The sequence below is a fragment of the Urtica dioica genome, chromosome 7 (genome assembly GCF_054948205.1).
Source record: "Urtica dioica subsp. dioica isolate 48M chromosome 7, U.dioica_male_clone48M_v1_H2, whole genome shotgun sequence".
NCBI classification, from domain to species: Eukaryota; Viridiplantae; Streptophyta; class Magnoliopsida; order Rosales; family Urticaceae; genus Urtica; species Urtica dioica.
In genome coordinates this window covers 33,491,855-33,563,943 of record NC_142762.1, presented here as the reverse complement: position 1 = coordinate 33,563,943, position 72,089 = coordinate 33,491,855, and the positions used below count along the sequence as shown (strand labels likewise).

Sequence of the window (72,089 nt, the reverse complement as noted above, 5' to 3'; positions counted from 1 at the left end):
AAAAGAAACTGGACTCAAAGACTGTGAGCTGCTATTTTGTTGGATACGCTGAGAGATCCCGGGGGTACAAGTTTTATGATCCCACAATTAGGTCAATTTTCGAGACAGGAAATGCTCAATTCTTTGAGGATGGTTTTCACCCGTGATATTCGGATCTAACATCTGCAAGCAAGAGAAGTGTATCATACTGATTATAATACATTAATTAATTAATTACTACACGATGATCAACATGTAGAGATAAGAGAAGAATGTAAATTCCAGGGATTGTAGAGAGAGACCACATTTGCATTGTAGAGAGAGATTGAATGAGAATGAGTGGTTGGGATTTGGACAGCCTGGCATGGCATGCAATATCCACATTTGTGTCCACAGTTTGGTGGTCTTGACTCTTGACCCTATTCTTCCCTGTCTCCGCTATATACTCTTCTTCTTCACTCTCAATTCCCCTAATTGTTATTCAAACCACATCTCAAACTAAGGATTTTTTTTTTTTTTTTTATCTAATCAACAAAATTAAGAATTTAGCCACACAAATTATTATATAAAAAATATTGAAGATTTTTAAGTACATTATTAGTTGAGTTTTAAATCAGGTCCTCAGTCTCCCTTTTAAATCAGATTATGAAAACAACAAGGGTTTCTTTAGAAAAGGCAATAGAGAAAGTTGCTAGAGAGAGAAAAAAGAAGTTTTTATAATTTTTTGTCAAGTATGTTTCTAAATAGTATTAGTTGAGTTGCTCGCTAATTTTAACGTCTCGGCTTAATAAACTTAAAATTTAAGTTTATCTTAACCGATCTTATAGATTAAATTAATGTTTTTTTAGATATGATATAAAACATTAAAGACTATTAATGAGTTTTTGTTTTGTTTACATGGTTTCCCATGACTACATATTCCATGAACATCTAATAAGATCTCGGATTACAAAAAAAAAATGTATTTAGGTGCGACAATTATCCTATGAAAAAAATGTTAATCCATTTTATATGTTTCAAACTAATTTGATTTGTTCTATGAAGATTTTCAGTTTAAAATAATATTCATATAATTTAAGCAAAACTAATTTAGGGTACTATCGCTAAATAGCCTTTTCAAAACTTTGACATTTTGTTTTAGGCTACGTTTGTTTAACATATCAACAAAGAATAAAAAAACCTTTGACCTATTTAAATTAAAATAATAATTATAAATAAAATTTTAACTATGTAACATTTTTTTTACATAATTGATAATTAAATTACTTTTTTTTTTCTTTTTTTCTTTTTACCCACAAAGTGGAATCCACTCTCCTCACTCACATGATAATGCATCCACGAAGAGCTTATTAACCATATCATGCAAAGGGATTAGAATTCCATTGATCCCATGAGAGCGCTGCAACGCTCTAAGGCGAGAGAAAAAGACTGCTTCATAGCGGCGGTATTAGGTCAACGAGACCGTGGTAGTTTAGAAATGAGTAAAATTAATTTTTTTTTATCATGAATAAAGTTATTTTTTCTTCATAAATGAAGTATTAATAGCATGTAGTTTGGCCGAGATCAGAGAAATTATGTTAAGGTTTTTATTCTTTATTCTTTTTGTTATTATTTATCAATATTAATTAATCATATGTTAAAAAAATTGAGTTATTTCAGTAAATTTGTCACCACCAACTTAGAGACCAAATTATTATAAAATTTAGATGAAATGAGTTATTTTATAACAATTTTAAAGTTAGAGATAAACGGTTGACACAAAGAAAATATTAGGGCATCTCCAATCACTCCATTTTGGAGTGGGAAGTGACAAAATGGGGTTGGATTTGCTCCAACCCAAACCTCATTTTCCACTCCATTATGGAGTGGGTGAATAGAAAAAACTCCAATGGAGTTTCTCTATTCATTTTCATTTTGAAGTGGGATTTTAATCATATTAAAATAATTTAATTAATTACAAAATAGCCCCAAAATTTAATGTATTTTAATATTTTACATATATTTATATTTATCACAAAATTATTTTATATTATTCTAATTTGGCATGAACATTATTTAAAAGACATTAGTACATGGCATATATAAATTAAAAATATATGGGCTATTTAGGAATGTAGGGTTCTTAATGCATTGATAGATCATATTTGGGAAAGATATATGAATGAATGAAACTAAATAATTAGTAGTTTATGTTTTTCTATCTTTGTTATCTAGTTTATGTATTTTTTTTTATATAAAGTTTAAATTAGTATTAGCATACACTTTACTTTATGTTTTTCGAGTATTATTATGACATATGTAATGTGTGCTTATTTAAAAAAATTACTTAGTATTTATTGAGAGTCACATTATTATTTTAAATTTATATAATATGTAAAAAAAATTATATATCATAGTTGGAAACAAAAGATACAAATTAAATATATATATATATATATATATATATATATATATATATGGAGTTCATGTCCCTAGTCTATGAGTGTGGAGCTTAAATGAAGTGTGATGTGTGAAAGATTGGGTGCGATGTGACTTCTGTACTTTTGAATGGGTAGCGAAAATAGTGAGAAGGATGTGATGTTGTTCGATTTAGGGCGAGCATGTTCGGAATCAGAGCCCGTATACAGCTCTGGCTTTGAACGGTGTGAATTACGAGTACCTCAAATAAGACATGAGAAATTTCATTTTCTAAACTCAAAAGTTATGGAAATATCTCAGTTAGACCCGCTAGTTAAAAAATATCCAAAATTAGACTTTTGTATCAATTTTGGACGAAAATACCCCTAATTCAAAAATAAACCCTCTCTCAATCTCTTTCCATCTCTTTCATTCTCACTCTCATTTTCTCTCCACACCAAAGAACACCAAATCCGACGTGAGCCCCATTCCGACGCCCAACCACACCAAATCCGACGAGTTCCAACGCCCACCACACCAAATTCGACCGAATTGGAGGTTAATTTTTTTTAAGGTTGATTTGAATGAGATTTGGAGGTGATTTTTTTTTTTTTTTTTAAATCTGGGAATTTTCGACGAAGATCATCGGAATCCATCGGATTCGGTCGGATCCGACCGAATCCGATGGATTCCGATGGTCTTCGTCGGAATCCATCGAAAATTCCCAGTTTTTAAAAAATAAAAAATAAATTCACCTCCAAAGATGGATTCTGACACGTTCCGACGGATTCCGACACGTTCCGACGAGTTTCCGAAACCCTCAAAAACTATGGAATTGTGACAAATTCGACGACCACCGAGAGTTCTAATCCTAGCGCAACAAATTCGAAAGTGACAAGAATTGTGATGAAGATGATTTGAAAATGAGAGAAGAATATGAGTTATTTTGAATTAAGGGTATTTTCGTCCAAAATGGGTACAAAAGTCTAATTTTATATATTTTTTAACTAGCGGGTCTAATTGAGATATTTCCATAACTTTTGGGTCTAGAAAATGAAATTTCTCTAAGACATTCCAAACAAGAAAAGCCCTCTCCTCCTCCAGATGAACCCGGTCCACAAGAAAATCCCGGTCCTGATCCACAAGAACCGGCCAATATGCGAGTCGCTAAACATCGTCACTTACATCTTTGGGCGGAGAACGACAAGGTCCATGGGCTTCTCCCTAAGGATCCGTACCATCGGGCCCAGGCCCGGTTCTTGGCCGATTACGTGGACAAAAAGCTTTACGATGCGCGAAACAGGGTTTGGACCACCAAGAAAGGTGATGATGTGGCGGAGGCGAGAGAGGGGATTTTGCTCAAACTACGAGGAAGCACATAAGTGTCGAGTAGGCTGTTAATGAGTTTTATTTATTTATTTACTATTGTTTTACGGTGAGCGCGTGGTAGGATTGGTTCTCTTTTGAGGAAGCATTGTTTATCTTGTCGTTTTTTTTTTGCTGCAATTTGGTCTTTTCGTTTATTGTTATGGTTGTTGTCGTTGTTTCGGAATCAAGAAAGCTCTCTTGCTATTTTCTCTCTCTCAAAGCACATTTTTCATATTATATGTCAGAATATTATGCACTATATATGTATATATATATATATATATATATATATATAATATGTGTATATATATAACAGCAACATGAAAATACCCGCAATGTGCTAAATCACATACATTGACACAGTTCGTTTTTTAAGGAATCCGAATTCTCTTCCATATCTTGAACAACAGATACATAATACTTGAAGTTAAATAAAGAATAATTAGTATAGATAACTAAGTAATTGTCTCCGAAGTAATTTTTATGTAGCTGCTCTATTGTACAAAAATAGAGAAAAAACTCATTTTGTTTTCGATTATTCTCTATACATTGACTAAAGAAGTTTAAAATGATGAACAAGATATAACGTATATTGTCAAATACATATTGTTAGAAATAACATGTATCTTATAATATATATACATATGTGTGTATATATGATATTACTAAGTTTAATACGCTCAAATTGCTATAAAAATATGTGATGTATATGATCACCTCGTTTAATAGAGAAGAAAAATAATTTCATTATAAATCAGTATTACATACACATAATTCACCATTATTTATCAATATTTATACTAAAAAAAATGAGATATCTTTTAATATATGCATCATTTCGCTCAATCAAGAAAAAAAACCCACATTATTATGAAATCACTATCATTTACATAGAAATTAAAATTTACCATTATTTATAAATCTACCAAAAAAACTAATTAGAAAAAAAAAATGCTGAAGTAAAAATTAAACGGAACTGCTAATAAAAACGTGAATAATTTAAAAATAAAACACTTTATAAGATTTAAATATAAAATGAAAAAATATATAAAAAAACTAGTAGGTAACTCTAATGAAACATGTACAATTAGAAAACCCTTTCGCCGGCGATCCAACCGTATCGCACCGTCTCATCATGACGACCACCGGGTGATGTTCAAACTCTTAGTTTTAATTTTTTTTTTTTAAGCTAGGTTTGCTGTGCTTCATACATCAAGTTATTGTTTTCACTTTCTGTGTTGTCTTTGACCAGCTATAGAAAATGGTTTCTGGTAAAATCAGTGCGAATCCGATAAAAAGTTCAGCAGTTTATAAAATGAACACTTTAAAATTAAAATAATTATTTATGAAAAATACAAAAATTCGTCTAATATTGAAAAAAAACACAAAAAAACGATTATTGGAAACTATTTCCCCTAAGAGCATCTCCAATGCAAGCAACTAAAATTGTTTTACACATCATAAAAATTAATATTGTTTATTTATTTTTATCCACGTCAACATTTGTGGTATTTTACATAAAAAAAAACTCACCAAAAATGGCAAAAAATGGGTTTCAATCTATTCAAGATATTAGTGTGTTTAGTATTTTATTATTTTTTATATTAAAAATAGTTTGCATTGATGTCAGAATTGACAACTTTATCATAATCATTACAACTCATAATATTAATATAAAAATAAAAATGATATAGTATTGTCAAATAATCAATAAAGCTTTACTTGTATTGGAGACGCTGTAATATGCTCGTTCTAGGAGAGAGAAATAATATGCTTTTCATGGAATTGTCCTTTTTGAGTAAGAGGATGATTACGTGTGTTTGATGATAGGACAAAGTACTATCTGGTAATCATGAGCTGGCCATGGGACTACTTGTAAACGCCTCTGTTCCCAATTGGCGCAAGCGTCCAAGTTGTCAAATATCGATTCCACGTGACCCAAATACATAAACTGTTTATTACACACTGCAACGAATTAAATGGTACAAGAAAGAAAAACATTCAATTCCACAGGCCTTACGCATCATCAATCAAACAGATTCGTGAATAATTATTATCCACCATGAGGTGTCACTCATTGGTTGGGTTGACGAAATGGTTGACCAGGTCCCCATGTTCCTTGACGTTGCCCTTGGGGTTGTTCCGGAACCTCCGGATGCTAAACTTGTCCAACTCCACTCCCTCGGCCCGGCCACAGAGGGCGAGGTCCACCAGAACTCGGGCCACGGCCGGCGCCATCTTGAATCCGTGGCCCGAGAACCCGCCCCCCACCACCACGTCCCCTCCCGCCCCGTCCAAGAAGTCCATCACGAAATCCTCGTCCGGTGTCATCGAGTACATGCAGTACACCGTCTTCACCGGGCCCCCCTCCGTCTCCACCCGCCCCCCAAACGTCTCTCTTATCCACTCTTTCAGGCCCACCATGGCCCCCTCGTCCACCGGGCCCCACCCCCGCCTGTCCGGGTCACAAGCCCTCCCACCGTGCACCGCCACCTTCGGAAATGTAAATCAGAAGGGACTAATTTGTAAATTTTTTAAGTAAAATAAAAAATATATATTTTTTAAAATAGTTGGCCTCACCTTGATGAGGCCCGGGTACTCTAGCCCCGGGGTCCCGTACAGGTACCGGTCCTCTCCCGCGCTTGCGAACGTCGGGAACCCACCCTCCATCGAATACTCTGCCACATGTCCCTCCCGGATTCGCCAGTAGCACATCGCGGTCTCCAAGGGCACCACGGGGATCTCCACTCCGCACGCCTTCCTTGCCAGCTGGCTCGTCCACGCCCCGGCCGTCACCACGCACTTCCGGCCGCGGAACGCCTCCCCCGCCGCGGTGGTCACCGTCACGCCGCCGCCGGACTCCGCCGGGGAGATTCCGGCGACCTCGGTGCCGTCCTTGAGCACGGCGCCGTGGCGGCGTGCGAGGGTTTGGAGCATGTGGAGGGCCTTGGAGGGGCGGATGACGCCGCCGCAGTCGGAGTCGAGGGCGGCCCAGTGGTCGGGGACGGTGACTCGGCCGGAGAGGCGGCGCCGGAGCTCGGCGGCGTCCATGAGGCTGAAGGGGAGACCGTTGCGGCGGCACGAGGCGGCGAGGGCGGCCAGGGCGGGGGAGTCCTTGGGGGCGAGGTCGAGGTGGCGCGAAGGGAAGAGGACTCGGGACCCGAACTCGGACTCGGCTCGGGTCCAGAGAGAGCGAGCCTCGAGGACCAGCGGCGCGTAGTACGGCTCGGGGTACGTGGCGCGGATGGTGCGAGATTCGCCGTGGGACGAGCCCAGGTGGTGGAGGAAGTCGTGCTGTTCCAAAAGGAGCGTCTTTGCGCCGCGCCGAGAGGCTTCGTACGCCGACGCGCTTCCCATCACTCCGCCGCCGACTACGATCACGTCGAAGTCGAATGGCTTCTCTACCATTTCTGTGTGTGTGTGTGTGTGTGTGTGAGAGAGAGAGAAGGGTTTGATTGTTTGGGAGTGGATTGAGGAAAAGAACAAGAAAGGCTTTTGTTTTTACAGTCGAGGGATGTGTCGTTATGACTATGAATAATCAAGCTGTTCTATCTCTTTCTTTATATTTTTGTCTTCAGACCTGAATTCATGCATGCTGCTATATAAAATTCACTCTACACGTCACTGACAGATGTGCATGTGATCATTATCAAATAAAATATATACTGACTAAGACATCTCGTGAATAATCAAGATCACAAAAGAGATATTAGAGGTGTGTAGGGTTCAATCTATTCAACACCGGTCTCCAAATCGGACCGGACTATTTAAACAATTTTAAAATTTTAAAATCGTTTTAGACTGTTTTAAATTATTTTGAATATTTTGCAAATTATTTTGTACGAATTTAATTAGAGAACGAAAAAAAATATATTAATTAAGATATACAACCCAAACTAGTTCTTTAAAATATTTTAAGATTATTAAAATAAATAAAAATAACTAAAACTTAGAAATCCGGTCCAACCCAATTTAATTATTTATATATACACACAAAAATTACTAATAAAAATAAAGACCATAATATTCTTAGAATTAAAATATGTATTCTTGGAATCAGAGTTAAGAAGTCGATACTAGAGGTAAGTATTTTTTGCAAGCAAAATACTAGAAGTAATTTGATCTTACTTAGATCATGTCTAACGCACAACAAATTAGCTTGGGAATGGACACATTTGCTATACGTATTGCTCCAATCTACACTAAATATTACATCAAATTGATGCAAAATTTGTTGTGACGAATTGTTTTACACCAAATTTGGTGTGAAACTATTCATCTAGACTAAATTAGCATAACACTATTTTTAATTGCAAATGAATAAAAAAAATACAATTTTAACCATAATTTAAACAAATCATTTATAAAAATAAATTACATATAATTAATTAAAAAAGAGAGCAAATAAGATAACATTAATAAAGTACATAACCTTAATGAAACACAACACATACGAAATAACACACCATACCAATTATACTTATAAAAATACAAAAACAATTCCAATAAAAATTAAACTTAACACACACGACATTGTAGAGAAAACAAAATACAAGTGTATGGATAATCGAATAAAAAACACAAAGTTAAATTACTTGAAAAAAAACTATTCTTTATTTTTTTTGCTTTAATTTAGTTTGAGTATTTAAGTTCACCTATGAAATGCAATGTCACTACTATAAATTTCATTTTCTGGTGCGGAAGGCTATCCGGTACGACATGTCGCACCTAAATGTTGCACTTAAATGAGACATTGGATGCGACATGTTGCACCGGATACATTTCCAGAAAACCAAAACTTTCGCTCATTTTAAGTGGTATCGGGTGCGACATGTCGCACCTAATACTATACTATCCGGTGCGACATGTCGCACTCAAAAGTTTTAAAAATTTTAAGCGGTCTTAAAATCTCTCCTCTTATTTTCACAGTCCTAAATTTAAATTTTTTTTACTATCCGGTGCGACATGTCACACTTAATACTGATTTAGGTGCGACTTGTCGCACCCAATACGAACAACAGCGCGACATGTCACACTGGATACCATTCCAGAAAACCAAAAAATTCACTCATTTTAAGTGGTATCGAGTGCGACATGTCGCACTGAATACTATCCGGTGCGACATGTCGCATCTAATACGAGCAATAGGTGTGTCATATCGCACCCAATACGGGCAACCGGTGCGACATGTTGCACTGGATTTTAGGTCATTTCTATAACCGACTTCCTTCTTCTTCTTCACACTCGCTTCTCAACTCTCTCTCTCTCTCTCTTTCTCTCTCTCTCTCGTCCCTCTGCGCGCCTTGTCGGATCTCGCCGCCCCTCCTCCTCTCCGCCGAGCTTCAATGTAATCTCACTCGCACTCTCTTTCTCTAGATCTCATTCTCTTTCTCACTCTCTTTCTCTCTAATGTCGGATCTCAGCCCCACCGCCGCCCCTCCTAGTTGCCGGACCTCAGCCCTCGCTCTCGCCGACCCCAGCCTCGCCCTCGCCGACCTCAGCCTCTCTTTCTCTCTCATTTTCTTCTTCTTTACACTCGTCTCTCTCTCTCTCTCTCTCTCTCTCTCTCTCTCTCGTCCCTCTACTGGCCGCCCCTCTTCCGTGTACTCTGCCGAACACAGAGCTCGCTGTCCCCTCCCCCGTGTACTCTACCGAACACGGAGCTCGCCGTCCTTTCCTTCGAAGTCTGGATGAGCACCTGTGAAGCTGTCACATCGCCTCCTCTCTCGCCGACCTCACACCGAAAAGTGTCGCACCTAATATGTAACACTTTTAGGTGCGACATGTCGTACTCGAAACCTTTAGCGGCGGGCTTTTGGGTGCGACATTTCGGCATGAGATGCGACATTTCGTCGCACCTGATGCCTATGTATGTAGTAGTGTGTTTATGTAATCTTTAACCTATGAATGTAATCCCAAATTATGTTTGTGTTTTTCATGGTGATTTTTTTATTATTAATTTTCATCGATCTTGTGGTATTAACATAATATTTAATATGATTATAAATTAATTTGATATAAAAAATATAATGCTTATAAGATTATTATTATTATAATAAATTAATAGATGGGTTGTTATGCAATTGATATGAAGTAATATTGAAAAATATAAAAAAAGAGATTTTTTTGTGTGTGAAAATGAAAATTGGTGTTGTGAGTTGTAGATTAAAACAATGATTGATGTGATAGTTGTAGCAATTTAGTGTAAAAATTATACTAATTTGATTTAGCAATTGTAGATGAAAACATTGATTGATGATTATTATAACTAATTTATCACTTTCAAAAAAATTAATTTTAAGGTCAATTTTATTTTTTTTAGAAACGTAATTATTGCGCATTTTGATTATTTCACTCATTTTATATAAATTTTGACTATTTTGCAAATTTATTACTTTAAATTATCTATTTAGTTAAATCATTCAAAAGAAAATAATATATTTCCACTATAGTAGTTGGCTGATTATTTTAATGCGTTGCTTCCGAATTTAATTATGTAACATACTTTTGGTGTCAAATATATAATAATAATTAATATTATATATATACGTTACCCAGAATAACTTGGTCAGCAAGGGCACCCAGAATAACTTGGTCAGCAAGTTGATAAGCCTCACGTATAAAGACGGACTTGAAGTCTTTTCAGTATGGGGGAGCCAAAAAGATATAATACACAGTAGTAAGAAGAAAAAACGAAATAAAATGGACACGGGTAGAGAACGTAAAAAAGAGAAGCAAAGCTTGTAGTGATACGTAGTAAATTTTGTGAGCGTGGGCTGTTAGTTCCGAATAAAATCAGAGGAAAAATTTCATAATTAATCTAAAACATGGATATTTTTTATATTTCACTCATATTTTCAAAACAATTATTGAAATATGTCTAACAGTTATTGAAATCTGATTAAACTTTATTGAAATCTTATCTTATTGAAATCTCATCTTATTGAAATATGATCAACAACTATTGAAATCTGATTAACTGTTATTGAAATCTGGTTATAATTATTATTGAAATCTGGTTAATTGTTATAAAAAATGGTTATTTATGAAAATTAGAAGGTTCGGCGGCTAATATTATTATTATTATTTTTTTACGAAAACGGTTATTTTCGACTATTTCAACTAAAGTCAATATTATAAAAGTTTAAAGTTTGGACTTGTTAAGCTATAAATATTAGTTTGATTACGTAGAAATAATCCTCCATTTTATTTAGTTATTAACATCTTGTTCATATAACGTTTTTATAGTTATTCAGCACGCACAACGTTCTCGATCAATCTCTTTAAAAGCTTCATCTTCTTCTTCAACAATGTTAGCAATGTTGGATGATCATATAAGTGTATAGTGGACCACTGATTAAACAAGCAATACCTTTGAGATTTAGTAAAAATGGGAAAAAAAATTCAAGATTTTTATCTTATAGGTGGAAATTTCACATTTATAGTTCCTGTTGAATTTGAAGCCCATCAATCATGTGTCGAGGCCTAAAGTGAAAAGCCCACTAGGGAAGGTCAATAGGATGTCGTCTGAAGGCTACGGTGGTCTGTCGTTTTGGTTTGACTATATCAAACAACATCGAAGTATCAACTAGGACTGGAACCGTTGATCTAACCTGATCCAACGGTCATACCCCCACTCATTCTTTCTGTCTCTAATATAATGAGCTCGAGACCTAATTTTTGAGTCATTACATTATATCAAGAAGTTCACTAGAGTTTTCTCTTCTTCTTCTCTCTGAGTGATTTATTCGGGTTCGATCATCTTGGTCGTGTTTTGTAGTGAGAAATTGTGAAAAAATAGCTTGTATTTAGAGTGTGACCGATTGTATTGCGAGATCGAGAGTTGGCGAGACGGATGGTGTAATCGAGACAAAGTATAGTACAAATCGCGCTTTTCCCACAGAGCTCAACGTGCATGTAGTTCTTTATTGAACGAAGCATGGGAAAAATTTGGTGTGTTCTTTTCTTTACAGTTTATGTGCTTACTTATTTGTTCTGATTGCGATTAGTTCAAGTCCTATTTCTAGAAAGCGATTACAATATTAGGGCTATATTTACAATAGTGGTATCAGAGCCTATTTCTCGAAGATCTGTGTTCTTCTTGTGCTCCTTGCCTTAACCCAAGTTTATATGAAATTAGGGTTTTATTTGTGTGTTCTACTCAGTTGTGTGTGCTGATCCCAAGTTTCTCTAACATGGTGATCGCTCGAATCGAAGTCTCAACTTATGATGGGAAATCCGATTTTGAGATATGGAGCACAAAGATTCATGCTCTACTGTCGCATCACAAGGTGGTCAACACCAGGGGAATTAGTAATGTGTCATGAAAAATTGGTACAAGAAGCCGTGGATACACTTTTTGATAATGGAATCCGCGGACAACCAATGAGAGACGGTCATAATAAGGTTTACAAGTCTTTTTCAGATGTAATTGAAGGCAAAGAAGGAAGATTTCGAGAAACTCTACTTGGCAAACAAGTGGATTATTCGGGGTGGTTCGTCATTGTTGTAGGTCCTTCACTTTCATTACATCGATGTGGATTGCCTCGTGAAATAGCAATAGAACTTTTCCAGACATTTGTAATTCGTGGTTTAATTAGACAACATTTTGCTTCGAACATAGGAGTTACTAAAAGTAAAATTCGGGAAAAAGAGCCAATCGTATGGGAAATACTTCGGAAGTTATGCAAGGGCACCCCGTATTGTTGAATAGGGCCCCCACTTTGCATAGATTAGGCATACAAGCGTTCCAACCTATTTAGTAGAGGGACATGCTATTTGGTTATGACACCGTGGTTCGTAGCCACGTGCTCTAATCCTCTGAGCTACATGCCCCGTCTCCACTAGATCTGTTCCCGGGAGTACCAGGAACCTTTCCTCTCCCCATTTCGGGTTAAGAAGAAGCGAAGCGTACAACCTTCTCATCCTCAACATGTATGATCGCGTGATCAAAAAGGTATATAGTAGTGCAACAATTGACGTCAAGTTGGTTTCAAAGAAAATGAAAAACAACCTTGAGTGAACTGTTTGCTATTTTGTTTTTTTACACAAAAAATAGTCCCACATCGAAAGTATACAGCAACTTTGTATATGAAATATGCTATAAATATCTTAGATAAGCTTTTGTCAAAGTGTATTGAATTGGGCTAACATTCAATAGTGAAAATGTTTATGGGCTTTTGTCAAAATGTTTATATTAAATAGGGAATTAAATACGTGAAGCTTTTTGGTTGGACAAAAATATAATGTGGATGCGCTAACTGACCAACAACATATATAAACATTAGTCAATATAATGTTGAGTTGGCAGTCCACGTTAAATGATGACCTTAGTCAATGCTGAGCCAGCCAAATCAAGAAGTTAGTTATGTAACAGACTTCAAGAACTCATTCATTCCTACTAACATATACATACAGTTCATAATACACAATGACTATAGCGATCGAAACCCTATTCCGTCTCTCCCTCAATCCGTCCCTTCCTTTTCCCTGTCCAGGTTCATCTCTTGATTCTCTGTACTTATTATTTTTGTGCAAATACGATCTCATGATTGTCCGTGATCATTCATCAACTTCTATTATTCAATTTCTCGTCGTTTCTCAGTCAAACATTTTAGTTTAGTGTTTTGATCGGAATAGGATAAAGATTGAAATTAAGTACAATTTGCGTTTATGTTTTTCATGATCGGAATAGGATAAATTTTCTAGTCTTCTTGAATTAGTATCTTCTGCTATGGATTTTCTTTTATGTTGAATGATTCTGAACTTCTGCAACTGGTTTTCCTATACTATGTATGTGGTATTCAAACACAAGTTATAAGATACCGACTTTTATTTATGTAAATAATAAAGAAAAGGTTGACAAAAGGATTTTGAAAGGGTACATGAGCGTTGAAAATGTTAGTGCTTGAGAATCACGGGAATAATGTTAAGGAATTTCTCGAAGGAACGAGAAAACAATCGAGAATGGAAAATTAAGAATATTAAGGTCGATAAGGTCTTAGAATATTTTCACGAATTTGAGAAGGACTATGAAAGTTAACATAAATTCTAACGATCTTAATTAGTTTTAAGGTGAAAGAGATTAGAAAGAAAAAGAAAATGATTTGATTAATTTTCTCGTTATATTTTCCATCTCTTGAGAAGAGAATAAAATTAAAAGGAATTATGTGCAACAAGGATTAAATGATATGATAAAGACTTAATTGTAATTTTTTCGAGACCCATTTGAAATAAAAAATGAGGAAAAGGGGTTAAATAGTAAATAAGAGGATAATCTTTGCCTTGCCACGTCATCAAAGGATTGGAATCTTCTTCGAGTGATTTATATCACTCGACTATGGTAAAACGCGAACCAGGGGAAAAAAAGAAAGAAGAAAGAAGAGAGAGAGAGAGAACTCGGGGGAGAGAGAAAGAGAGTGTGAGGGATAGAGATCGCGTGAGGACGGGAGTGACGCACGGTCGAGAGAAGAAGAAGAGGAAGGAGTGGTGGCGAGGAATTTTGGGCGACAGCGGAGGTGAGAGCTCGCGGAGGCGCCAGGCAGCCGTGGGGAAGAAGAGAGTGACAAGGATCTCCGACGAAGCTTAGATCAACTCAAGGTAAAATCTCAATTTCTCAATTTATGAACATAGGGTTTCGGATTTAAAGAATTTGGGGGTTTTTCGTTTGGGTTGTTCTAGCTTCGATTCGATGATGACTCTTAGTTATTTGATTGAATTGGTTGTTGAAATTTTCTCTCGTTGTCCTTTGTTGGCCGACTCTGTAGTTTGAGGAGTTGATACTGTTGTTCCTTGTTTTGGCTTGGGTGAGTGTTTGGGTTTTGGACGTGAAATTGATTCAGTGATGTTTTTCTGGCTGTTCTGTTGGCTAGCCTTGTGATGTTATTGTTTGTGTTGGTTACGAGTGATGGCTAGTTGTTGAGTTGATGTGATACCGTATGTTACGAATGCTTGGTGGTTACCCTGTTTAATTTGACCGGTTGTTTTTGTGGTGTTGGTGATATTCTGTGAGTAAGTTGTTGAAACGAATATGAGAATTCTTTAAGGAATAATCTGAGAATCAAGTAGTAGTTTTTATGGTTTTAGTGTGAGGATGTTTGTTGTCCTTAGAGTAAATAGTGTGATGGATGTTTTTCTTTTTTCATATTTAATATATAGCTATTACGTCTTGTTTTGTTACGAGTTTGTTGTCGAGAGTTAGGCTCGGATTAGGTGGGCTGCACAGAGCTCGGGGCAGCAGGTTCGGGATGGCAAGGACGCTGTCCGAGGAATGGCGAAGTTGCCGCGTGGGCGTCGACAAGGCAAGGCCGGACCAAGCCGAGAGTAGGCCGGGAAAGAAAGGCCTTTCAGCTTTGGCTCGGAGGCTCGCGAAATATTTGTTTAGCGTGTAGCGAGTCGAGAAATTCCCGAGTCTCGACTCGAATTAATTTACGAACCGTTAATTATTTTGTACGAGTCATTTAATATATTATTAAGTATGGTGCTATTATGTTTGTCAACGATTAAGTGAATTAATTTTCGAATTTTATTTTTTGAAAAATAGAAATATATTATTAATCACAAACATTCTTGATTAATTACAGACTCTATCAAAGGAGGAAAATCCTCCAACTAAGCGAGTTTATCATCTATGGAAAGAGTGTAAGTTGCTAACCCATGGGCTGCCATTTTGGCTTCCCTATAGATGTGAGATAACTTTACTCCTGGAAAGTTAGACAATAAACTAGATACATCAGACAAAATGGAACCAAACTCAATCTTGAATGAAGATTTCCTCTCCAAAGCTTGCATCACCGTCTTAGCATCTGACTCCACAAAGTGGATAGGCAGAAACACGTCCAAAGCCCAAGATAAGCCGTAGCGGAGAGCGAGAGCTTCATCTTCTTTGATCGTGAATTTGCCTGGGAGATTTTGAGCAAATGCAGCCATGACCAGTCCAGAAGAGTTGCGAATAATAGCTCAAATTCCAATGAATTTAGAAGATTTTGGAATTGAGGCATCGATGTTGAGCTTGTAGAGGTCGCAACTTGGGGGTACCCATCTTGCTTGGGAGCGGTCATGTTTGGGGTCAGGACCAGAAGATGAGCGTCTGGATTGGGCAGCCTGAAATTCAAGAAGAAAATTTGACGTCCACGAAGTAATTTGGTAAGGGTCCTTCTTAATGTTTTCAAAGATCCTTTTATTCCTTTCATTCCATATAGACCAAGAGATACAAAGGAACAAATAGAAGTCTTTTTTATTAAGAGAAAAGTGGACCGAGTGTATGATGTCATCAAAGTTAAGATTATAAAACGACTTGAAACTTAGCTTAATGGTAGAGGTCCTCTAAATTTCTTTTGCGAATTTGCAATGAATGAGGATGTGACCTACTGTTTCCCAGGGGCCAAAGCATATATTGCATTTTGGTGATAGAATAATCTTGTGTCTGTAAAGTCCAGCGGCAGTGGGTATGGCATTATAATATGCTCGCCAAATAAAAGATTTCACCTTATTGGGAACTGTTATAGAAAGACATAAATAAATTAAAACATGATATTTTGTGAAATTTGAGAAAAAGATTATCGTAATATATTTCCAATAGGCATAAGTTCAAGAAAAGATGATATTGTGGGGCAGACATTTAAAACAGTAAAAAAATATGAATTCAGTCACCGAATATGTATTTGGTGTAGAACATCACTTAATTAAAAATATAAAAAAATTCATTAGCACGGTTTGTAATAAAACATTCATTAAAAAAAGTAATAAAAAACTCTTTCAGTATCTAAGTTTACGGGCACTAAAAAAAGAGAAGAAAACTATTGGACGGAATAAAAAGTTCCAAACCGGGTAATACTAATCCTATGTTACAGAGGTCAAAATAAAGCAGATCTGGTTTTAAAATTTAGAAATGATGTACCTTGAGTATGCCATAATGTTTTCCACCATAAGTGAGTTGAGGAGTAGTCCGATGTGGATGCTTCTTGAGGTCTATGACTGGCTAACTTGTAACCTGATTTAACTTGGTAGTTTCTTTCGATCGTGTAGTGCCAAATTAATTGATCACTATTATCCCTTAGACTTAAGGGAATAGCTTGAATTCGTTGGACGTCTAACTCACTGAATAGATGATGAAGCATAGGTGTATTCCATTCTTTATTATCCAAAAGCAAGTGGGATGCACTTAGTTTTGACCCTTCAGGTACACAACTAATAGGTCTGAACGTAGGTGAGGTTGGTATCCATGGATATGTTGCAATATTGATACGCATACCATTTCCTGTCTTCCATCGGAGACCTTTTTGTAATGATTCATTTCCCCACATGACGCCACGCCAAACTATGGAAGGGTGATGGCCAATTGATGCTGATTTGAGGTTGGTATATGGGAAGTACCTGGATTTGAAGATTTTTGCGAGGAGAGATTGGAGATTGTCCAGAATTCTCCAAGCTTGTTTTGCCAGTAAAGCTTGGTTGAAATCTTCGAAGGAACGAAAACCTAATCCACCATCTATCTTTGATCGGCATATGAATTTCCAGTTTCTCCAGTGTACTTTATTTCCTTTGGATGTAAAGCCCAAATAAAACTTAGCCATCGCTGAGTCAATATCAGAGCATATAGACTCCGGTGATTTGAAGCAACTCATGTAGTAAATGAGAATTGATTGTATCACTGCTTTTAGCAAAATTTATTTCCCTGAAAGTTGTATCGAGACATTTATCAAGATTAAAAAAACATAATATAAATGTATGTAATCAAAGATTCAACATATGCAATATGCAAAAATAATACCAAATTAGTGTGTCAGTGCATTCCAATATTGATAAGAAAAATGTTTTAGTTTAAACGTAGATTTAAATGTGACAAACCGAAAAGAAAATTACTGAGTAGCAACTATAACCAGTTCCAAACTTGATCAGAGCCTGTTATCAGAGTCCAAAATCAATTCTCATCAAATTGAAACTAACAGATCTAGAACCATTATACTACTAATAAGCCTAATACCAGTAACAGCTTCCAATGACCCATAAACATTTTTCTATCTAATGATTTGTCACAACACATATCTTAGTCTCAAAGTCATTATTAAAATCAAACACAAACTCTGGGTAATGAACACACTGAGTATAGTTGAGATTGGGCTCAGTGGCATATATTTCTAGAATATTAAACTATACAAGTTGCCAAGTAGAAAGGTGGCCAACAGTTTGAATAACCACGTAAATTACCCCAAAGTGCAAACAATGCTTATGTATTAAGGAGAAAGCAAAACAATAGGAGTCATGTTTTGAATTAAAAATTAAAACCATCAGTTCATTAATTAGAGTTCAATATTACAATTAAAAAACAGGAGACATGTTTTGAATCTCGGTCGATGTCAGGTTTAAAATATCTAAATTTAAAATTATAGACATGCGCGAAAGGACATCTTAGAAAGCACTTTTGTTTAAAATCTCGGCGGTTATTATCAGAGTATATTATAGATATATTAAAAGAGAAGGAGTATAGAAAAAAGAAAAGAGAAAATATGCAGTAAAAAATAGCATATAAGTAGATCGTACCTGCACGGGAGAAAAGCTTTGATTCCCAAGATGATAGTCTATTCCGAATATTTTCCTTTAATTCAGCAAAAATATTTTTTTTGTCTTTTCCGGAGTAAGATGGCAGTCCCAATTATTTTTCATGGCATTCTCCGATCGTCATATGCAAGATTTCGGCGAAATAATCTTGTATTGACTGAGCAGTATTTTGTGAAAAAGATAGATGTGATTTTTGGTAGTTGATGTGTTGACCAGAACCAGCACTATACTGCTTTAAGATGTCCATGATTGTGTCGCAATTTTTTGTTTTAGCTTAAAAAATATTATACAGCCATCAACAAAAAGAAGGTGAGATATCTCCGGAGCTGTTCTCGCGATTTTGATTCCTGTCAAAGCGGAACTTCTTTCCGCTCTATGTATGAGAGATGATAGTCCTTCAGAGCAGATGAGGAAAAGATAAAGGGATAGTGGACAGCCTTGACGTATCCCTCGAGTCGGAATTACATTTCCTGTGGGGTGTCCATTGATAAGAAAAGAGAAGGATACTGTGGTGACATATCGCATGATAAGGCTGACCCAGTGACTGTCAAAACCCATTTTGAGCATCATTCGTTCGATGAAAATCCACTCGACACGATCAAAAGCTTTACTCATATCTAGTTTGATGGTTGTATGTCCTATTTTGCCAGAGCGCCTATTCTTTATACTGTGGACAATTTTGAAGGCAATGAGTACATTATCGGTGATTAATCTATTCCGGAGGAAGGCACTTTGATTTTCTGAGATAGAAAAAGGTAGCGCTTCTTTGAGTCTCGATGATAAGACGTTAGCTACTATTTTATAAAGGACATTACATAAGGAGATGGGTCTATAATCACTAATGGTGTTAGGAGAATTGACTTTGGGAATGAGGGTGATAAGGGTTGTGTTTATGCTTTCAAAAACTCCTATACCATGAAGTAAGTCTAGGACAACAGCTGATACAAATGAACCGTTAATATGCCAATATCATTGATAAAACATGGCTGGAAGACCGTCAATACCTAGGCATTTGTCTGCCGACAAAGATTTCACTGCCTTTGCAATATCCTCTATGGTGAACGGATGCAACAAAGATTTGTTAATTTCCTCTGTAATTGTGATGGGGATCGCTCTAAGGATGATATCTATATCTTCAATGGATGGGTGGCTAGTTGAGAATAAATCAGAGAAATTTTTTTGGATTATATTAAGGATTTCGACATCAGAACTGACTTCATTACCCGATGGCATTAGTAGCTTCTTGATTGTATTCATCTTTTTCTGTTGACATGCTTTTTTATGGAAGAATTTTGTATTTTGATCACCCTCTTGTAGCCATGAAACTCTAGAACCTTGTTTCCAATAGATTTCTTCTTGTAAGAGAAGGCTGTCTAGAATTTTTTTCTGGCTATATAATTCTTCATTGAAGATATTTGTTACCTCATCAGAGACTGTTAGCTCACGAATAGAAGCTTGAACATCTTTCATGGAAGCCTCAAAAATTAGTACTATGCCATGCTTGCAGGTGAGATTTACAGTTTTTCATGTTGTTGAGGATTTGAGGTAAGGCTGGATTGCTGGTATCATAAAACCATACGTCTTTTATAATATTATTGCATTCTTCATGGTTTTGCCAGAAAGCTTCGAATCGAAATCTGAAAATTTAGTGGACATGCTTGTAAGATGAGGAGATGGAGGTAGTGTAACAAAATAATGGTGTAAAAGTAAGATATATGCTTCAGAAATGACAAAGTTGTATATTATAGCAGTGACACAGAATTAATTTTGATTCCACACAAACAAGTAGAACCCTGATCTAAAGCTACTCCTTGCGTGTCATTATTTCTACCAGTTTTTGGTTATTCGTGTTACTGATTCATAAGCCCTTCTAATTAATAGACAGCTTAATTATTTTGCTAAAGGAGTATATAGAATAAACAGTTGGAAAGAAAATGATTTTGAAACCTGTTACAAACAGAAAAAAAAAAAACATACCCTAAAAAAAACTTTTCCTATTATGACTTATATTTCAAAAAAGATAAGAAATAAAATATTAGATCGTTGATTATTTGATTTAAAATTAATATCCTTATTTTAAGTTACGTATTAAAACCGAGTTCTACTATAAGTTTGACTCTTTTTTATCGAAAAAGAATATCAACGAGAAATATTTTAATCACGCAAGAAATGAAAGAAAGGTTCGAATACGAACCAAGGGTTCGATTATTTCGTAAACGTTTTATTAAATCGAACTCAATATCTATTTATAATATGATTGAACATTTAAAATAAACGACTTAGGTTATTTTAAATGAAGAAGTTTTACGTTATTTGTTCATATTCTCAATAGATGTAACTTGTCAATAAAAAGAAAGACAAGTCAAAGAATGTCTTTCAAAGCTTATTTGGGAATACGTTTCGAAAGTCAAGGTCTTTTTCAAAACATGGAACTAATGGTCTTTGTTTAGTTTATGTATCGTGCGGGCTTATGAAGTTTTAAAGATGTTTCCTCGAGTTATTTTCGAATGATTCATTTTAACTAGCAATTGTTAGCTAGCGTTTGTTTTCATGCTCGAGTCTTTAGTTTTGACTCTCGGGAATCTAATCTAACCTATGGGTCTTGCCCAGTTATAAAGAATAGATGGTCGAATGATATAGGACGTTCTTAAGTTCGTTTTCTATGTTTCTGTTTTGATTCGAATGTTTTATATGTTGTTGTTCGAGGCTAAGAGTAGCGCAACTAGGAGGATTTTTCTAATACGTTTGTAGAGTGCTTTCTTTTAGTAAGAGTTTGTTCGTTAGCATGTCGATGGACGAGATACTAAGTACTCTCGACGTTCGATCTTTCATTGATACAAGGATAGCAGCAAGCATAAGAAAGGACTCTTTTTGTTGGAAGAGCAGGATTTGAGATTCGAAAGAATCGTATCTAGGTAAGTAGAAACATTCCAATTGTATCACAAAAAACAATGTGTTGTATGTATGTTGCTTATGTGCTTGCATTTACATGATATGGTATGTGATGATTGCATTTATTGCATTTGCATTCATGTGCATCTCATCTAAAAAGGAGAAAAGAGTTTTTACGGGAAACGAGGTTTTTCGAAAGAAGGATGTGTGTTGTGGGTCGTCCATGAATGGTTGGCTAACTCCTAGGATCGAGGAGTTAGTTGTAGTGTCGTGAGATAGGATCGACCTTGCGAGTCATCATGTCATATGTATAGTGTTGGGCACCTTATGACCTCGAAGAGCAGACCATATGTAGTACTTGGTACCTTATGGTCATGTCGGACCATATGTATAGTGCTGGGCACCTTATGGTTGCGACCTCCGGGCTATTTGTATAGTCTGGGCACCTTACAGCTGCGGCGTTAGTCATGCATGTATATGAGAGAGACCTGAGTGAACTTCTTACAACACACACCTTGTGCATAATTAAGAAGGGATTTTATAAGACGAAAAGATAAGAAAAACTTGCTTGAGTTTTGAGGTGAAAATCATATCACATGCATTGTTTCTGTTTACTGGATGTTAGCTCATTCGTTTTTGTGATACAGGTGAGGGATGTGAGTAAAAGAATGTTTATACTGTAGTGGATTGACTGGCGAGCGCTTCCATGTAGACGAGACTTCGTATATGGGCGATGTTGACCTGAAGGGCTTTCTTTTGAATAATGTTTTGTGAAATGTTTGTGTTTTGTGAAGTCTATCTAAGACCTAGAGGTAAAATAGATTGTTTCTTTCACTATGTCGTTTATGCATGTAGACTTTAAGTCAATACGATGGTGTTGTGTGTAGATACAAAAAGTTTGTCACGACGTCGTGTCGTTTATGTTTTTTTTTTTTTTTTTAAATTTCACAAGTTTTCATATAAAATAAACGACTTGTCGGGGCGTGACACTAGTCAAGATGGTAATCTTTCTATGTTCTGGTATGTTAATTCTAATTTTCAGAGCGTGGGATAGTTCAATTTTTTTAACCAAGAATGACATCGAGGATCAGACTCATCCTGACCTTGAACAAGATGGACCGGTGTTTCCTCGAGCTTCAGGTCGACGAAAAAGAGGCTTACCAAACCTTCCTGAGGGTTCTCGAGAACACCAACGTCATCATGGCGACCTACAAAGACCTTCTCCTCGACGATGTCATGGCTTTCTCCTCCGGTCTCCATGACTGGGCTTTCATTCTGACAAACTTCGCCAAGATGGTGGACAGTGACACCAAAAAGTGGATCGTGTCTTCCACGTGCAAGCTCAAAAGAAAATAATAATCACTCAACATGTAGGACTCCGCTGGTTATCCGGGGTGAACTCGAAACCCTTTTCTCAAATCAATCTGCTCCTAACCTTGCTTATCTCAAATCCTCTCCGTTCTCATATAAGATGGATCCATCTAAGTCTGTCGATGATAACTTAGATGATTTCCTTAATCGCATTCTTATGATCCATCTATCACTGTTATGATTTTGATGAACTCTGTTCCTTATAGTTATATAGTTGTTAAGGATGCTTTTCAATACTCTGGTATATTGTGCCTAGTTATGATCTTTTATGCTCTGCTTTGAAAACTAGAGAGATGGAATTGAAAAGTCAAAAGAGTGATAATCTATTTGTTAAGAATAAGCCTACTTCTAGTAACAACAAGAACAAGAAAAATAAGTAAAAGTCTTCCAAGAACCAGCCTAAGACCAAAAAGTGTTATCACTTAGGTCACTTGAGAAAAGACTGTTTCAAGTGGTTAGAAAAGAGAAAGAATGCTGTGAAACCTGAAACGAATGTTGTTTCTTCCTCTAACACTGATGTTGAATATTCCGGAGTGTTGAATGTGTCTGATAAGTCTTGCATTGAAAATTGGGTTTTAGATTGTGGTTGTTCTTTTCATATATGTCCTCATAAGGATTGGTTTCATTATCTGACTCTCGTGTCAAATCAATATGTATTTATGGGGAATAACAATATGTGTGACGTTGTTGGTATGGGTTTTGTGAATCTGAAAATGAACAATGGGAAAAGAATAACTCTTACTAAGGTCAGATTGATTCCCGATTTGAAAATAAATCTTATCTCCCTTGATATACTTGATGAACTTGGTTGTGTGTATAGTGATGAAAATGGTGTTCTCAGTGTGTATAAGAACAATAAGTATGTTACGTCTGCTACCAAAGTTTCTGGTCTGTATATTCTTGATGGTAGTTACTGCGATGTAATTGTACATACCTTTTTTCTCTGTGAATATTAACTATGTTGAAACACAACTGTGGCACCTGAGACTAGGCCACATGAGTCAAAGAGGGTTGGTTGTGTTACATGTACAAGGTATGTTGGGTAAGGAATCTCTCTCCGATTTGTCTCTATGTGAACCATGTGTTATGCAAAAACAGCATAGACTTATATTCACGGTTGACACACATCTCTCATGTGACAACCTGGACTATGTCCATGTTGATTTGTGGGGTCCTGAAAACCATGAAACACATGGTGAAAATAAGTATTTTCTCAGTATTGTTGATGATCTCAAGTAGGGTTTGGACTTTTCTTCTTAAAACTTACGATGATGCTTTTTCTAAGTTTAAAGATTGGAAAACCCTTGAGGATAATCAGATCAACAAAACTCTTAAAACAATTAGAACAAACAATGGTCTAGAATTATGTAACACAAAATTTGATGATTTCTGTAAAGACCATGGCATATCTTAGGCATAGAACTGAAGTACCCCTTAACAAAATGGTATTGATGAGAGATTGAATAGAACTCTCCTAGAAAAGGTTAGATGTCTTCTTTTCACTTCTGGGTTGCCTAAAGCTTTCTGGAGAGAGGCTTTATACACTACCATATACATTATCAATAGAAGCCCCAATAGAACCCTAGAGTTTAAGACACCCATGGAAATCTGGAGTGGTAGAAAATCAAACCTAGATCACCTTAGAATCTTTGGTTGTGTAGCTTATGCTCACAATAGAGAAGAAAAGTAAGATCCTGGGTCTATCAGGTGTGTTTTCTTTGAATACCAACAACAACAGGGTACCAAAGGCTATAGTTTGTGGGATAGAAACTCTAGAGATATTAAGATCATCAATATGCATGTATTGTTTGATGAGAAAAACTTCGCTTGTAAGTTATCCCTAGAATCAGATGATCCTGCACCTAGTTTTCCCAACCCTGAGTATGAGAATACCTTCATCCAGGTGGAGCTCAATGAACTCGATCCTGTTAGGGAACCTCCATCTCATAATGACTTGATAGATGTTCAGATCCCTGATCGGGAGCCAGCAACGATGCCTGAGCACTTTGATCAGACTGAACACCTTGATAGGTCTACTCAAGAGAAGTTAAAGGACTATCAGTTGACCAGGGATAGAACTAGGAAAGACATAAGACCTCCATCTAGGTATTCCAATGCAGACTTAGTGTACACTGCCCTTATATATGCCCAATATCCTAAACCTTAGAATCTGAAACCTATGTGTATGCAGTTGGTTCTAAACATAAATATGAGTAGCAAGAGGCCATAGAAGAGGAGAACAAGTCTTTGGTTGTGAATAAGACTTGGATTTTGGTTGAAAAACCAAAGACACAGAAGCTGGTGGAGTGCATATCGTTGTACAAAATCAAAGATGGTCTATTTGATCAGGACCCTCCAAGAGTTAAGTCCAGACTTGTGGCAAAAGGCTATACCCAAAGAAAGGGTATTGATTTCACAGAGATTTTCTCACTTGTGGTAAAATTCAAAACTATTAGAGTCATTCTGGCTCTGGCTGCTTGCTTGAATTTGGAACTTGAACATTAAGATGCAAAACCTCTTTTCTTCATGGTGTCTTAGATGAAGAGATATTTATGAGACAACTTGAGGGATTTATTGATAAAGTCCACCCTGAACATGTTTGTTTGCACAAAAAAAACCTCTTTATGGTTTGAAACAAAGTCCCATACAATGGTATAAAAAGTTTGATTCTTTTGTTCAGAGTATTGATTTTACTAGGAGTGAATATGATAGTTGTTTTTATTTTACTTCTCTGAATGATATACCTGTTTATATCTTGCTTTATGTTGATGATATGCTTATTGTGAGCAAGTCTGTTGTTAAGATTAATAAGCTTAAGAGTGATTTGAATCCTGCTTTTGATATGAAAGATCTAGGTTCTGCTAGAAGAATTCTTGGCATGATCATTGATAGAGATAGGAAAAAATTTATGTTGCGTATTCATCAAAAACCATACATGGAGAAACTTGTTTATAAGTTTGGTAGTTTGCATTGTAAGACTGTTCTGATGCCTTTAGCTCCTCATTTTATCTTGGATAAGACACAATGTCCAAAATCAAGAGATGAGATCCTGAGAATGGAAAATGTGCCTTATGCCAACGCTATTGGTTCTTTGATGTATGCTATGATTAGTACTAAGCCTTACTTGTCTGACATATCTCCGTTGAGTAGATTTATGTCTAATCTTGGTGTTGATCATTGGAATACTCTGAAGTGTGTTTTTGCTTATGTCAGTATTACTGTTAACCTTGGCTTGTGCTATAGTAAGCGAAATGCTTTGTTTGATTTGGTTGGTTATGTTGATGCTGATTATGCTGGTGATATGGATTCTAGGAAATTCACTATTGCTTTCTCTTTTACTCTTGGTCGTAATTGTATTTCGTGGAAATCTAACCTACAGTCAATTGTTGCTTTATCTACCACTGAGTCTGAATACATATCCATTCTTCTCCTCTCTGAGTTATTTGTTCTGGTTCGATCGTCTTGATTGTGTTTCGTTGTAAGAAACTGTGAAAAAATAGCTTGTTTTGAGAGTGTGAGCGATTATATTGTGAGATCGAGAGTTGACGAGACTGAGGGTGTATCGAGACAAAGCATAGTATAGACCGAGCTTCTCCCATGGAGCTCAACGTGCATGTAGTTCTTTATTGAACGAAGCACGGGAAAAATCGGTGGTATTCTTTTCTTTATAGTTTTTGTGCTTGCTTGTTTCATCTGATTGCGATTGAGTCATGTCCTATTTCCAGAAAGCGACTACAATATTAGGGCTAAATTTACAACAGTCCCAATAAATATAGAAAAAAAAAAATCTGTATCCTTGTCAAATTAGACAAAATTTGACATTTTAAATTTCTTTACATCTTACATCTACATTTCTTTCGGTACCCACATTTTTGGTAAAATCGAACAATCTCGGTCAACATTTTAACCCTTGATTTATTTCTCCAGTGTTTCTTCTCTCTTTCATTGACCAAGCAAGCTCAACTAAAATAAGTGTCTTATTTCAAAACAGAGAGCAATAAAGCGTTTTGTTTACGAATCTAGATATCATTAAGAAATTTGAGAGCCCAAAGAGCAAGTTTTTTTGTTTTTTTCTTTCCTTCTTCAAGATGTTCCTAATTCCTATGGTCTATAAAATAAATAATACACGAAAAGCCTACAACCACCGAGGCCGTAATATAAACATGAGCAGATTATTTGACAACTTGCCCTATCTCATTAGTTGGATAAACTCATCCAAGAAATTGTAAGACGAGCCACCAATTTGGACAGCCCTCTTGGCAACTCTTTCAAAATGTGTTGCTCTCTCCCTCGCTTTCTTGCCTCTCAACCCACTCATCAACTCCTTGACTCCGTCGCAAATCTCGGCCCGGCCCACGACCTTCCCGTCTCGGCCCGATCCACCTTCGAGGCTTATTCCAACCTTGAGCTCCTCCACCAAGTACTTGGCATTGAGATGTTGCTCCGCGTGCATGGGCCAAGTCAGCACCGGGACCCCGTTCGTGAGGCTCTCGAGAGCCGAGTTCCACCCGCAATGGCTCAAGAACCCGCCCACCGCCCGGTGGGCCAACGCCCGCTTTTGGTCAACCCATTCCCTCACCACAAGCCCGCGAGCCCTGTCGTCCGTCGGATTTTTCCAACTCCCCGATCTCACGATCAAGATGTAATCCTCTCCCGATTTCTCCAACCCGTGAGCCAGCTCGTCGAGTTGCTCGTCGTGCAATGAGGCCGTGGAGCCGAAAGACACGTAGATCACGGAATTTGCCTCTCTCCCATCCAACCACCGGATCCACTCCTCACTCGAGCTCGGCCCATCAAACTTCTTGTCGTTTTCCTCGACTTGGTCGTACAAAAACAAAGGGCCCACACAAAAAGCCCTAGTATTATTCTTCCCACTGCTTCCGTACAGCTCCTCCAAGTTGGAGACGAACCCGTTTTCGAGCTCGGAAACGGTGTTGGCGATCACAGCCCAACTCCCCAAATCGAGCCTCTCCGCCTCCAAGAAAAACTCAGCGATCTCACTTTGACCGATCGTCCGGAGCGAGAGAGGCAAGTCTCCCCGGGTTAGACCGAACGAGAGGTCAACGCCTTTCACGTCCACTAGGTCACCGTCGCGTAGCGTTTTCTCGTGACCCTTGTGCACGGCGAGAGACTTCTTCACGAGCGTAGCGAAGACGCCCATCCCGTTGAAGACCACCCTCGGGACACCCAAGTCCCGGCAGAGCTTGTTGGTCCACCCCAAGAAGGAGTCCGATACGACGCACGAAGGTCTGTCGTTTTTCACCATCTCTCTCATGGCGGCCTCGAATGGCCGGTCGAGGAGCTTCGTGGCGTTGAAGAAGGGGATCGCTTGGGAGGGTTCGCGGATGGCTGACGTGTTCTCGCACCCTTCGGGGAGGCCCTCTACGCCTTCGGGGAAAGGGATGGTCATCACTCGCACGTGCGGGTACTGTGACACGTGTGGCTCTATGGACGGAACGTTCGCCGGAGTCGTCACGATCGTCACTCGGACGCCGCGGCGAGAGAGCGCTTTCGATAGGTCGATGATGGGAATGGTGTGGCCTTGTGCCATGTAAGGGAACATCACGATGTGTGGTGGTGCTTTTGACTCTGAACCCATTTTTTTATTTTTTTTATTTTTTTTATGGGTGTTTGTTGTGTATGTGTGTGTGTAAGTGACTATTTTTATTTTATATATAGAGAGGAATGGTTGTTTTTATATATTTCTTTGGTTTCTTTCCTTCTTTACACGATGGACTGGCTATTTATGGAAGATATTTCGATCGTGGTCCATTAATCTCTCTCCTTCAATTGAGGCATGGTGATATAGAGTATCTCTACTTGCGTAGGAAACGTCTAAACCAATAAACAGTAATAATTTCTGAAGATTTTTTCTTTCCTTTTCGTTTATCATTGAAATTGAAATGAAAACCCTTCCTTTTTCTTTCCTTTTTCTATATCTTTCTAATACTAGTGAATGCTTTTTGGACATGTTTATTTACTTGAAACCCTTCCTTTTTCTATATCTTTCTAATAATAGTGAATGTTTTTGGACATGTTTATTTACTTTTGTCACGAAATTAAATTGTTAACTGTCTGCATTCTATAACGCGTAGATTCCTTTTATTTTCTGATATTTAACATTGTAAATTCATCGTTTTCAGCAAAAGTCAATTAGGTCAGTAGTTTAATAACCCACTCTCTTTTAAAAAATAGTTCAGTAAGTCGAAGTAAATTAATTAACTGGTTACATTAATTTGATTTACTTCGAAAAATAGTTTTCCAGACCAAAGTAAATTAACTAACATAGTTAAGTTAATTAATTTACTTCGACCTGATTGACCATTAATCAAATGAAATTTGTGTTAGATCCTTAAAAAGAGATAGAAAATTGGCTAATTGCAACAATTATTAGGTGCATACATTGCTAGGGAATATATTTAAAATTGCAAAGATACTTTGAATCTTAATAAAACCAACACAAAATTATATATATATATATATATATATATATATATATATATTAATTGAATGAGAAGAGATTTGTGAATATAGATGAACAATTAAGAGGTATGATTGTGTAAAAAAAAATTAAGAGGTATGCCAGTTTTTGCGTGAGTCCTATTATGTAGAAAATCGCTTAAATATAAATAATAGAATTAAGGTAAAATTATTAAAAAAAAAATTATCATTTGAAACTAATTAAATAGAAAATTAGCTAAACCTTTAAATTTTCAACAAAGTAGCTAGGTTACATTAAATAAATAAATAAATTAACACCAAGATTAAAATTTTTGACGATTATCACAGATAATTTTATCACTTTCAAACAACTTAATCTCATAGTCAATTTTTTTAGACGTAATTATTGCATATTTTAAGTATTTCAGTAACTTTGATAGACCTTACTTATTTTTCTTTTAAATGCACAAACCTTTCCATCATAATTAGGATAAAGTATCCATAAAACATAGGAGAATAATATCTCAGTACAAGGCAAACTACGGACCTAAGTCGGAGTGAATCTAATACTAAGTACAGGTTTTCGCTCGCCATGTAGATACTTCTGAGATAATAACGGATATAGAGAACGCTATAATTCAAGCACTCATTTGGTTCTTTCAAAATACCCACAATAAGCATACATAATAAACATATATGATAACATAGATAGAAATAAGAACATGTTATAAATATTCCAATTTACAACGTATCATCACATAACACAATATAACATATCATATCATCAACTCGACATATCATAACATTTCACATACTAACCCCTCATATCGTATCATATCATAACATTTCACATACTAGACTCTCATATCGTATCATATTATAACATTTCACATAATGTGACTAATAGACATGTCCAAACAAATAGACATATCTAAACAAACATATCCAAACAAATCGCACACACTCTATCTAATTCAGATCATATAGTCAAAGTATTTATTTTCGAACGAATCCGTGTTGCAGTGAGATTATTCTCTCCTTCGTTTCGGAAAGTACGACCGTTGGTCGTGGACGGTTCAGGAAAACTAGACGGCTCGGAAAATCTAAGCAGCTCGGAACCTAATCGACGGAAGAGATTTTCGGGGATCAGCTTAGAAACGGATTTCAAGACATACTTTAGATTCTGTAAATTTTCAGAAATGACATTCAACGTGAAATTACTAAAATACCATTGGCTACTAGGGTTCCGGGGGAAAAATAAAACTCTGTAAAAAGTTCTGTAAAAAAAAGGGTAATTATAAAACATGAATTTGAGCACTTTTTGTAAAGACATCATGGCTAAAAACATCCTTTAACTATAAAAAGTCTGTCGCTAAAGGTATTAAGTGCGACATGTCGCACCTAATACCTATACTTTTAGGTGCGATAGTTTCAGGTGCGACATGTCGCACCTAATGCCCAAGCTGTTTTGGTGCCAAAATCTTGAAATTGGCGGGCGACTTTAGGTGCGACATGTCGCACCGAATAGGTTATTTTAATTAAAAAAAATTCACAAAAATTAGAAATTAGAAAACTAAATCAAAATTCATCTATAATTAAATAACAATTAATTAACAACATTCTAAATTAGAAATAATATTATGAAAATAAAATGCTTAGTTAAAAATACAAATCCGATTCCAAACAGGGATAACGAAGATTGGATTTCTGGAAATATTTCTTAATCTAGTCTGCCTTACAAAGTCTGAAACGCAGCTTTAAATACACAACGAAAGAAACCCAACAGTTGGGGAAAACCAAAAGACAACAACCGAAATTAAACACATAATTAACACAAAACATTAAACGCGAATTAAGTGCAGTAAATGGAATTTTTAGGAGCTGAAAAGTTGTTGCCGATAGACTTGAAAAGCTTTCCATGTAGATAATGTCCGTAGCTTCGAAACGAATGGCGCCAATAGCAAAACTGATGTTCAAGTCAACCGGTGCGCCCCCTCAAAGTCGCGTGTGCTTGGACCATTTCTCAAATCGTTCCAGAAACGGCAAAGCCTGCTCGATGTGCAATTTAAAAAAATTTCAATTTCAATTAAGTTAACTAATTAAATCACATAAACATTTCAATTTCAATTTCAATTCAAATAATTACGATAATCTTAAACTAAACTAAATTAAACATTTCAATTCAACTTAACTAATTAAACTACTAAGTAACAATTAGATAACGAACCTTGTCGGGGCGCGAGTCATCGGAGCGGGAGGCAGAAGGGCTGATGGCTGGTGGGGGCGAGGGGCGGAGAGGGCTGGTGGGGGCGAGGGGCGGGCAGCGAGGACGCGCTGGTCACGGCCGGCGGGGCGACGGGCAGTGAGGAGGGCTGGTCACGGCCGACGGGGCGAGGGGCGGGGAGCGGGTCTGGTCCAGGCGGCGGGGGGCGGGGAGGAGGCTGGTCCAGGCGGCGGGGCGGGGGGCTGGTCACGACCGGTGGGGCGAGGGGCGGGGGTGCGACATAGTCGCACCGAATACCACTAAACATTAGCGAAACTTTTAGTCATCTGGATGAGTATCCGGTGCGAGATGTCGCACTGAATATGAGCTTAGGTGCGACATGTCGCACCTAATATCCTTCCGCACCAGAAATGTGAATTTGTAGTAGTGATAGACTACATTATAGCAACATGATAGGATTTGTTGTATACGAGAAGATATTGTAATAATTCATATATGAAATGAATAAAAGAATCAGATATTTTATAATATGAATCTAGAGAGAGATTTGGTTTCAGTAATTGAAGTAACATTACATTCATCCAAACTCGTAGCTTGTAGTAGTTACTAGATTAGATGTTTATATTTGATATAAAACATCTAAGTTTAGGTAGAACGCTTAAAGTGGTCGATGATTAATCGGGTAGTTAGATCTGAAATCAAATGTGCAGCATGCGAGTCTAGATTTAATCAATGGGAGAATTATGTGCATGTTGTCTGCACACGATCAGGATAAACTTTGACTAGATACGTTGGGCTCTTAACCATTATGACACACGTTTGAATTTCGAATAAATCAAAATCTGTTTGTAACATTGGTAATTAATCATTTTAAAAATCTGTAAAGAAAAGAATGTCTAAATTTCAAAATTAAATCAAATATCTATTGCATATTTCAGAAATTTGTTTATATAAAAAATAAACAATATTAAATACGTCAAAAATGGGAATCGGTATTTTAGCTTAATTGCCATGTCATAAATCTGGTCATTTTGCAAAAATCTTTTAAATATTAGACATTATGCAATCTCAACGTTTAGCGTGACTAAGATCAAGTATTTTTTTTTTATTTATTTCATATATACATTTTTTAAAATATTTTTCTTGTTGATCATACTCTTATTCGACTTTTTTCTTTCTTTTAGTTTGTAGTTTTGTTTAACTTTTTTGAGCTATTGGCGGCAAAATACCAAATGTTTATTTTAGAAATCATACTTATATATCGGATCTTATTTACTACGGTAAAAATATCTAATGTTGCGTTTTAGTTGTGCCGTAAGACCTAGACCATTAAGTTGGATGAAAAAACACGTTGCAACCTCAAATATAATATTATTAATACTTTTTCTCAAAACGATTCAAAAACTAATTATACCATATTACAATAAAAAAAAATTCAAAAGAAAAACAATTTATCTCCTCATTAATATATAAAAGTTATTAATATTTTCTTAAAATGAACTAAACGTTGATTGTATCATTTATAATACCAAAATGTGACATAAGGTATTTTCTCGCCGGAAAAAAAAAAGATATATATGTATAATTTCAGAAAAATACTTAGTATTTTTGCTCTCAATAATTTTTTTTTTATTATTATTATTATTTTTTTTGGCTGTTTATGATTTTATTAAGGTAGAATCGTCAAAAAAATTAAAAGTAATAAAGTTATTGAAAAATTTGAAAATTTCAAGGTATTAGACAAAATAATATATATTTGAAGTGTTTGTGTAATCCCCCCTAGAAAACGCATTCGCATTTAAATCCATCTTTTTTGTTGAGAGCTATTAGTATATGTTGATCCTAGAGATTTGGATGATATTCGATTGAGGGTTTGCAAGTTGTGCCACCATTTCAGTCAACCCCTGAATTCAGTCTATTTTTGTTTCTGAAAGCCATCGTTATAATGTCATCGGTATCTACTAACTACTTAACAATCAATGAGTTAGTCCGATTCCCATATTCAATCTCTCACGCCGCGTGAGGATAGGGCTTTCGAGAGGTCGATGAGTGGGATCGTGTGGCCATGTGCCATGAACGGAAATATCGCCACGTGTGGCTGATCGGAATCCGGAGCCGTTGATACTGGTGCCATTATTACTTATTTATATATATATATATATATGTATTTATATATGTTTGTGTGTCTGTGTGTGTGGAGTGGTGTGGTGTGAAGGTGGAGTGTCATTTATAGCATCCGCATGGGCTCGGCAACTTGAGGAAGAGGGTTTTAATTAAGGATTTTTTTTAATTAATTATAATAAGATAGATTTTTTCAGGAATAGTATAAAATAGTACATTTACTTTCACGCCATTTGTATTGAATATATATCACATCTTCCAAGTATGCATTATTATATCCTCCCTATTATGTGAAATGAATATGCCCAACGGATTGTCGAACGATTTTTTTTCAGTTTAATTAACGATCGTTTTCAGTTTACATAAACGTAATTTAATTTGCCCAACAGATATTTACTCAGGATATTGATGGGAAGTGTTATATATAGGGGAATATTCCGAATAGAATCGATTTAAGACTCACTTGGTACTGAATTGCTACAAAAATAATTTTACTTGATGCAAAAGATAGATTATTTCAGGAATAACATAAAGTATTATCGGCATGCTAATTTTGATTTATTGGAGATATACAGTATACTGAATAAAATCATTAATTGATGAGCATTTATTTATCACATCTTCCAAGTATGCATAATTAGGACATGGTCCTTATTATGTCCACTTACAGTAATTAACGATTGTTTTCAGTTTATATAAGCATTAATTAGTTAATATATAAATGGGAAGTTTTATATATAGGGGAATACCTTAAAGACCTTGATTCACAATCTTCACTTTCTATGTTCTTATTCATTAGTTAGGTAGGACCTTTACTTTCCAAGAAAGAGAGGTACAGGTAAAAGAGATAAAACAATCTTCATAGTAGTGTAATCGATCCTCTGTGGGATAGCACTCTGGTCTGAGTGAGACTACTTCGTGTAGGAGATGGAGGACGAGAATATCTCGATGGAGGAACTGACGAGGCGAGCCAACTTGCTTGGCGTGGAAGATGAGGACGAAGACTGGGAGACGCAGGAAGAACCGGCATCGGCTTTGGCGGAAGAAGGAATCCTTGGTTGAATTCTGATGAAGAAGCCACTTCGGCGGCAAGCTCTGGGAGCCCTCCTAGAGGGGTTGTGGAGCTTGTCTAAGGGGTGGCATCTGAAGATTCTCGAAACCAATAACCAAGACCTGTTTTTCCAACTTTGGTGCAAAAGGAAAGAAGAGGTTCTCTACATTACTTCGAGGGATCCTTGGTGTTATGCTCATGGTGTAATTTTGGTGAGAAAATGGCCTTTATCTGGGGATTGGAAGGCCGAAGAGATGAACGAGCTGGTTTTATGGGCACACGCAGTTGGTCTCCCTCCGACCATGGTGACGGTGAAAAACACGATGAAGGTAGCCGCCTCAGCGGGGAGGGTGTGCGAACTGTCTTTGAACAAGCCCAAGGAAGTTATCTTCAATAACTTCTTCAGATTTCAAGTAGCGGTGGCGCTGAATGGAAAGCTTAACCCGGGAAGGTTTGTGCCTTATGGAGGAAAGAAAGTGTGGGTTGAGTTTCAGTACGAGCGTCTCCCACCCATCTGTTTCAACTGTGGGGCGTTGAATCACGACTCGAAGTCGTGTGAAGCTCCGGCTCTCTTAATCCAGCGAGAAGACGGGGAGGAGATCAAGGCTCTTGGACCGTGGCTTAAAGTAGACACAAAGAAGGGGGGTGCTTTTCTCTCACCTCTGAGACTGAACCCGGTGGTTCCACCACCGGGTACCTCTCCGACGACTCCTACAGGAAAGACCAGTGGTACCTCGGGGGAGACCAGGCAAGAGATGGGAGATGCCGGCACCGGTCCCGAGCAGGGTGGCGGCACAGGAGAGGGATTGGGCGTCGGGTCCGAGAAGGGCGGAGGCCTGGGAGCTCGCGCCAGCGTGTCTTGCGGGGACCAATCCGCTTCTGCATCGGCTGAGGGAATTTCGCAAGTTCCCAAAGCTGCACCTGTCGAGACCTTTCCCCAGGCGCGTGAGGGGGTGAAGGCTGGGGGCAAAATGGGCCAGAATGTGGGCCCCAACGTCCAACAGAAAATCTTCTCCCTGGGTGGCCACCTACGCAACCAAATGGGCCCGACTGGACCTAAACTCGCGAAGATGGGCCCTGGGCCGAAAAACTCAGGTCCCCCAGCTGTGCCCCTGCCCCCCAAAGCCCAGAGCTTTCAGAAATCTAGCCCACGCGATGGTGCCCAGGGCGAGGACGCGAATGTTGCACCTCTGAGTCGCGCGAAACAGAATGGAGAAGCGGACCTGGATTGCCCGGCGACTGTAGATGCTGGGGACCGTAATAACGACAGGGCCGAGGTAGATAAAGCCGGAAAGGACCCCGATGGGCTTCTGGCAATGAAGCAAACCCAGACCCCGACTCTCCGCCTAAGTCTCAGGTGGTCGGTGATGGGGGAATGGCGAAAGGAAGAACTGAGGCGGGGCAGGCGTCTACGGCAGCTCCCCCGGCAGTCTTCGCGTTCAATGCTAAACCGGCCCCCCAAGCTCCGACGGCAGATAGAGCTCATGATGTGGGACCTATGGTGGAGGGCTCGACTTAGAGACGAATGGGTGCCAGAGGAGTGGACGAAAAAAAGAAGCAGTCCAGGTCCCTGACGGCGGAGAAACCATCCTGGAAGAAGAGAGCCCGTCAAGCCCAGGAGATGATGCTCCCTCCCCCTTCTCTGGCGGATAAGGCTCTCCTAATCGACCCGATCGAGCCTTGCGAAGACCCAGCTCTAGGTCCCTCTCAGAGGCAGGACCTAGAGATGCACATTCCAGCCTCTACCCCTCCTCCTACCCCTGGTGTTTCTGGTCACGTGGATTCAGCAGGGGTCCCCTCGATGATTGAAGCGGCGCCCCGCTGTGACGTGGGCGACCGGGAGCAATGATTACTATATTCTGGAACGTCCGGGGGTTAGGTAACCCCGGGACGAAGGAAGCTCTTCAGTCGCACGCCCGTAAGTACAAGCCCGATTTGTTCTTCCTTTCGGAAACTAAACTAACGAGTAGTGCGGCTGAACGAGTTCGTCTGTTTCTTGGTTTTGATAATTGCTTTGCGGTGGACCGGGTGGGTCGAAGTGGAGGTCTCATGTTGCTATGGAAGGATACGATTCGTTTCTCTCTAGGATCGTATTCCCGGTTTCACATTGAAGGTATGGTGGAGGACGATGAAGGCCGAGTTTGGAAATTCCTGGGTCTCTATGGGGATCCGATGGCGTCTTACAGAAAATTCACTTGGGAGCTTGTTTGAGGAGTCATGGCCTCCTATAATGGGCCATGGCTTGTCGGAGGAGATCTCAACGAGGTACTCGAGGATCGGGAGCTTAGCGACGGGCGGAGCCGGGAGCCGTATCTTCTAGATTCCTTCCGGCATATGCTCGAGGATTGCGACCTTGAGGATCTTGGCTATAGCGGGGCAGATTTCATGTGGCGGCATAGCTCTTCTCCGGATAGTATCGAGGAGAGGATTGATCGATGCCTGGCTAACTCGGATTGGAAGACTCTAGTCCCTTTGGCAAAAGTCTTCCACCTCGAGTATTGGAGATCGGATCATAGGCCTCTCCTTCTCACGTCCTTCGGGACCAAAGGGGCGGCCAAGCCAAAAAGATCTCGGAGGTTCTTCTTTGAGGAGGCATGGTGTGATGAAGAAGAATGTGGGGCCATCATCCGGAGAGAGTGGCCGGGACCGGAGGAAGTTAGGGAGGCCCGAGATCTTGTCGACTCCCTTCGTAAGTGCAACGAGAAACTCTCCGGGTGGAACAAGGGGAAGTTTTCCGAGCTTAAGCACAAGATTGAGAGGCAAAAGTTGGTGGTAGAGCGAGCCGGTGACCGTAGATTTGGAAGCACCCGGGGTGACTTGGGGCGGGAACAACGCCAACTCGATTGCCTTATCGAGAAAGACGAAATGTATTGGAGGCAAAGGAGTCGGATTGCTTGGATGAAATGTGGAGACAAAAACTCGAAACTTTTCCACCGAAAGGAGACCTCGAGGAGGAAGAGGAATGAGATTCGGGGCCTTTACGATGATGCCGGTTCTTGGAGGGGCGACGAAAGGGGTATTGAAGAGGTAATTTCTACCTACTTTGAAGACATCTTTCGCTCCTCAAAACCCGACCCTACTCGTGTCTCGGAAGCTCTTGAGGGATTACAGGATAGAGTAATGACGGAGATGAATAGAGACCTCCTTAGACCCTTCGATGAAGACGATGTGAAGGCGGCCATTTTCTCCATGGATCCTATCAAGGCTCCGGGGTTGGATGGGTTTCCGGCCCTCTTCTACCAGAAGAATTGGGAGGTGGTGGGGAAAAGTGTGACCGAGGTGTGCTCGGGCATTCTCAATGATGGCCAACCGGTTTCGGAGCTCAACGACACTCTTATCACTTTGATTCCCAAAGTTGATAAGCCTACGAAGGTGAATGAATTTCGTCCCATTAGCCTATGTAAGTTATCCCTAGAATCAGATGATCCTGCACCTAGTTTTCCCAACCCTGAGTATGAGAATACCTTCATCCAGGTGGAGCTCAATGAACTCGATCCTGTTAGGGAACCTCCATCTCATAATGACTTGATAGATGTTCAGATCCCTGATCGGGAGCCAGCAACGATGCCTGAGCACTTTGATCAGACTGAACACCTTGATAGGTCTACTCAGGAGAAGTTAAAGGACTATCAGTTGACCAGGGATAGAACTAGGAAAGACATAAGACCTCCATCTAGGTATTCCAATGCAGACTTAGTGTACACTGCCCTTATAGATGCCCAATATCCTAAACCTTAGAATCTGAAACCTATGTGTATGCAGTTGGTTCTAAACATAAATATGAGTAGCAAGAGGCCATAGAAGAGGAGAACAAGTCTTTGGTTGTGAATAAGACTTGGATTTTGGTTGAAAAACCAAAGACACAGAAGCTGGTGGAGTGCATATCGTTGTACAAAATCAAAGATGGTCTATTTGATCAGGACCCTCCAAGAGTTAAGTCCAGACTTGTGGCAAAAGGCTATACCCAAAGAAAGGGTATTGATTTCACAGAGATTTTCTCACTTGTGGTAAAATTCAAAACTATTAGAGTCATTCTGGCTCTGGCTGCTTGCTTGAATTTGGAACTTGAACATTAGGATGTCAAAACCTCTTTTCTTCATGGTGTCTTAGATGAAGAGATATTTATGAGACAACTTGAGGGATTTATTGATAAAGTCCACCCTGAACATGTTTGTTTGCACAAAAAAAACCTCTTTATGGTTTGAAACAAAGTCCCATACAATGGTATAAAAAGTTTGATTCTTTTGTTCTGAGTATTGATTTTACTAGGAGTGAATATGATAGTTGTTTTTATTTTACTTCTCTGAATGATATACCTGTTTATATCTTGCTTTATGTTGATGATATGCTTATTGTGAGCAAGTCTGTTGTTAAGATTAATAAGCTTAAGAGTGATTTGAATCCTGCTTTTGATATGAAAGATCTAGGTTCTGCTAGAAGAATTCTTGGCATGATCATTGATAGAGATAGGAAAAAATTTATGTTGCGTATTCATCAAAAACCATACATGGAGAAACTTGTTTATAAGTTTGGTAGTTTGCATTGTAAGACTGTTCTGATGCCTTTAGCTCCTCATTTTATCTTGGATAAGACACAATGTCCAAAATCAAGAGATGAGATCATGAGAATGGAAAATGTGCCTTATGCCAACGCTATTGGTTCTTTGATGTATGCTATGATTAGTACTAAGCCTTACTTGTCTGACATATCTCCGTTGAGTAGATTTATGTCTAATCTTGGTGTTGATCATTGGAATACTCTGAAGTGTGTTTTTGCTTATGTCAGTATTACTGTTAACCTTGGCTTGTGCTATAGTAAGCGAAATGCTTTGTTTGATTTGGTTGGTTATGTTGATGCTGATTATGCTGGTGATATGGATTCTAGGAAATTCACTATTGCTTTCTCTTTTACTCTTGGTCGTAATTGTATTTCGTGGAAATCTAACCTACAGTCAATTGTTGCTTTATCTACCACTGAGTCTGAATACATATCCATTCTTCTCCTCTCTGTGTTATTTGTTCTGGTTCAATTGTCTTGATTGTGTTTCGTTGTAAGAAACTGTGAAAAAATAGCTTGTTTTGAGAGTGTGAGCGATTATATTGTGAGATCGAGAGTTGACGAGACTGAGGGTGTATCGAGACAAAGCATAGTATAGACCGAGCTTCTCCCATGGAGCTCAACGTGCATGTAATTCTTTATTGAACGAAGCACGGGAAAAATCGGTGGTATTCTTTTCTTTACAGTTTTTGTGCTTGCTTGTTTCATCTGATTGCGATTGAGTCATGTCCTATTTCCAGAAAGCGACTACAATATTAGGGCTAAATTTACAACAGTCCCAATAAATATAGAAAAAAAAAAATCTGTATCCTTGTCAAATTAGACAAAATTTGACATTTTAAATTTCTTTACATCTTACATCAACATTTCTTTCGGTACCCACATTTTTGGTAAAATCGAACAATCTCAGTCAACATTTTAACCCTTGATTTATTTCTCCTGTGTTTCTTCTCTCTTTCATTGACCAAGCTCAACTAAAATAAGTGTGTCTTATTTCAAAACAGAGAGCAATAAAGCGTTTTGTTTACGAATCTAGATATCATTAAGAAATTTGAGAGCCAAAAGAGCAAGTTTTTTTTTTTTCTTTCTTTCTTCAAGATGTTCCTAATTCCTATGGTCTATAAAATAAATAATACACGAAAAGCCTACAACCACCGAGGCCGTAATATAAACATGAGCAGATTATTTGACAACTTGCCCTATCTCATTAGTTGGATAAACTCATCCAAGAAATTGTAAGACGAGCCACCAATTTGGACAGCCCTCTTGGCAACTCTTTCAAAATGTGTTGCTCTCTCCCTCGCTTTCTTGCCTCTCAACCCACTCATCAACTCCTTGACTCCGTTGCAAATCTCGGCCCGGCCCATGACCTTCCCGTCTCGGCCCGATCCACCTTCGAGGCTTATTCCAACCTTGAGCTCCTCCACCAAGTACTTGGCATTGAGATGTTGCTCCGCGTGCATGGGCCAAGTCAGCACCGGGACCCCGTTCGTGAGGCTCTCGAGAGCCGAGTTCCACCCGCAATGGCTCAAGAACCCGCCCACCGCCCGATGGGCCAACGCCCGCTTTTGGTCAACCCATTCCCTCACCACAAGCCCGCGAGCCCTATCGCCCGTCGGATTTTTCCAACTCCCCTATCTCACGATCAAGATGTAATCCTCTCCCGATTTCTCCAACCCGTGAGCCAGCTCGTCGAGTTGCTCGCCGTGCAATGAGGCCGTGGAGCCGAAAGACACGTAGATCACGGAATTTGCCTCTCTCCCATCCAACCACCGGATCCACTCCTCACTCGAGCTCGGCCCATCAAACTTCTTGTCGTTTTCCTCGACTTGGTCGTACAAAAACAAAGGACCCACACAAAAAGCCCTAGTATTATTCTTCCCACTGCTTCCGTACAGCTCCTCCAAGTTGGAGACGAACCCATTTTCGAGCTCGGAAACGGTGTTGGCGATCACAGCCCAACTCCCCAAATCGAGCCTCTCCGCCTCCAAGAAAAACTCAGCGATCTCACTTTGACCGATCGTCCGGAGCGAGAGAGGCAAGTCTCCCCGGGTTAGACCGAACGAGAGGTCAACGCCTTTCACGTCCACTAGGTCACCGTCGCGTAGCGTTTTCTCGTGACCCTTGTGCACGGCGAGAGACTTCTTCACGAGCGTAGCGAAGACGCCCATCCCGTTGAAGACCACCCTCGGGACGCCCAAGTCCCGGCAGAGCTTGTTGGTCCACCCCAAGAAGGAGTCCGATACGACGCACGAAGGTCTGTCGTTTTTCACCATCTCTCTCATGGCGGCCTCGAATGGCCGTTCGAGGAGCTTCGTGGCGTTGAAGAAGGGAATCGCTTGGGACGGTTCGCGGATGGTTGACGTGTTCTCGCACCCTTCGGGGAGGCCCTCGACGCCTTCGGGGAAAGGGATGGTCATCACTCGCACGTGCGGGTACATTGACACGTGTGGCTCTATGGACGGAACGTTCGCCGGAGTCGTCACGATCGTCACTCGGACGCCGCGGCGAGAAAGCGCTTTCGATAGGTCGATGATGGGAATGGTGTGGCCTTGTGCCATGAAAGGGAACATCACGATGTGTGGTCGTGCTTTTGATTCTGAACCCATTTTTTTTATGTATGGGTGTCTGTGTGTGTGTAAGTGACTTTTTATTTTTATTGTTTTATAGAGAGGAATGTTTGTTTCTATATATTTCTTTGGTTCTTGTTCCTTCTTTACACGATGGAATGGCTAATTATGGAAGATATTTCAATCGTGGTCCATTAATCTCTATCCTTCAATTGAGGCATAGAGTATCTCTGCTAGTGCTTGCGTAGGAAACGTCTAAACCAATAAACAGTATTAATTTCTGAAGACTTTCTTTCATTTTCGTTTATCATTGAAATTGAAATGAAAACCCTTCCTTTTTCTTTCCTTTAGTCTATATCTTTCTAATAATAGTGAATGCTTTTTGGACATGTTTATCCCTTCATTTTTCTTTCCTTTTTCTATATCTTTCTAATAATAGTGAATGTTTTTGGACACGTTTATTTACTTTTTTCACGAAATTAGATTGTTAACTGTCTGCATTCTATAACGCGTAGATTCCTTTTATTTTCTAGAATTTAACATTGTAAATCCAACGTTTTCAGCAAGTAAATTAATGGAATAATTAGGTCAGTAGTTTAATAATTCACCCTCTTTTAAAAAATAGTCAAAGTTTCAAAAAAATAGTCCGGGAAGTAAATTAATCAACTGGTTACGTTAATTTGATTTACTTCAAAAAATAATTTTCCGGTCCAAAGTAAATTAACTAACGTGATTAAGTTAATTAATTTACTTCGATCTGATTGACCATTAATCAAATGAAATTTGTGTTAGATCTTTAGAAAGAGATAGAAAATGGACTAATTGCAAGTTGCAATAATTACTTGTACATTAATTAGGTACATACATTGCTAGGGAATATATATATTTAAAATTGCAAAGATACTTTGAATCTTAATAAAACCAACACAAAATTTTATATTTATATATATATATATTCATTGAATGAGAAGACATTTGTGAATATATATGAACAATTAAGAGGTATGCTTGTGTAAAAAAAAAAAAAAAAAAAAAATTAAGAGTTATGCCAGTTTTGGCGTGAGTCCTATTATCTAGAATACCGCTTATATATAAATAATAGAATTAAGGTAAAATTATAAGAAAAAAAAATATCATTTGAAACTAATTAAATAGAAAAATAGCCAAATCTTTAAATTTTCAACAAAGTAGCTAGGTTACATTAAATAAATAAATAATTAATTAACACCAAGATTAAAATTTTAAGTTAATTAATTTACTTCGACCTGATTGACCATCAATCAAATAAAATTTGTGTTAGATTCTTAAAAAGAGATAGAAATTTAGTTAATTGCAACAATTACTTGTACATTAATTAGGTGCATACATTGCTAGGGATTATATTTAAAATTGCAAAGATACTTTGAATCTTAATGAAACCAACACATAATTATATATATATTCATTGAATGAGAAGACATTTGTGAATATAGATGAACAACTAAGAGGTATATGCCATGCTAAAAAAAATAAAAATAAAAATAAAAAGAGGTATGCCAGTTTTGGCGTGAGTCCTATTATCTAGAATACCGCTTATATATAAATAATAGAATTAACGTAAAAATTATAAAAAAAAATAAAATAAAAAAATTATCATTTGAAACTAATTAAATAGAAAAATAGTTAAACCTTTAAATTTTCAACAAAGTAGCTAGGTTACATTAAATAAATAATTAATTAATTAATACCAAGATTAATTTTTTTGACGATTATCACAGGTAATTTTATCACTTTCAAAAAACTTAATCTTATAGTCAAATTTTTTAGACGTAATTATTGCATATTTTAACTATTTCACTAACTTTAGATAGACCTTACGTATTTTTCTTTTAAATGCACAAAACTTTCCATCATAATTAGGGTAAAGTATCCATAAAACATAGGAGAATAATATCTTAGTACAAGGTAAACTATGGACCTAAGTCGAAGTGAATCTAATACTAAGTAAGGTTTCGCTCGCCGTGTAGATACTTCTAAGATAATAACGGATATAGAGCACACTATAATTCAAGCACTCATTTGGCTCTTTCAAAATACCCACAATAGTTGGTTGAAAAATCCAAACAATCCGTAATATGATCCGATGACATGAAGAAGATGAATCTTTCGCATGTATAAGCAAAAACCTAACAAGAAGCCAAAGGGAAAGGTGAAAGGCTGCTAATCCCTCTCCAATCCGAAATAAAGCGAGTAAGAAGCAACAACAAATTAAAATATTACCAAACATCATAAGATTGAAAAAAAAAATTGAAATAAGATCTTGTCATCATTTTGACAACAATTTTGTGCAGCCACAACACCGCCTTGCCGCTCGCAACATTGTCTGCCTGTATCACCCCATTTCGCACTAACATCATCATCGACCTATGATTAACTTCCACTGAAGACTTTCGTTAAGCAACATCCGATAATAGCTTCGGGCTACCCCAACAAAAATTTATGGCTCTTCATCGCCAATATAAAGGCTCAACACTGTTAAGAATATTGCTCATAGAAGGATAATTTGGTAAATTACCCAAATTGCTGTAAATGAGTATAAAATAAAATAATTAGACATTATTATAAATTATTAGAATATTTATTTCACAAAAGATATAAAACTTACATCAAACTCATATACTTATGCATTAACTTGATTGAGATGTTGCAAACGTGATGTGAACATCCATCATGGTAGAACACTAAAACATGATCGATGATTAATTTATGCATATGTACTGTCAATTGGTGGTATTGATTTGAGGCAATCAAGAGTGGCCCACGTGAAACATCACAGAGCCCATTCAAGACCAATATTTGGTCTACGTACCTGGTGGAAATTTTTTACACAAAAGTCAAGGCAAAAAGCCAATACTTCTATGACACGTCATCCGCCCATACATCCAACCCACAAAAGCTTCCGCCCAAAGCATGAGGCATTCTCCCAGGCCATGTCATCCGCTTTTCCTTTTCTTTTGTTGACCAAATTTACTTGCCATGTCATCCGCTTTTCCTTTTTTTTTGTTGACCAAATTTACTTGCCATGTCATCCGCTTTTCCTTTTCTTTTGTTGACCAAATTTACTTGCCATGTCATCCGACCCAAAGGCACAACTCCAATACACAAACACACACGGCCAGACAACCTCAAAACTATAAATAGCCCCCTCACTTCACCATTTTGGGAGAAAAAAAAGAAAGCAAAAACTAGAAAAACCCATGTCAAATATTTCTCCCACTTCTATCTCTAGATTTTTCTCAAACAAGATTTGAGACCCAAAATAAACAAATAGAAAAATCACTCCACTCCCACAATAAAAACACAAAAAAAAAAATAATCACTTCCATTCTCTATAGATTGGAAGAGATACTCTCTCTCAAACACTTTCTCTCACAAACCAAAGGCAACAAAACCAAATTACATTTCCTTCTCTAAAAGTGTCCAAGAGCTTGGAACATTAATTCCCATGCTCTTCACTTAGTAAGAGGAAGATTTCATTGACCCGCTACCCGATTTCAGGATCCTCTGAAGCTCTTAGGCATTGTCTTAACCTTCTTCGAGCCATTTGGAACCTTTAAGAGTGACTTCTATTCCCAAATCACGATTCACAAATTTCTCTGAAGCTCTCGGATGTTTTGGGCCTTGTCCTAAAGTTCCTTGAGCCCTTTGGAATCTCGAATAGTGATTTTGGGCCCATCCAAGACAAGGCACGTGACTATTCCAAGCACACCACGTGTCGACAAATGTTGAATCCAAAAAACGACTTAACATTTTGGCGCTAGGAGGGGATCTCGAGAACAACCATGAGCTCTCCACCGGTAAACTCATTTCTTCTGTGGAAGACTACAAGACTCACCATCAACAAATGGCTAGCCACCTAGCCATTTCCGAGGGCGGCACCCCTCCGGTTGGAAGCGTCGCATTCAACACTCGGGCTCGAGCCCGTCAAGTCCAAGAGAACGACACCCCCCGAGAGGAGGCTCTCCGCGCACCAATTCAAGGCGACCAAGACGCACGAATGGAGCGCATCGAGACGAGTATCTTTCGTCTCGCCGGCGTTGTCGCGAGACTCGGAGGACAAGACACCCTAATCAACAACGTATTCGACGAGCATGACGCACCAGAGTATATCCCGTTTGGACCGGATATTGAATACTTAGAGCAAGTCCCCGATGACAACCCCGAAGGCGAAGCACCCGAGCCCATTCAAGGAGAAAGCGATGACGTCCACGATCCGGGCATTCGTCACATTGGCCACAACCACCTTGAAGGAGCACGAGGAGTTCATGTGCATCACCGACGCCGTGAGGCTGGCCGAACGATGGTCGAGCCAAGGCCAAGAAACCACCCGGCCACCTCATGAAGCTATCGCTCCTTCTTCGCGGCTAGAATGGATCGATCGCGTCCGTCCACCTTTGATCGCTGAGGCCACGAAGAGGACATGGCGGATAGCGGCGATATTCAAAGGTTCGCGCCACCAAGACGAGTCCACAACCCGAGACCCGGGACCCGCTATGGTGAGGACCAAAGGCAGCAACTAAATGCTCGATGGGAGATTCCACGAAATCCCGACGCCCTCGAGCCGGTGAACCCTCGAGCGGCAACGGGACCTTTCCCGATCGAATTGACTCTACCACACATCGCGCCTCTCGACCAGGCATCTAACGAGAGAGGACGAACGAGACTTGCCCCCGCGGCAACCCCCACTAACAACACAGACGTGATGACACTCTTTCAAGAGTTGATGGACGAAGTGTGAGGTATAAGAGCAACCCAAACCTTGACGCAAGACATCCGCAACATGATGGAAGATGATGCATCTCCATTCACCGCGAATATCCTCACAGAGGATTTTGCGCGCGACTTCCTTCTGCCACGCATCCCCACTTACGATGAAAAGTCTGACCCACTTTGCCACATCCAACAGTATCAGATGCGGATGAAAGTGGGAAGACACTCAACGGCAATCATGTGTTAGGCATTTTGCCCTACCTACCAATGGTTCCTCAAGCTAAGGCCCGGGACAATTCGATCTTTCGAGTAGCTGCAACAAAACTTTCTTGCCCGCTTCAGCGGCTCTAGAGAGAGAAAGCTGGGAAAGAGCCACCTCCGAACAGTCAGGCAGAGAAGAAGCGAATCTCTACGCGAATATTTGTCACGTTTCAGTGAGGAGTCGAACAGAGTTGACAAGTTTGAAGATGGCGAAGCCATTTCAGCGATTCTCGACAGACTCTTAATTAGTGACTTCATCAACTCCTTGATCAAGAAAGAGCCAAAGACAATGACCGAGCTCACGGCCCGAGCCGGGAAATACATCACTTTGGAAGAGTTTGTACAGATCCGAAGGACAAGCGACCAAGGAAATCGCCGAAAAGAGGATGACGAGTCCGACGACTGGAAAAGGAAAAAGGCGCATACCGATGCTTCCGGACGACCTCATACTAATTCAAAGAATCTGTTGGTGGAAAAGTTTCGAAACCACTCAAATTTCACTCCGTTGAATGCCCCGCCTGAGAGGATCCTCGCACTAGCTCGTGACAAGTTTACCGACCCCGCGCCTCTAAAGAGTGATCCTGCTAAACGAGACCGGTCATGTGACCTCCGGATGCATCGATTTAAAGAGACAAATCGAGTCATTAATCCGAGGAGGAGAACTGAAAGAGTTCGTTCTTAAAATGGTCAACAACTCTAAAGCCTCGACAAGTCGGCACGGTAAAGCAGCCGACAAGGGGAACAATGAGAACGAGGCTCAAAGGACAAGAGCTCCTCCGAACGTTGTCACCTAAAATCTCAAAGCTTTCCAGGCAATAGCGAGATCCGCATCGAAAATCGCACCCCACATGCTCTTTCTTTTGTCCCTTTCTTTTTGTGTCCCATCACATGTAATCCCCGCAAACGGAAACCTTTTGTAATCCACCTAGTAAAATACTTTTATCAATGAAAAATGATCCAATTTGTTTCCTCTAGTATGAACTTAGCCTCCGTGGCTCCAAAAATCCAGACCTCCATGGTTTAGGGTAGCTCGATCCCCGTGATCGTGTCGCTTAAGGCCTCCGTGGCTCCAAAAATCCTGAACCCCGTGGTTTAGGATCGCTCGATCCCCGTGATCGAGTCGCTTAAGGCCCCCGTGGCTCCGAAAATCCCGACCCTCGTGGTTTAGGGTCGTTCGATCCCCGTGATCGAGTCGCTTAAGGCCTCCGTGGCTTCGAAAATCCCGACCCCCGTGGTTTAGGGTCGCTCGATCCCCGTGATTAAGTCGCTCAAGCCCCCTGGCTCAAATCAATGAAAAACTCAAGGTCAGACCTCTCGCAATCCGAGCAAGTGCACACCGATACCAAAATAAAAAAAAAATAAAAAGGTGTGTAAATGAAAATAATGGCAAATGCAAGCTACCATACAACATAGTGAATGGGCAGAATCGATCAACAATAAGGCCCAACTTCTTTTCGGAAAGGTCAATCATCTACTCAATATATATATAACAAAATCTCTTTTAAGTCATGTGTTATTGGCCCGTCTCGGATCGACGAGGACAAAGGTGTCACTTCGACCCGCACGACCGGCGCGAGGCCTCGGAGACCCACTGGCCGGCCCAACCAACCCATGGTCGGCCGAAGGCTTAGCCGGCCAACGGCCGGCCTAAGGGTCAGGTTCAGCCGGCCATGGCCGACCCAAGGGTCAGTCGGCCAATGGCCGGCCGAAGGTCCAACTCCTTCACTCGGCCAATGGCCGAGTGAAACCTTCGGCCGGCCAGGCTGTTCACTCGGCCAATGGCCGAGTGAAACTCTCGGCCGGCCAAGCTGTTCACTCGGCCATTAACCGAGTGAAATCCTCAGCCGGCCATGCAGTTCACTCGGCCAATGGCCGAGTGAACCTCTCAAGCAGTTCACTCGGCCAGTGGCCGAGTGAACCTTCAGCCGGCCATACACTTCACTCGGCTAATGGCCGAGTGAACCTTCCAAGAAGTTCACTAGGCCAACGGCCGACCCAAGGTGTTCACTCGGCCAAGGAACCCCTTGGCCGCCTATAAATACAGGGGCCGCTCCCCTAGTCCAGGTAATCCAATTTTGAGTCCCGAAACGCTGTCGAAATCATAACTCACTCATTTCACTCATCTTTGGCCTCTAAACACTCAAACCCTTTATATTCCACCTCAGTCCAACTAATGTTGAGCGTCGGAGAGGTAAACAGAGGCACCCCCTCTGTTTTCCCTTTGTAGTTCACACCTCTTTTCTTACTTTTTCAGGTGGTTGGACGAGATTGACACCACCAACAGCTAAGGGACGACTTCGGATACCAAGTCCGACACGCTCGAGTCAAGGCGAGACCACTTGATCCGGTCTTGGGTCTAACCGCCTTTGACTCCTAAATCGTTGTCCGAAAAACTGCGACAACATTTTGGCGCTAGAAGGAGGGCACCGACGAATGACCTCGAGGCCGCAGTCCGAGAGGACACGGCTCGAAGGCTCACCGAGCTCCTAGACCGCCCCGGCGTCACCAGCGCGCTCATCGCCGACCTCCTCGACTCCAACAACTACGTCGACCATGACGAGAAAGACCCCGGTTGCGTGGCGAAGTCGAGAACCAACGAGACAAACCTCCACCACGCTATTCACGAAAGGCGACGCACGCGCACGCTTCCAAGGGGACACCCTCGGGCGACCGCGTCTAGACGTCAACTTTCTGATGAACACACGCACGCGCCCTCGAGGGGACACCCTCGGGCGACCACGTCAAGGCATCAAGTGTCGAGTAATACTCGGGGACGCTCGACCTCTAGGTCCCGAAAGGGACGCTCCAAGCGCACCATCCGCGTCAAAACCCCCGGGGGGATGACGACGTCAATGGCCGTGGCGTCTGTCGAGGACGTCACTTGAACGACGTATCCTTGCCGAGGGTGATAGGGACGGCCGACAGAGACTTGAGAGATCATCTCGATTCCCGAAGGGAATCCCGTGGATGCGACTTGAGAGAGAAACTCAACGCCCGACGCGAGACCGCGAGAGAGGCTGCCTTGGGACACCAACCACCCAACATTGCTGACCATGCATCCAACAAAAAGCGTGCCGCTGCACTCACGGCATCGGCCGCCGGTCCCGGCTCGCGAAAGAAGAGGCGTAGAAATGGTCAAGTCCCCAATGACCATCCTTCTCCGGCCCCGAAGCAATCCTTCGTCCCACTCATCGCGACACCCGACAGGATCCTGAGCTTACACAGAGAGAAGCTAGGATCCCCACCTCCGATGAAGAAGGACCCCGCAACGCGAGACAAGAACAAACGGTGCAAATATCACCGTGATCACAGGCACACGACAATTGAATGCGACCAACTTAGGAAGCGAATTGATTCCCTAATTCGAGGCGGGGGCTTCAAGGAATTCGTCGCATCTGCTAGCAAGCCATGATTGTCGCAGCTTCGACCCTTAAACTCACGCCCGAACTCGCTCGACTTTGTAATCGCTTCATTTCAATTATGCAATTTTCTTTTTCCAAAAAAGGCCAAGTGCCATGACAACCTGTAACGACCCCCTTATTGCAATAAAGAGTTATCCTATACATGGCAGCACACACTATTGTATACCTCCAACACGAGAGTTTCTTGGTCTTCATCTCACAAACACAAGAAACTCGGGGGGCTAACAGGGATCAATGCCCAATCAACTAAACAACTCAAAAAGAAAAAAAAAACAAAATAAAAATAAAAGCATAACAAAGTCTCGAGGGGCCGACGGTTAGGCCGGAGGTCTTAGAGAGAGACGGTCTACACATTTCTCCTCGAGTTGAGTTCACTCCTCGAGCCGAGTACCGAGTCCACAAGTCGACTAGCAACTCCTCGTGCCGACTCTACATTTCTCCTCGAGTTGAGTTCACTCCTCGAGTCGAGTACCGAGTCCACGAGTCGACTAGCTACTCCTCGTGCCGACTCTACATTTCTCCTCGAGTTGAGTTCACTCCTCGAGTCGAGTACCGAGTCCACGAGTCGACAAGCTACTCCTCGTGCCAACTCTACATTTCTCCTCGAGTTGAGTTCACTCCTCGAGTCGAGTACCGAGTCCACGAGTCGACTAGCTACTCCTCGTGCCGACTCTACATTTCTCCTCGAGTCGAGTACCGAGTCCACGAGTCGACAATCTATTCCTCGTGCCGACTCTACACTTCTCCTCGATTTGAGTTCACTCCTCGAGTCGAGTACCAAGTCCACGAGTCGACAATCTACTCCTCGTGCCGACTCTACGTTTCCCCTCGAGTTGAGTTCACTCCTCGAGTCGAGTACCGAGTCCACGAGTCGACAAGCTACTCCTTGTGCCGACTCTACATTTCTCCTCGAGTTGAGTTCACTCCTCGAGTCGAGTACCGAGTCCACGAGTCGACAAGCTACTCCTCGTGCCGACTCTACATTTCTCCTCGAGTTGAGTTCACTCCTCGAGTCGAGTACCGAGTCCACGAGTCGACTAGCTACTCCTCGTGCCGACTCTACATTTCTCCTCGAGTTGAGTTCACTCCTCGAGCCGAGTACCGAGTCCACGAGTCGACAAGCTACTCCTCGTGCCGACTCTACGTTTCCCCTCGAGTTGAGTTCACTCCTCGAGTCGAGTACCGAGTCCACGAGTCGACTAGCTACTCCTCGTGCTGACTCTACCTTTCTCCTCGAGTTGAGTTCACTCCTCGAGTTGAGTACCGAGTCCACGAGTCGACAATCTATTCCTCGTGCCGACTCTACACTTCTCCTCGAGTTGAGTTCACTCCTCGAGTCGAGTACCGAGTCCACGAGTCGACAATCTACTCCTCGTGCCGACTCTACGTTTCCCCTAGAGTTGAGTTCACTCCTCGAGTCGAGTACCGAGTCCACGAGTCGACAAGCTACTCCTCGTGCCGACTCTACGTTTCTCCTCGAGTTGAGTTCACTCCTCGAGTCGAGTACCGAGTCCACGAGTCGACAATCTACTCCTTGTGCCGACTCTACGTTTCCCCTCGAGTTGAGTTCACTCCTCGAGTCGAGTACCGAGTCCACGAGTCGACAAGCTACTCCTCGTGCCGACTCTACGTTTCTCCTCGAGTTGAGTTCACTCCTCGAGCCAAGTACTGAGTCCACGAGTCGACAAGCTACTCCTCGTACCGACTCTACGTTTCCCCTCGAGTTGAGTTCACTCCTCAAGTCGAGTACCGAGTCCACGAGTCGACTAGCTATTCCTCGTGCCGACTCTACACTTCTCCTCGAGTTGAGTTCACTCCTCGAGTCGAGTACCGAGTCCACGAGTCGACAATCTATTCCTCGTGCCGACTCTACACTTCTCCTCGAGTTAAGTTCACTCCTCGAGTCGAGTACCGAGTCCACGAGTCGACAATCTACTCCTCGTTCCGACTCTACATTTCTCCTCGAGTTGAGTTCACTCCTCGAGTCGAGTACCGAGTCCACGAGTCGACAAGCTACTCCTGGTGCCGACTCTACATTTCTCCTCGAGTTGAGTTCACTCCTCGAGTCGAGTACCGAGTCCACGAGTCGACAAGCCACTCCTCGTGCCTACCCTACATATCTCCTCGAGTTGAGTTCACTCCTCGAGTTGAGTTCCGAATCCATGAGTCGACTAACTACTCCTCGTGCCGGGTCTACACGACTCCTCGAGTTGAGATCACTCCTCGAGGACAGGTCCAGATCCACGAGTCGACTGATAAGTCTTCGTGCCAGCTCTACACCTTACTGGCCCTCTAGTCGACCTTACGTGTAAATCCTCGAGTCGAGCCTATTCCTCAAGTTGAGTCCCGAAACCCACGAATCAGCTTGAAAGTCCTTGTCTCAAAAATCTACAACTTCCTGAGTCGCCAGTCAACGATAGACTCACAAGATTCAATGATAAATCTAAATGCTCTCACACAAGCAACAAAGATCGCCCTTAAACGGTAAACCAAAATTCGTTCCACGACGCTCTCGTGAGAGAAAGAATGGGCCAATTGAGTCCCCAAGCGTGACTCGCGTGCTATGGCGTCGAATTCACAAGGGCACAAGACTCGGCCCAAGAGACTCAACCCGAAAACGCGACCAGTGCACTAAGGTGCCACACTCGCCGGGGGATCAAGTCTACACCCAACCCCACCTATCACACGACACGCTCACCCAAAGGTGCCACGCTCGTGAGGTGGAATGGCCACACAAATGTGGCATCGCGCTCACCGCCCAGCTCGTGAGCCGAAAGGCAGCGAGTCACAAATGGGTTTCAAAGGCTTGCGTCCGCCGGACGTATCTGGTCTAGCCAGCGTCCACGGGAAACCCAGCCACACAAATGTGGCACCGCGCTCGCCGCCCAGCTCGTGAGCCGAAAGGCAGCGAGTTACAAATGGGTTTCAAAGGCTTACGTCCGCCGGACGTATCTGGTCTAGCCAGCGTCTGCGGGAAACCAGGCCGCACAAATGTGGCATCGCGCTCGCCGCCCAGCTCGTGAGCCGAAAGGCAGCGAGTCACAAATGGGTTTCAAAGGCTTGCGTCCGCCGGACGTACCTGGTTTAGCCAGCGTCCACGGGAAGCCTGGTCACATAAATGTGGCATCGCGCTCGCCGCCCAGCTCGTGAGCCGAAAGGCAGCGAGTCACAAATGGGTTTCAAAGGCTTGCGTCCGCCGGACGTATCTGGTCTAACCAGCGTCCACGGGAAACCCGGCCACACAAATGTGGCACCGCGCTCGCCGCCCAGCTCGTGAGCCGAAAGGCAGCGAGTTACAAATGGGTTTCAAAGGCTTGCGTTCGCCGGACGTATCTGGTCTAGCCAGCGTCCGCGGGAAACCTGGTCACACAAATGTGGCATCGCGCTCGCCGCCCAGCTCGTGAGCCGAAAGGCAGCGAGTCACAAATAGGTTTCAAAGGCTTGCGTCCGCCGGACGTACCTGGTCTAGCCAGTGTCCACGGGAAGCCTGGTCACACAAATGTGGCATCGCGTTCGCCGCCCAGCTCGTGAGCCGAAAGGCAGCGAGTCACAAATGGGTTTCGAAGGCCTACGCCCGCCGGACGTATCTGGTCTAGCCAACGTCCGCGGGAAACCCAGTCACACGAACGTGACACCGGGGCCCCCCGAGGCCCGAGTCTCGCAAATCGATTACGCCTTCACTGGTAAGTCGAGAAAATAAGACGCGCACCGATAAAACCGTGCGAATCAACTGCGATAGTATGTTGAGAACATAAGACACGCATAAAGACGTCCCTCGCGACGCAATAAGGCCGTCCCTTGTGACGCACAAAAGCCGTCCTTCGTGACGCACAAAACCCGTCCCTCGCGACGCACAAAAGCCGTCCTTCGCGACGCATAAAGGCCGTCCCTCGCGACGCGCAGAGGCTTTCCCTCGCGATGCATTAAAAGCCCTTTTTGCGGCACGCTCGCAAACCCGAGAGTGTTCGTCCCGCGTCCGCACGTCGGCGTAAACATTGAGTTTCCACTCGACCTACGCTCGACCGAAAACTCGGGGGGCTAATGTTATTGGCCTGTCTCGGACCGACGAGGACAAAGGTGTCACTTCGACCCGCACGACCGGCGCGAGGCCTCGGACGGCGAAACTTTGCCTCGGCCACTGGCCGGCCCGAGGCCCAGCCAACCCATGGCCGGCCCAAGGCTCAGCCGGCCAATGGCCGGCCCAAGGGTCAGGTTCAGCCGGCCATGGCCGACCTAAGGGTCAGCCGGTCAATGGCCGGCCGAAGGTCCAACTCCTTCACTCGGCCAATGGCCGAGTGAAACCTTCGGCCGGCCAGGCTGTTTACTCAGCCAATGGCCGAGTGAAACTCTCGGCCGGCCAGGCTGTTCACTCGGCCAATGGCCGAGTGAACCCTCAGCCGGCCATTCAGTTCACGCGGCCAATGGCCGAGTGAACCTCTCAAGCAGTTCACTCGGCCATTGGCCGAGTGAACCTTCAGCCGGCCATACACTTCACTCAGGCAATGGCCGACCCAAGGTGTTCACTCGGCCAAGGGGTTCCCCAAACACCCCTTGGCCACCTATAAATACAGGGGCCGCTCCCCTAGTCCAGGTAATCCAATTTTGAGTCCTGAAACGCTGTCGAAATCATAACTCACTTGTTTCACTCATCTTTGGCCTCTAAACACTCAAACCCTCTATATTCCACCTCAATCCAACCAATGTTGAGCGTCGGAGAGGTAAACAGAGGCACCCCCTCTGTTTCCCCTTTGTAGTTCACACCTCTTTTCTTACTCTTTTAGGTGCTTGGACGAGATTGACACCACCAACAGCTAAGGGACGACTTGGGATACCAAGTCCGACACGCTCGAGTCAAGGCGAGACCACTTGGTCCGACCTTGGGTCTAACCACCTTTGACTCCTAAATCGTTGTCCGAAAAACTGCGACAACATCATGCGCACAATACATGTACTGCCACTGGGGGTTGTTAATTGGTGGTATTGATTTGAGGCAATCAAGAGTGGCCCACGTGAAACATCACAAAGCCCATTCAAGACCAATATTTGGTCTACGTACCTGGTGGAACTTTTTTACACAAAAGTCAAGGCAAAAAGCCAATACTTCTATGACACGTCATCCGCCCATACATCCAACCCACAAAAGCTTCCGCCCTAAGCATGAGGCATTCACCCAGGCCATGTCATCCGCTTTTCTTTTTCTTTTGTTGACCAAATTTATTTGCCATGTCATCCACTTCGAGATCCCGGAGCAGGAGGGCGTGGCGGCCGCGGATGTGGTGGAGGAGTCGTCGTCGGAGAGGTTTGGGGCGGCGGTGAGAGAGAAGGAGTTAGGGTTAAGGGAGGTTGTGGATGATATGTGTAATTTAGGTAGTCTATTAAAGCTGGGTTTTTTACTTAATAAAATGAAACATTGGCTAATCCCATGCTTATCGTCCGCTCGGTGGACCCTGTGCCGAGAAGACCGCAACTACGTCCACGACATGCACCGGCGATCCTGGCGGCCGACTAGATCTCGACCTCTTCATCAACGAGGCTGAGATCAGATTTTGGAGAGAGAGAGAGTATAAAGAGATCTACACATACGGATTCTTAAATGCTAATCAATAGAGAATTATTCTTATTAATAACAAGATTGAAAATTCAAACGAAACTACCGATTATAATATTAAATTTAATTAAAATGAAAAAAAAAAAACTGGAAATCAGAAAACTACCCTATCATGCCAAATTATTTCATGTCACCATTTTGACTATTTACATAAAATTTATCATATATCGACTATTAAGAATTCTCTAAATTTAGGTGACTTAGTTACCAAGTTATTTTTCTTAACAATTTATATACACAGGAAAACTAGTAAAGCCAAACGCACAAAAAAGTAAAGTAATAATTTAAGCAAATAATCAACCACCACGATGAACTCAACAATAATAACGTTGAAAACTCTTAAGACGAGTAAAAAAAAAATACATGAATTCTAAGCCGATTAATAAAATTCCACCAATAAACTTAAGTAACACACCAAAATCGTCTCCGACAATCAGAGACAGCATAACAAAAGGAACAGTTACCGCATAACAAAAGGAACCGTTATCGCATGAGTTCTAAAATCTGCTATACCCTTTATAAAAAAAAATCACATAAACAAAGAATGATATTTTGCCGATCAAGATTGTGAACGTCCAGTTTGGAAAAATCTCTTGAAATAATGCGACATATAATACCCTATTTTTTGTGCACGAATTAAATCCATCAAGGTAAACCAATCAAGCCAAACAACACACAAGCAAAACAATAATTCAAGCAAATAATAAACCACAATGAACACAACAATTTTGGCGTGAACAGTCTTCGAGGCGAGTGTAAAAATCGGCCACTTAATAAACCTTCAACTAATCAGTACTCATTTCGATCGATAGATTTTCAACTATAATGTCATCAATCAATAGATCACATAACATGAGGAAAAATATCACCATTGATGCAATACCTTAAATTGGTATGTTGGATCCTCTATGGTATAGTTTTTAAGTTTGACAAAATAAAATGTAACAGTTATTCAAGTTAAAGCAAGTTGTTCAAGCGAGTTCAAGTTCCGGGTTAGTTCAGTCTTTTCCTCTCGCGCGAAAAGAAACTAAATATTATGTCTAGTTCCGATTTTCATGGACATATAAGATCGGATTTATTGGTGAATCCGGCTTATTAGATTTCGCAAGACATTAGGAAGTGCATCATATAAAATCCACCTATGGTTTATTTCGATGACTTCACTTTTCTGTTTGGTAAATTTCACGCTACCATATTTTGTGTGCTCGTCTCTCTATTATGGAGATCTTCACTGACAACGAGATCAAAGAAACTTGCAACTTGTGTGCCGTCGTACTGAGTGTGTGGGAGCGTGCTTTTGCAATGGTATGCTTGTCAATCTTTGAGAGTGGATTGGGTGAAAGTGAGAGGGAGTCTCAAGTTTAAGGGGGGGCTTAGATTGCAGATCCATTGGAGAAGTCAAAGACGACAGGTGTTTGCAGAAAGAGTCATCAAACTTAATATTTATGTACCTTTGACTATTTGTGATAGTGGATTGCTTTTCACCACCAGATGTATCAGTCCCCTTGAGTAGGTGTTTTATCACCGAACATGGTTACCAATTACGTGTGTCCTTCTTATTGCTTTCTATTTGTGATTGCTTGTTTGATTGTTAAATTAATTAATCCAGCTAAAAACAATCAGCTATTCAACAAGATGCTTCACCCACTAGTTGAACAACCATCTTACATAATGTTGAGTAATTTCAGGGTATATGGAGAATAAATCAGAGAGAGTAACATCACTAGGAATGAAGAGAATGACGGAAGGAATCTACTCCCATAACAAATACTGCTTGACTACCTCAACTTCTTGGCGAATACCCAACACCTAGATTTTCCTTTTTCTTTCTCTCTTTTCTTTGTTTTCTATCCACTATTTACGCAATATAAAACACATCTAAAATGCACGTTTTTATGACTTTCTATGTTTTTCTTAATTTTACTTAGGCCAAAGCCCTTATTCATCTACCCCCCAATACATGGGCCAAACCACAACATAACTCCCCCGAAACTCACGTTGTCGGCTCTACAAGCCCTTTCTTTACCTAGAAGTTTAAAGCTTATCTTTCCGTAAAGCCTCCATCATCATATTAGATCCATTCTCATTAGAGTGCACCTTCTCCAAGTACAATATTTTGCTTCGAGCACATCATGAATTCACTACAACCTTGCATCGGTATGTTTGGATCTCGAATGAAATGTGAAGTTCTTTAAGACTTGAATAATACTCTAAGCAGGCCCATCCCGCTTTTTAGGGAACTAAAGCCTTTGTTTTAGGCCCCTCTTTTTTTAAGGCAGCTTTGCTGCAGTGGGGATTGAACCAACGACATACACACAGGAAGTGGTATGGAATTACCACTAGGCTATCCTAGGTACCACTTTAGGCTCCCTTTTTCAAAGGCTCAGACACTTTTTTCTCTTTATATAGAAGAAAAAAAAATAAGTGCTTATGCCTTTACTTGCCCTCTTGCCACAAAGATACCCATGTGGCTTGAGTATTAAGTGTCCGGTATCATTAAATATAGCATTAAATCTTCTGTTGTGTAGAATGTAAATCTCGTAGCGGATCAATGCCACTTTCACATGTGACAAGTAGGCCTGGGCCCAAATCTGATTTTTACTATTTACTAATATAAATGTAAACTCACATGACATACATATTAAATTACTAATATAAATGTAAACTCACATGACATACATATTTTTAAAGGGTTATAATAACTCTTTAAGTGTATTGTGTGTAAGATTACAAAAACAAAATAATAAATATTATTTTTTCATCAAAACTTTTAAGTGTCTTTCTCTAAACTCTTTTAACCTTCAAAAATCTTAACTTATTCGTGTGTTCCGTGCTTATTATTATTATTTTTTATTGTTGTGTATTATCAATATTTCTTGGTTTATTTTAATTATATGTAGTAAAAAAATATTTAATCGGGATATACGATAATATTTAAAAAAAAAAAAAAAAAAAAAAAAACTTGATTCAATTTTAAAAAAGGAGCATTTGAAAATCTTCTCACGTAGATATGTTATCAATTCAAGTGACTAGACAACTATAGAATAAAATTTACATAATTTAAAGAGCGACAACATTGCAGTAGAAGAAGGTGAAGAAATCTTAGAAGAAGAATAAATTGAAATGGACCATAAGTAAACAAAATTCATATTTTTATCCACTTATATGAAAAAATATAGATCATAATTTGAGATACTTATTGGTGGAAAAAAAAGCCCCATTTAAAAAAAATGATATAATATTTTCGAACATGATAATTCTAGGAATTTTTCTTCTTTTTACACGCGAAAAATTACTAAATTGGGAAAGAGTTGACAGAATATGGTTAGTTTATTCAAAAGAATGTAACAAAATATATTGTTTTGTTGTAAATTGGTTGGTACGAAAGTCTAATATAAACCTTTTAGGAAACGAAGATTTGACAAATATATTTTTTATTAAAGATTTGTATTATTTGATGGTATGACTACTATGATTATAATATATGAAATTTATATGTGTGGTTTAGAAAATGCCCAATTTTATACTTTTTCTTTAGGTCTCCAATTCTATTATGCCAACCCTGAGTCTAGGTATCGCTATAGACAACATTATAGCAACATGATAGGATTTATTGTATATGTGAAGATATTGTAATAATTTATATATGAAATGAATAAAAGAATCAGATATTTTATAATATGAATCTAGAGAGAGATTTGGTTTCAATAATTGAAGTTGTTACGGGATAAAATAGTCAGACACTGAGTAGGGTAGTCGGAACCCCGAGCAGAATGCAAAACCCAGCACCGAACTCAGGTAAAATAGACCTAAGAGCTAAACACTGAAAAGGAACGACCCGTTCATAAGTTAAGAACGAAACCTACCGATCAGAACTTCGAAGAGAAGAGAAGATCGTGGGTCAAAGACTAGTCAAACCAAAAGAAAACATGTTTCAAATGCTTAAACGCGCACCTTGACGGTTCAGAAATCGTGTAACCGTCCACCTCAGCGAGAGGGAATCGACAGTTACCCAAAAAACCGTCTAGAACGTGGGATTGATCACCCCACGTTCCCCAAAATAACCGTCAAAACCCACAACCACGAAGCTACACCAGACAAGTATAAATAGGAGCTCGCAGAGGACTTTAGGAAGGAGATGACTGATTGATTGATATTAGAACCTCTAGAAAACATTGCTCTCTTGTATTAGATTCGTCTGTATAAAGAGAAAGTCTTACCTAAATCATCTCTGTACTCGGAATTCTTGTACTCGGAGTCTGTGTATTTTCGTGAGATATTGTTGTACTAATTTTACAGGTCAACAGTTGGCGCTAGAAGGAGGGGACACAGCTGAAGAATATGGCTAGCTCATCCACCCCGATCACTGTCCCCAACCAGGAGACGGAGATAGAACATCACAATCGCACCTTGCCTCTCACCCTGGAGGAAATAACTGAACTTCTCCCAGAACCTAGTCTCGAAGAACAATTCAGACAGATGCAAGAGCGTCTTTCGGTCTTAGAGGCGAATAACAGGGAGCTGAAGAGAAGGCTGCAGGCAAAGAAAGTCACACTGCGAAGCGCGGTAGTGATCCCAGATGAAGAACCCTCACACCGATCAGGGAAAGAACCCGTCGGGCAGGATCCGCAGGTTAAGAAATCTCGGAAACATGCTAAAGATCGGTATGAGAAGATGGAAGATGACTCTGAATCCGAGAAATAGCAGTCCAATCAGGAAAAGATTCCTGATCGGTACCAGCCCACTATGGACAGAGGTCATTCAAACACCTTCAGAAATAGCATGGTAAGCTCGGAAACTGAAGACAGCGCGGGCACCAACAAAACAAATTTTAGAAGATTGGAGCGTCGAATCGAAGAAGTGGCCCTAGGTCAGAAGGAGTCTATCCCGAAAGTTGGAGAAGTTGTCTCCCCTTTCACAGCACACGTGTTAGAACACCCGCTGCCTGATCGTTTCAGGATGCCGAGCATCCCAGTATACGATGGAAAGACCGACCCAGGAGACCATCTAGACACCTTTTCTTCTTGGATGCTGTTGCAAGGGGCCGGACCAGAAGTTATGTGCAGAGCATTCTCTATCACTTTAACTGGCTCAGCCAAAAGGTGGTATAGAAAACTAAAGTCAAACTCCATAGGATCCTGGAAGCAGTTATCCAGAAAATTCATGGAACAGTTTGTCGGCTCCAGCTCGGGAAAAACTCCCAAAGAAAGGCTGCTAGCAGTGAGACAAGCCCACGACGAGTCATTGAAAGATTTTATTAATCGCTATTCGGAGCAAGCTCTTCAAGTTGACGATCTGAACGAAGACTTTAAGCTCTTCGGGATCTCCTCCGGCGTCCGAACAGAATCGGAGTTCTAGTGGTCACTTCAGAAGACTAGTCCAAGGGACTACAACGATTTCCTGAAGAGAGCTCAGAAGTATATCAACGCGGAGGAAGCAAGGTTGGTGGCAAGAAAAGCGAAGCCACCGAAGAGCTACCGAGAAGAGCCCAAGGAGCGACATTCTGAGGATAACCGCCCACCAAAGAAGAGCCGACCTGGAGCAGGACCTCTGAAGCCTTTTTCCAGTAAGTTTGATAAATATCATAAACTCAATGCCCCGATAGAGGAGATATTTAGTCTTACACAGGACAAAAAAGATTTCCCTAAGCCAAGGCCGATCAAGAAAGATATCTCAAAGAGAGATAAAACAAAATATTGTGCTTTCCACGCGGACATCGGTCATCGCACTGCAGACTGCTTCAACCTCAAAGAAGCTATAGAAGCTCTGATCCGAAGAGGAGCACTGAAGAAATTCAAGGCCGAGCACGGGGATCAAGAGGATCAAAAAGGTGAAGCATATGCTGAAATCTCGCTCATAGTCGGAGGACCACATGTGGGAGGAACTTCAAGGAGCGCTCAAAAGAGCTATGTAAGAGAGGCCTACGCGGGCCCCCGACAAATCTTGTTCACAGCCGAACAAAGGCCTAACAAGATAGCCAAGCCTAGCTCGGAGCCTATCACCTTTACAGCAGAGGATGCTCGGTGGGTGATGTTTCCTCACAACGATCCACTGGTCATATCAGCTCTTATCGGTAACAGGAATGTGCACCGAATATTGGTGGACACTGGGAGTGTCGTCGACGTGCTCTATGAAGACACCTTCAACAAAATGGGTCTTAAGCAAGACGCATTAGCTCCTTCTCCTGAAAATCTCTATGGTTTCACAGGAGACTCAATCCAGCCTAAGGGAGTAGTCTCACTCCCGATAACTGTAGGAGAGAGCCCGAGGAGTAAAACCACTAACACAACATGGGTGGTGGTCCCCGGAAAATCTTCGTTCAACGCGATCATTGGCAGGCCAACCTTGCAGTCCCTTGGGGCTATCGCTTTTGTGGAATATTTGAAAATGAAGTTTCCTACCGAGCACGGGGTAGGTGAAGTAGTCGGTACACAGGCTATCGCAAGAAGCTGTTATGCAAATTACCTCAAAGAGAGTCAGGACAAAGATGTCCACAAAATTAAGATGATCGACTCGGATTTCGACCCACGCCTTCCGAGCCGAGAAGAGATTGGCCCAAGGGATGAAGTCGAGGAAATCACTCCGGATCCAAAACAACCTGAGAAGAAGCTCAAGATTGGAAAATATCTTGAATCAGGTACCAAAAATAATTTAATTACTCTCTTGTCTAATAGCTTAGACATATTTGTCTGGTCACAGTCCGACATGACGGGGATAGATCCCCAAATAGCGTGTCATAGGTTAAATATAGATCCTAAAGAAAAACCCATCAGACAAAAGAGAAGGGCTTTGAACTCCGAAAGGTATATAGCCTTAAAAGAAGAAGTAGATAAGCTAATTTCTAACGGATCAATAAAAGAAACTAAATATCCAAAATGGGTAGCCAATCCCGTCCTGGTCAAGAAACCTAACGGGAAATGGAGAACTTGTGTAGATTTTACGGATCTGAACAAGGCTTGCCCAAAAGATAGTTTCCCTATGCCGAGAATAGATCAGTTAGTAGACGCCACAGCAGGCCATGAAATTTTAAGCTTCATGGATGCCTACTCTGGCTACAATCAAATCCCTATGTATGGTCCCGACCAGGATCACACGGCATTTATAACTGACCGAGGACTATACTGTTACACAGTAATGCCCTTTGGGTTAAAAAATGCTGGAGCAACATATCAAAGATTAGTAAATCATATGTTCGCTGAATTACTCGGGATTACGATGGAAGCATACATTGATGATCTGCTAGTCAAAAGCCAAAAAATAAATGAACATACGGACGATCTTAGAAGATCATTCAAACTTTTAAGGCAATATCGCATGAAATTGAATCCTCTAAAATGTACATTTGGTGTCTCCGCATGTAAATTCTTAGGTTTCATCGTTCATGAGCAAGGCATCGAAGTAAAACCAGAGAAGATCACAGCCTTATGGAACATGACACCACCACGAAACATAAAAGAAGTGCAAAAGTTGACAGGGTGCATAGCTGCATTAAGCCGTTTTATTTCGAGGTCAACCGATCGGAGTATTCACTTCTTTAATGCGCTCAGAGGCTCCAAGGAATTTGAATGGACCAAGCAATGCGATGAGAGTTTCGAGACTCTAAAAGAGCATTTGGCATGGCCTCCTACTTTAAGAAAAGTACAGGAAGGAGAGCCCCTGGAAATTTACTTAGTCGTATCGGAGCATGCAGTGAGTTCAGCGCTAGTCAAGGATGAGGGAAAGCACCAGGTCCCGGTTTATTACACTTCGCGACGTCTCAACGAGGCGGAAGGAAGATACCCGGAACTCGAAAAGCTAGCCTTCGCCTTTATTACCGCCTCTCGGAAGCTGAAACACTATTTCCTCGCACATCCGATTACAGTCCTTACCAATTTCCCGCTACGCCAGGTGCTGCAAAACCTGATGTGTCCGGAAGGCTAATGAAATGGTCGATCGAGCTGACGCAATATGATATACGCTTCAGCCCCCGACCAGCAATCAAAGGACAGGCAGTAGCTGACTTCATTGCAGAATTCACATACAGACCAGTTGATTTCCCAATTTGGGACATGTACGTAGACGGAGCGGCCAACGAAAAGGGGTCCGGGGTCGGGATTGCGCTATCCAGCCCAGAAGGAGACAAGGTAAAATTCGCTTTAATATTCGATTTCAATGCTTCAAACAATGAAGCTGAGTACGAAGCTATGATACATGGGCTACAAATAGCAAAAGATTTAGAAATCAAAAAGCTCAAAGTATATTCGGATTCTCAGTTAATTGTTAATCAAATGAAATTTGAATTTCAGGCAAAAGGCGAAAAGATGTCGCTATATGCCGAGAAAGCCAGAAATCTGGCAAGCAAATTCGAACTTTGCGAAATCACCCATGTCCCAAGAGCCAGGAACGAAGAGGCCGATGCATTAGCGAAGCTTGCCACCCAAGGATCCGACTCGGAGTCAATCCCAGTCATCAAGTTTGGGCAACCTAGCATTGAGCAAGCTCCCCATGTGCTTCAGGTCGACCAACGAAAGTCATGGCAAACTCCGATCAGGGAATACTTGCAGCACGGAACTCTGCCCGAAGATAAAAATGAGGCTAGGAACTTAAAATTCAGAGCTGCTCGGTATTTCCTAGAAGGTCAAAATCTCTACAAAAGAGGATTTTCTCAGGCTCTCCTCAAATTTCTAGACGAAGACGAAGCTGAGTACACTCTCAAAGAAATCCATGAAGGGATATGCGGAAGTCACATCGGATGCGAAGCATTGGCGCAAAAAATCATCCGGCAAGGACTCTACTGGCCAACGCTAAAAGCCGACGCTCGGTACATGACACAAAAATGCGTCAAATGCCAGAAGTTCTCTAACATCCCGAGGCTTCCTCCTAATCCACTCATCTCCCTCTCATGCCCGATCCCATTCGCAGAATGGGGGATAGATTTGATCGGAGCTTTGCCAACAGGCCGAGGTGGATGCAGGTACGCGATTGTAGCCATCGACTATTTTTCAAAATGGGTTGAAGCCGAGCCCTTAAATAAAATAACAGCTCATGCAATTGAGAAATTTGTATGGAAAAATATTATCACTCGTTTTGGAATACCAGTCAAAATTGTATCCGACCACGGAACTCAATTTGACTGCGATTCCTTCAAAAGTTTTTGTGAAAAATATGGCATTAACAAGGTTTTTTCTACTCCAGTAAGACCACAGTCCAACGGATTGGTGGAGGACGTCAACAAAACAATAAAACACGGCCTAAAAACGAAGTTAGGCGACCAGAAGTCAGAGTGGGTGGATATGCTCCAAGAAGTCATCTGGTCATACAGAACCACCGAGCACTCCGCAACTGGCGAAACGCCTTTCTCCCTCGCATACGGTTCCGACGCGGCCATCCCGACCGACGTCATGATACCAACAGTGAGAAGAGAAAACTACTCGACAGAGGTAAACAACGACATTCTAAAAATTAGCCTAGACTTGCTAGAAGAAAAAAGAGAAAAAGCCAGATTAAGAAATCTCGCTAACCAACAAAAAGTTACTCGGTATTTCAACAGGAAAGTCCGACCAAGATTTTTCAAACTCGGTGACAAAGTCCTCAGAAGAGTTTTTCTCCACACCAAAATCCACCAAGAAGGAGCCTTCAACGCAAACTGGGAGGGACCCTACATCATCCGAGAAGACTTCGGAAACGGGGCATACCGACTACAACAGTTGAACGGTGATATGGAGAAAAACAATTGGAATGCCGAGCACCTTCGCCGATTTTACGTTTAAGTTTTTTAATTTTTAAACATTCAAAAAGTGGCTTGGTCGCATGTATTGTGTTTGCAATTTCAAAAAGCGGCTTGGTCGCATGTATTGTGTTTGCAATTTCAAAAAGCGGCTTGGTCGCACGTACTTGTGATTTCCAGAAGTTATTTATCTTTCGTTTCTCTACTCGGTGTTAAATTGCATGGTTTTTATAAATTACGGCTAAATAAACTAGGCGGCAGGATAATTAGCAAACAGTTGTTTAGAAAACTTAAAGGAAATATACTTAGTTATACTTTATTTTGCCTAAGTTCAGAAATACTTTTTATTCTTTTTCGCCAAAGGCTGAAACATAGATAAATTAACATGGATTATAGATCCGACCAAGGATCAATTGTTCAAAACCCGAGCGGGTTAACAAAAATTACATAATAAAATATCCGACCACAGATCAATTGTTCAAGACCCGAGCGGGTTAACAAAAATTACATAATAAAAGATCCGACCACGGATCAATTGTTCAAGACCCGAGCGGGTTAACAGAAATTAGAATGCAAAAGAAAATAAAATTCTACTCTTGGTCGCCTCCTCCATCCACGTCATCACTAGCTCTTGATTCCGAATCCTCATCGAGATCGGTAGTATCCAGAGTAGGATTCTTCGGGCCGAGGATCCGAACGGCCTTGTTTATCCCGGCGGTATAAAGGTCATCGCGCATGTTGCGATAATCCTCGGAAGCCTTGTACTCTTCCACCGCTGCTAAACGAGCAGACTCAAGATCTGCTTGGAATTTTCACGTGAGCTCCGTGAGCTCCGATCGGGTCTTCACTGTTTCGTCCCTGGCCGCATCCCTCTCCTTGAGAAAACGATCGTTCCGTTGTCTCAAAGATGTGAGCTCGGAGCCTAGTAGTCCGACAAGGCCGACCACACCAACGAAAACCTGTGGTAATCAAAAGGTCAGTTACAAAATTTTTCAAGGAAAGAAAAGAGATACCGACTAGGTGAGTAAAAACGTACCGAAACCGCGGAGTCGGTGACCTGGTTAAGCCTCTCTAAAGGCTCAGACCCGAGAACCGCTTGGACCTTCTCGGCAGGAAGATGCTCGCGAAGGAAGGTAACGATCGGAGTCAGGTGGTCGGATGCAGAAGAAGGTTCGATCAGGCTTTTCACCGGAGAAGAACTCGGAAGTTCCGAAACTTTTGAAGCAGACGCGGTCGCCCGCTTACTAGCAGCCGAAGTCTTGGAAGCCTTAGTACGTTTCGGGTTAGGAGGAACCTGTTCGGGAGCGGGTCTCTTCTTCGCCATCTGTGCAATCTCTGTTAAGAAACAAAAAGAAAGAACGAGAAAAGATTGGAACATATGCGATTTGATAAAAGACGAATAGAATGCTCACTCGAGTAGGGATAATAATAGTATTGATCGAGTAAGTCTGGGTCCGACAACACAAACGTCGACCGATCAGCCTCCGAAATGTCAAAGATCTCCGAGTGGAGTGGTCGCTCGTCCTCGGGATACTGTGGAATGGACCCTGGAACCAAACATAAAATATATGAGGAAACCAGAACAACAAATCTGGTCCAGTTTATCAAATAAGAATGTTGAACCAGTGTCACACCCAGTTCCGAGAACGAAGCTCTTATGGGGCACCTTTCGTAAGAGGCGTTCCCTTCAACCCAAAAGAAGTAATCCTTCCAATTTTTCTGACTGGAAGGAAGACGAGTAACCACCCTAGATTGGTCATCATGGGCCCGAGCATAATAATAACCATGTTGGCCGGGAGCCGACTTAAACGAATAATATTGCGAAAAATCTTGTAAAGTGACGGGCCGATCGTAAACTTTCGCCCATAGCACAGCCATCCCAACGAAAATCTTATACACATTGGGGACGAGCTGAGTAGGAGAACAACCCAGGTGAGAAACGAACTGAGAAATAAGAGGATGCATCGGTAATCCTCCGATCACGTTCAAGATAGCCTTGTTGAACGCTATCTTCCCGGCAGGAGGTTGATCGGCCCTCTCATTTTCTAAAGGCGCCGAGATGATAATTCCTTCTGCTATCTCAAATTCCTCCCTCAGTTCTTGTATATATTTTTCGGTAACCCGAGAAGTCCAAACCTTGGCCGAAAACTGTCCCTCTTTCCGTTAAAAAACCAAGGCCTCATCCTCTTCCTCCGGGAGATCAACCCCAAAAGTCCTCCCGCTCGGGCCTGGAGCATCGTGGGAATACTCGCGCGAAAGGGAAGGACTCATCGTCTCTCGGGACTCCGACTCGCTTCCCCTCGAAGAAGCAGACGAAGACGATATCTCCAGAACCATGGTCTCCCTACACGACAGGGAAGACGAATCAAAAACTTTTTCCTCGTTATCAACCCCCTCGGACTCAGGACTGGGATACGCACATGATTCATCAAAAGCCATTACGGGGCGGTCCCATCCGATCTCTGGGACATGATACCAAACGTGACTCCTGAGGAAAGGAAACATGGACCCATCCGACAAGATAACACTATCGGGATCAGGCTCCGATCGTCGAACGACACGAGGGTCAAAACTCAGGTCAGGACGCGCAAGTCCTCCCATGTCCCTAAGGAAGTCGAAAACTATGATCCCTAAAGTCCGAAGGATCCGAATACGAGAAGTAAAGGAAAATACAGATCACCAAATGATGATCTCAAAACAAAAGAAATGTATCGGATTAATGATGAAGAAGCCTTACCCGCGAGTTTGAAGATCGGAAGATCCGAGCAAAAAACGAGAGAGCTGAGAGCACAGTCTGAATAGGCAGATCAAGCCGAGAACGCTCCGAGAGTAAAATTTAGAAGAAAACGTGGAATGAATCCAAAAACTTAGGAGAAGCCTTATATAAAGACCACGCGAACGGCTTGGATTAAGCTTGTCCAAGAAGCCAAACAGATCTGACCGTCAAAGCGAAACGACGCGATGATTCAATATCACCAAAGGTAAACGACGTCGTGCGATACCCTACAAAAAGATAAAAATGTAGAACGTTACTCGGGTCATTCCGAGACGAACAAGCAAAGATGAATGTGGTAATCTGTTAAACCGAAATAGTTCCTTACCATTTTTGCTGAAAATACTAAGAAACTTGAGGGCTGCTGTTACGGGATAAAATAGTCAGACACCGAGTAGGGTAGTCGGAACCCCGAGCAGAATGCAAAACCCAGCACCGAACTCAGGTAAAATAGACCTAAGAGTTAAACACTTAAAAGGAACGACACGTTCATAAGTTAAGAACGAAACCTACCGATCAGAACTTCGGAGAGAAGAGAAGATCGTGGGTCAAAGACTAGTCAAACCAAAAGAAAACATGTTTCAAATGCTTAAACGCGCACCTTGACGGTTCAGAAATAACCGTCAAAACCCACAACCACGAAGCTACACCAGACAAGTATAAATAGGAGCTCGCAGAGGACTTTAGGAAGGAGATGACTGATTGATTGATATTAGAACCTCTAGAAAACATTGCTCTCTTATATTAGATTCGTCTGTATAAAGAGAAAGTCTTACCTAAATCATCTCTGTACTCGGAGTTCTTGTACTCGGAGTCTGTGTATTTTCGTGAGATATTGTTGTACTAATTTTACAGGTCAACAGAAGTAACATTACATTCATCCAAACTCGTAGCATGTAGTAGTAACTTGATTAGATGTTTATAATTGATATAAAACATCTAAATTTAGGTAGAACGCTTAAAGTGGTCGATGATTAATCGGGTAGTTAGATCTGAAATCAAAGGTGCAGCATGCAGGTGTAGGTTCAATCAATGGGAGCATTATGTGCATGTTGTGTGCACACAATTGGGACAAATTTTGACTAGATACGTTGGGCTCTAACCATTATGACACACATTTGAATTTCGAATTAATCAAAATCTGTTTGTAACATTGATAATTAATCAATTTAAAAATCTGTCGCTATAAACAAAGAAAAGAATGTCTAAATTTCAAAATCAAATCAAATATCTATTGCATATTTTAGGAATTTGTTTATATAAAAATAAACGATATTAAATACGGAAAAAATGGGAAGTATTTTAGCTTAATTGCCATGTCATAAATCTGATCATTTAGCAAAAATCTTTTAAATATTAGATATTATGCAATCTCAACGTTTAGCGAGACTTAGACCGAGTATTTTTTTTTTCATATATACATATTTTAAAATATTTTTCTTGTCGATCATACTCTTATTTGACTTTTTTCTTTCTTTTAGTTTGTAGTTTTGTTTAACTAACTTTTTTGATCTATTGGCGGCAAAATACCAAATATTTATTTTAGAAATCATACTTATATATCGGATCTTATTTACTACAGTTAAAATATCTAATGTTGCATTTTAGTTGTGCCGTAGGGCCTAAACCGTTAAGTTTGGTGAAAAAAAAACATGTTGCAACCTCAAATATAATATTATCAATACTTTTTCTTAAAATGATTCAAAAACTAATTATACCATATTACAATATAAAAAATCAAAAGAAAAATAATTTATCTCCTCCTTAATATATTAAAGTTATTAATATTTTCTTAAAATTAACTAAACGTTGGTTGTATCATTTATAATACCAAAATGTTACATAAGGTATTTTCTCGCCGAAAAAAAAAGATATATACGTGTAATTTCAGAAAAAATATTTAGTACTTTTGCTGTCAATAAATTTTTTTATTTTTATTTTTTATTTTTAATATTTTTTTTGCTGTTTATGATTTTATTAAGGTAGAATTGTCAAAAAAAATTAAAAGTAATAAAGTTATTGAAAGTTTTGAAAATTTCAAGGTATTAGACAAAATAATATTTGAAGTGTTTGTGTAACCCTCCCTAGAAAACGCATTAGCATTTAATTATCCATCTTTTTTGTTGAGAGCTATTGATATGTTGATCCTAGAGATTTGGATTATTTAGATTGAGGGTTTGCAAGTTGTGCCACCATTTCAGTCAACCCCTGAATTCAGTCTATTTTTCTTTCTGAAAGCCATCGTGATAATGCCATCGGTATCTACTAACTGCTTAACAATCAATGAGTTTGTCAGATTCCCATATTCAATGACTTTTCAAAGTCTCTTTCAATATATACTCGCCAAAAATGAAAAGAGAAGAAAAAATAAATTGACGTCACTAGTTTTTTTGGACATTAAAATGAGTCAGTTTAAAAAAGTCAACTTCCATCGAGATTTGATGATAAATATACGTGAATTGGTTGATCTTCATCAGATAACAATGTTCAGTCTTGTTATTTGCCGAGCTGAGGATTTTTGTTAGTAGTTAATCCAATATGCATAAAGAAAATTGTTAAATCTTGATTTAGACTCAAATAAATAATCAAAGGATAATCGATAAGGACAAACAAACCGTGTCTAGTTGACTAATGATGCATAGTTTACTTATCTTGTTTACCAAAACTAATCAGAATGTTTTGTAAATTAGCGAAAATTTAGTGTGATCACAACGATGAAATGATAATGTACATAATTTCACTTATTGTTCGTCTATAGTTCCAGAAGAACTTTGTACGTTCTAGTTTTGCCATCAAAATTTATTGTAGACTTCGAGAAAGTTACATTTAAGCCTAGTTAGCTCATTCGTAAAAAAAGAAAAGAAGAAAAAGTCCCATCTATGAAGAAATCTGCCAACACCCCCCTAAGAATAGGAAATAAACGTCGACATCTCTTTATGACATATTCAATAATGTGGGTTTAGCATCTAGTAATAAATAGCTATATTATCTAGTATTTCGCATTGACTTTGTAATGGACGATCTTTATTTCTTGAGAAGTTCTATTCAGCATGAATAATATAATTTTCTTGAGAAGTTCTATTCTGCATGAATAATATAATAGGCATAATCGCACGATCCATTTATAATAGCACACCTGTTACCACTTTACACCTCAGCAAAATCATTTTATTATATCTCCCTTCATTAAATATCCGTCTTTTTTTTTTTTTTAACCCTCGACAGTTTCAGCCTTTCAGACGTAAAATAAATAAGTTGTAACTTGTATGTATGAACTAATGAAAAAAATGAATATAAAATAGCAACAACACTTTTTATATTATTTTTTTTCTTGCCCATATCAGTACATCTTACCATTGATGGAGGTCAAAGTAATGTTAAATCCATTTTATCAGATGCTCATAATATAGAAACGATTCCAACTAAAAAAATGAACAAATAATAAGTTTAATTTTAATGAGTCAAACGATAGATACTCTTAGAGAAAGAAGATATTTAAAAAAAAACAGAGTATCAGAGTATGGGTATGATAAAAAGATGAATGAAGGAAGAGAAACAATGTATATGTCTTCGTGCGATTATGCCTTCGAGCTCTTCGCCATCGTCTCCATCGCGCTCTGCTTCTCTGTTACCATCGTATGTCAGTAAAATAAAAAAATAAAAACAGATTTTTTGGTATGAAAAAAATGAATGAAGAGAAATAATGCCCTTTTTTTATTTTGAGGTTTCATTTTCAACAAAGAACAGATGAAGAAGGAAGACACCCAAAAAAAATTGCAAACCTTGCTTTTTCTTTTTTCCTCAAATTAAACGTCCCTTTAGTCTCAGACTTTTGGTATTGTCATTTAATTTTTTTTTTTAACAGATTTCCATGTCATCATTTGACAACTCAAGTGGTATAAGTTATTTCTTTTCTGCATTAAAACCTAAGCTTTGATTTTTTTTTTTAAACTAAACATATATATTATTTAGATCTCTTACATTAAAATTTAGTTTAATCATCTAATAATTAATAAATAAAATTTCGTTCTCCCACGTAG

The 72,089-nt window shown here is 40.4% G+C and overlaps 5 protein-coding genes across 5 annotated transcripts; 2 read left to right on the top strand and 3 right to left on the bottom strand.

Moving 5' to 3' along the window:
- Window positions 1-5,599: 5,599 nt before the first annotated feature.
- On the bottom strand, window positions 5,600-7,362 carry LOC149390941 (FAD-dependent oxidoreductase family protein). The gene is made up of 2 exons (XM_089618707.1): window positions 6,325-7,362; window positions 5,600-6,237 (listed from the first exon to the last, which is right to left on the bottom strand). The coding sequence occupies exons 1-2, from the start codon at window positions 7,150-7,152 to the stop codon at window positions 5,815-5,817; spliced, it is 1,251 nt and encodes a 416-aa protein (XP_089474833.1). The 5' UTR covers window positions 7,153-7,362; the 3' UTR covers window positions 5,600-5,814.
- Window positions 7,363-26,709: 19,347 nt separating this feature from the next.
- LOC149390940 (putative UDP-glucosyl transferase 73B6) lies at window positions 26,710-28,336 on the bottom strand. The gene has a single exon (XM_089619899.1). It carries the CDS (start codon window positions 28,163-28,165, stop codon window positions 26,756-26,758), a length of 1,410 nt encoding a protein of 469 aa, XP_089476025.1. The 5' UTR covers window positions 28,166-28,336; the 3' UTR covers window positions 26,710-26,755.
- Window positions 28,337-40,159: 11,823 nt separating this feature from the next.
- Window positions 40,160-41,569, bottom strand: LOC149390939 (putative UDP-glucosyl transferase 73B6). The gene is made up of 2 exons (XM_089619898.1): window positions 40,604-41,569; window positions 40,160-40,558 (listed from the first exon to the last, which is right to left on the bottom strand). The coding sequence occupies exons 1-2, from the start codon at window positions 41,567-41,569 to the stop codon at window positions 40,160-40,162; spliced, it is 1,365 nt and encodes a 454-aa protein (XP_089476024.1).
- Window positions 41,570-46,352: 4,783 nt separating this feature from the next.
- LOC149390938 (uncharacterized) lies at window positions 46,353-47,222 on the top strand. The gene is made up of 2 exons (XM_089619897.1): window positions 46,353-46,519; window positions 46,622-47,222. The coding sequence occupies exons 1-2, from the start codon at window positions 46,353-46,355 to the stop codon at window positions 47,220-47,222; spliced, it is 768 nt and encodes a 255-aa protein (XP_089476023.1).
- Window positions 47,223-63,489: 16,267 nt separating this feature from the next.
- Window positions 63,490-65,280, top strand: LOC149390937 (uncharacterized). Its single transcript, XM_089619896.1, has 4 exons — window positions 63,490-63,693; window positions 64,066-64,523; window positions 64,745-64,989; window positions 65,100-65,280. The coding sequence occupies exons 1-4, from the start codon at window positions 63,490-63,492 to the stop codon at window positions 65,258-65,260; spliced, it is 1,068 nt and encodes a 355-aa protein (XP_089476022.1). The 3' UTR covers window positions 65,261-65,280.
- The last annotated feature ends 6,809 nt before the right edge of the window (window positions 65,281-72,089 follow it).

Coding starts and splice junctions, on each gene's coding strand:
- LOC149390937 (XM_089619896.1), top strand. CDS start 63,490: ATGAAATGGTCGATCGAGCTGACGCAATATGATATACGCTTCAGCCCC. Junction 63,694..64,065: donor CCAGCCCAGAAGGAGACAAG/GTAAAATTCGCT, acceptor CATGTGCTTCAG/GTCGACCAACGAAAGTCATG. Junction 64,990..65,099: donor GAGAAAACTACTCGACAGAG/GTAAACAACGAC, acceptor GTATTTCAACAG/GAAAGTCCGACCAAGATTTT.
- LOC149390941 (XM_089618707.1), bottom strand. CDS start 7,152: ATGGTAGAGAAGCCATTCGACTTCGACGTGATCGTAGTCGGCGGCGGA. Junction 6,238..6,324: donor AGTACCCGGGCCTCATCAAG/GTGAGGCCAACT, acceptor ACATTTCCGAAG/GTGGCGGTGCACGGTGGGAG.
- LOC149390939 (XM_089619898.1), bottom strand. CDS start 41,569: ATGGGTTCAGAATCAAAAGCACGACCACACATCGTGATGTTCCCTTTC. Junction 40,559..40,603: donor GAGAGGATTACATCTTGATC/GTGAGATAGGGG, acceptor GATAGGGCTCGC/GGGCTTGTGGTGAGGGAATG.
- LOC149390940 (XM_089619899.1), bottom strand. CDS start 28,165: ATGGGTTCAGAGTCAAAAGCACCACCACACATCGTGATGTTCCCTTAC.
- LOC149390938 (XM_089619897.1), top strand. CDS start 46,353: ATGGAAGATGATGCATCTCCATTCACCGCGAATATCCTCACAGAGGAT. Junction 46,520..46,621: donor AGACACTCAACGGCAATCAT/GTGTTAGGCATT, acceptor TGCCCGCTTCAG/CGGCTCTAGAGAGAGAAAGC.